This window comes from Eschscholzia californica, unplaced genomic scaffold (assembly GCF_041429995.1).
Source record: "Eschscholzia californica isolate CP2 unplaced genomic scaffold, dmEscCali1.0.p SCAF_5, whole genome shotgun sequence".
NCBI classification, from domain to species: Eukaryota; Viridiplantae; Streptophyta; class Magnoliopsida; order Ranunculales; family Papaveraceae; genus Eschscholzia; species Eschscholzia californica.
This window is the reverse complement of record NW_028238472.1, coordinates 11173674-11244063: the sequence shown is the minus strand read 5'-3', so window position 1 is coordinate 11244063 and position 70390 is coordinate 11173674. Positions and strand designations below refer to the sequence as shown.

Here is a 70390-nt window from a genome sequence, read left to right as displayed (position 1 = left end):
AAGCTATGCATGAAGAGTTCTCAGCATTACAAGACAATGAGACATGGTCTTTAGTACCCTCAAATGATAAAATGAACATTCTTGGCTGCAAGTGGGTATTTAAATTAAAGCAGAAAAGTGATGGGACTATAGAAAGATACAAAGCCAGATTGGTAGCTAAAGGTTTCCATCAACAAGAGGGTGTGGACTATGAAGAAACATTCAGTCCAGTTGTTAAATCCAACACTATCAGATTAGTTCTTTCTATTGCTGTCTCAAGGACTTGGCAAATCAAACAACTGGATGTATCAAATGCTTTCCTACATGGAACTTTAGATGAGGCAGTATATATGATACAACCCCCTGGGTTTGTTCAAAAAGGTAAAGAATCTCATGTCTGCCACTTACACAAAGCTTTATATGGTCTCAAGCAGGCACCAAGGGCCTGGTTCAATAAATTTGCCACCTTCTTATATGAATATGGCTTTCAGAAGAGCAGATCAGATCAATCAATGTTTGTGATGCATAGTAACTCAGAGATTATGGTTCTTCTACTATATGTAGATGACATAATCCTTACAGGAAGTTCAAATACTCATATTAGCAATCTAATTACTGATCTCAGCAGACAATTCAAGATGAAAGATTTAGGATTACTATCATATTTTCTGGGCATAGAAGTTACTTATGATAAACCATCAAGTTCTATGATGCTAACTCAGAACAAATATACACTCCAGCTTCTCAAGAAGGCTGGGTTATTAAATTCTAAGCCATCAAAGCTTCCTGTTTCTAGTGGACAAAGGGTATCTATTCACAATGGTGAAATTCTTTCCAATCCAACTGAATACAGAAGTCTGGTTGGGGCTCTTCAGTACTTAACCTTAACCAGACCAGACATTTCATTTGCTGTAAACTACACAGCTCAATTCATGCATAGTCCTACATCAACTCACCTTATTTTGGTCAAAAAGATTCTCAGGTATTTAAAGGGTTCAGTTGGTTCTGGGGTTCGATTATCTCCAAGTGATCTGACTACTATTACAGCTTTCTCAGACTCTGACTGGGCAGGATGTCCTGACTCCAGGAAGTCTACAGCTGGGTATTGCGTTTTCTTAGGGTCAAACATCATATCTTGGAGCTCAAAGAAGCAGGCGACAGTAGCAAAATCATCTACTGAGGCAGAATATAAAGCCTTATCAACAATGGCAACTGAAGTTGTATGGATTTCATACCTGATGGCCGAGCTTCGTTTTCCTTTACAAAAACCATTCAAACTTTACTGCGACAACATAAGTGCGAAATACCTTGCCTCCAATCCAGTATTCCACGCGAGAACGAAGCATATTGAGGTCGATTTTCATTATGTGAGGGATCTGGTTTCGGAAGGATTGGTTGCAGTTCATCATATTCCCACTCAAGATCAAGTAGCGGATATCTTTACAAAGGGATTAGCTTTTGATCTGTTTCAGAAGTTGAGATCCAAACTTATGGTTCATCGCCTCTCTCTTCCCCATTCGTTTGAGGGGGGCTGTAAGAACTAGGGTTTGAGAGAACCAGACGAAATGAAATTAGGGCAAAGATATCATCTTTTATATAGTCAACTCTAGTCAAATGTCAATGAAGACTAGGGTCATGATCCAAGTCCAAGTCAAGCAGTCCAAGTCCAAGTCAAGCAGTCCAAGTCAAGAACAGTTCATGAAATCTGTGAGATGGTCAAGCACAACAAAGAGTGTCTATAGGCACCTGTAACAATAAAGATTAGTTAGGAAAACTAACTAATCAAGATTCTGTTAAGCTTGTAACTAACTTTAGTTTTCTTCTAAACTCTACCTATAAATAGAGTTAGAGTTGTACTTAATATTCATTGAAATAAAATCAGAATTCTTACCAAGGAAATCTAACACATACAATTTAGTTTTTTCTTGTAGATACTCTTACTTTCTCTGGATTAATTTTAAACACCTTTACTAATTAGGTCGTGAAGTTTTAAACGGCTGAAAACAACTTAAGTACTATATTTATTGACCAATCTAGCTTAATGGTGGCCAACAACAAGCTAGCCAATCGTAGCGTGTTAGACACGCCATAACAATTGCATACACGATTTTGAGACGTGTCGTGTGCATATTACAAAATTTGGGTACAAAAACGCCCCATAACCACTGGCAGATATATGTTAGGGCTAGGGGGTCTATAGACCCCCTTCAACTTTTATAAAACAATGTATCATATTCAAATTTTCTTTTAAAATAACAACAATTTCTATAGTATAGATAAAATGTGATTGTTTTCTTCATGGATAGACGATGATGACCCAACGAGTAAGATTGTTGCTTATTTGTAGTAGTGGTCATGTGTTGGTCGCGTGCTTGACTCCCTTTATTTACATTTTGTGTTGTTATTATTATGCTTTAAATTAGTATAAGAATAGTCACGGGTTTAATCCAATTTCTAATTTTGGAAAGAGTATTTCATAATATATCACAACTAATTCTCAAATCCAATTTCCAACATAAAATTATTCCATAAATTGTAACTACTTGATAAAATTATTAAAATCATGAAAGACCACATCTCTATTATATTTTTAATTATTTTTTATTTCCCTCAATACAATTTCTAATTTTGGAAAGAGTATTTCATAGCATAGTATATCACATCTGATTCTCGAATCCAAGTTTTCTTTTTTCAACATAGAATTATTCTATAAATCGTAACTGCTTACTGAAATTATTAAAATCATAAAAAGACCACATCTCTACTAAATTTAATTAGTTTTTCTGTATCTCAATACAAAAGTACCAACAAGATTGAGAGACTTCAACAACTTGGTCACCAATAATTCAACTTTATATTCTTTTTCACCTCTTCGAATGTGATATAAAATCACAAAGACAAGGTTCGAATAGATTATTTTTTCTCTAATTTATGTATGTACTTTATTTGTTTCTACATTTGTTTGAATATAAATTTACGTATCACTTTCCGGAATGGACGATTTTTTGGACATATATAGTAATATTGATAAATTAAATAATCGATTTATAACGGGTTAGTGTGCTTGTGGCGGGTTCAGGACTACATAAATTGTGGGCTGACATTCTAACTTATTGTGGTTGACGTGTTTTGGGACTATCTCAGACCTCGACCCATGACGAATCAATACGGTTGTTGTTAGTGGTGGCCAACGGGTCATGTCGTGACGCCACGATCTGTTTGGCAACCGCGGCGTGTTAGACATGCCACAAACACGCAAGGCACGACTTTGAGTCATGTTGTGCCCAGATCACAAAATCTGGGTGCAGAAACGCCTCATGGCAACGATCCAGTCGTACCGTTTCCGTGGCGATTCCAGTTGTCGTTGTGCGGGTCGTGGCTAATGGGCCAACTGTTGCCGGTCCATTCCACGAATTATTTATTTATTTATTTGTAAACACAAAAGTAACAAATGGAAGTACTACATATTTTTGAAATCAAACATTGTGATCTTTGTTTAAACTTTAGAATCTAAATTTATTTTATTAATTAATAACCATTAATTTTATTAATTAATAACTACTTTCAACAAAATGACAATAATCTTTTGTAAATTGAGTATTCGTTTCTAACGTATTAGCGTGCGTGGGTTAGGAACGCCACGGGCCATGGCGGGTCGTGTTTCCGTTCCTAACATGTCGTGGTTGACGGGTCTGAGAACTTAAAATCTCAGACCCGCCACGGCCCGCTTGACCCGTGACGGGTCGGCACGGCAGGCGCCGTTCCGTGTCGTGTTTCCTTATAACCGTATTGTGCTTGTCCGTTTCTGGACCGATACGACTCGTTGGCCACCACTAGCTATTGTGACTATGTTGCTTTATAAATGGGTCGTGCTAATCTTTTCTAGGCTGACACAACCTGTAGACAACCACTAGTTTAGTTGAGGGCATGAACCACTCCACATGTAAGGAAAAAAATCTAAAATAATTTTATTTTTCTCATTTGAAATAGTTTTTTTTGAGACGTGTAACATAAGTGTAATTATGATGCTTTCATTTGGAAGGTGGTGAAGGCATATCACACATGATTCCTAAGTTTCAGCATCACGAGAATTTGGGATTTTTAAGCTTGTGCCAACCTCATGGTTAGGTATGGTTTTTTTCCTTACTTCATTTCTTTTTGGGTTATTTAGTAAAGACCCCCCAGTTATTTAGCTATATTAGGGAACAAACCCCAAATTGATTATGCTTTAGGGGTTACCCCCCAATCTATATTTCTCCGTCAGAAGCCCGTTATGTTGCAAGCGTGCGAATCACGTGTGTTTCATTTGACGATTTTGCCCTCCCCAGTTACCGTTTGAATATATACCAAAATCACCCCTCTCTTTCCCAACGGTCGTATGAACCGTTTTATCTATATAAACCCCTCTGTTGGTTGAGTTTGAAACCGATTTCTTATCCCAAATCAATCAAAGAGAGTGGAACAAGGAATGGGAGGAGGTGTTAAAGGGGAAGAAACGAACCAGGTAAGCCATTAGTGGTCTTCATCAACAAAACTGTAATGGGGGTCCTTCCCTAAATAGTTGATTTACAGTGGGGGTACTTCACTAAATGTCATTTTATTCATTTTTTTTTACAGGAAATGAGCTGCCAAATTTGTGAGGTCAAAGCACATGAAGCCTTCAATTGTCCATTTATGTACTCAGCATGTACTTACAACCCAGTTCGTGAAGAACCTTCTGCCATTAGGGACTATCGAGCTTCAGGAATCGTTGTAGAGAGAGAAATCAGAGGTGAGAACGAGCTAGGAAGAAGATATCATCAAACCCTTTCAATCTATTTTGATTTTTGCTTGAAATCGAACAAAAAAAATCTAGGGTTTCGAAGGGTCGAAGGATTGTTTTGTGATTCCCGCGTTTTCACCCAAATATGGGTAGTTGATAAACTTGAAAACATTAAATAAAGAAATTAAAACTTACACCGTTGATTTGGAGGAGGGCAAGATCGTCAGCAAATTCTCACGTGATTCGCACGCTTGCAACATAACGGGCTTCTGACGGAGAAATAGAGATTGGGGGGTAACCCCTAAAGCATAATCAATTTGGGGTTTGTTCCCTAATATAGCTAAATAACTGGGGGGTCTTTACTAAATAACCCTTTCTTTTTCAAGCAACTTTATAATGGTTAAGCTACGGCCGTACAGGGGCTCCCGTTTTAGTTCTCACTGCCTTTTCTTTGTCTTGGAGGATATGATTATATGACCTATTGTGCCCAAATAATATTTTTTTCATTTATGTTACAAAAAATAAAATGTTATATGGCCACACCAAGTTTATCAATCCCAATGTGATTTGACACGAAAGATTAATCTGATTAGTTCATGAGTGAATTTTATGGGGAGTATGTAGACGACTGAGTCTAAAATAAAAATTTATATGGTGTGTTTGGATGACAGAATCATGAATCCGCGGATTCATTAAAGTAATATTTTTTTTTTTTTGGCAACTAATCAGAATCTTATGATTTATTATTATTTGAGTATTTTAAACGCTTTTCTAAAAAAGTATTGAAGAAACCTTATTCTCGAAACTCGTTTTTCTCAAAAAAGAAGTTTTTTTTTACGATTTTTTTTAGTAACCAAGATTTCATGAAACTTTTTTTCACAAATTGTTTTTTTTCTGAAAACTGTTTGTCCCTAAAAAATCGGGAAAAACGGTCTTCATGAAGGCAAAAAGTTTTTCGGAAATTTCTGTCATCGAAAAAACGATTTCCGAGAAAGAACAAATGTTTTTCGAGAAAGAAAAAGGATTTTTCGGTAAAACAAACGGGTTTGGAGAAAAAAAAAATTTGCAAGGAAAAACTATTTTCAGAAAAAAGTTATTTGGGGAAGAATCGTTTTCGGGAAAAAACGGTTGTCGAAAAAATCGGGTTTTCGAAAAAAAAAAAACGATTTTTTGAAGAAAAATTATTTTTTGATTATTCTTTTTAAATAATTATTTTGTAGAAGGAAATATTTTTTTGTTCATTTTAAGTTTGAAATCTAGATTTATTAATCCAAAATCTTAGGGGGGTAGGGTGGGATTTAGGTCCAGTACAAATTTTGGAATTAGGAATCTTTGGATCCAAGAGTCTTAAGATTCTCTGTAACCAAATAGACTAAGGATTCTTGATTCCTACCAAAATTTCACTTTTGATAGGAATCCTACTTAGGTATCCTGCAACCAAACACGCTAATAATGAATTTAAAGACCAAACTTAATAAAAATAAGAAATAAGTCCTTTGTTTTTTTTGAATTACTGATGTTTCTTAATGCAAATATAAAGATGCAACCCTAATGTCTTTATTGTTTATTGAAGGTACAAATATGTATAGAAACATTTTTGTGTTTTTATGTAACACAAACTAAAATGCATGAAAACATACCTATACTTCTACTAAACAACAAACACATTATTGATGCATTTTTGTGTTTGCATTTGTGGAAGAAAAGAGTGTGAAGCAAAAATACCCAGAAAAAATAAACGATACCAAGTCGCCACAACCCACAACCCACAACCTCACAGTCGTGTCATGTTAGGATTAAGTATAGAGACGAGTTGCCACATCTGCCCTTGCTATTTTCTAATTTATAGAGGCGAAGGCAAAAATTCATTATTCTTGTTATTATGCAGGTTTCCAGAACCTATATATTGTGATGAATATTTTGAAGAAATTGAAACCAAAGCTATGTGCCATTTTCAAACCTTTCACGTTGACGATCGCCACCTCTTATAGTTGAATCCGTCGAGGGCACGTCTTGTGTTCAACTAAAAACTGACTCGTGGTTTTGAATCTCATTTGGTTGATTTTTCCTTTTCTATTTAGTAATTTTGTTTTCCTTCACCTTTCTTAATATAATTTTTCCGCGGAGTATGGAGAATTTCAACTCGAGTGTATTTTTTGTTTTTGTTGATGAAATGAAAGAATATGAAATTCATGAACGAATGATTTACCACCGAGTGATTTTGTTTATACTTATCAAGTCAATTTTTTTACATGTACTCTAGAAGTTTGATGGGCCTAAAAGGTTACCCTAAATAGGTCTACACCCGCAAGTGCACGGGTGTCAAGTTGTAATAATTTCCGGTAAGACCGGTTCGTTCCTCAGAGACTAAGTGAAACCTATTCTAAGACTTGGAAGTAACTCGGTTTTGAAATTGATTTTGGTTTTGGTTTTGAAAATAAATAAATAAATAAAATATTAAAACGATTAAAAAGGTGAAACTCAAATGGGGAGAAGTCAAATGGGAGAGAGTCTAGGTTTTCTGAATTCATCCATATAATCAGTTCTAACGACAATTTAATTTGGTCTAATTCGATTGTTCTTTGTATAACTCAGATTTTTAGTCCATGGATGGTCTAAAAACCCGGAAGATATTATCGTTAAAATAATAAAAACTGTAATAAATTAATCATTAGAATAATTATTGAAACTTCATCTAAAACCCTAGATAGAGAATTAGTTACTCATGGATATTAAATAAAAGAAATTGGAAAATAAAGTAAAGAGAGGGAGGAGAAAACTTAACTTTTTCACTATTTCAGAACCAAACAGGGCCTTAGGGAAAGATTTTCCTTCTGTTTTCCCAAAATTCTGCCAAACAGACCCTTAGAGAAAATTATTTTCTCATCTTCCCGGAAATGATTTCCAGGTGAGAAAATAATTTTCCTTCCCTGGTTTTTCTTCTCCTTCTCTGTTTTCTCTTTATTTATCTTTCCAAACTTCTCTCTTTCTCTCTCTAATTAATACAGAAACTCTCTCTAATAATTATAACCGAGTGATGATAAAGAAAGAAGAAGAAGAAGATGATAATGAAGTTTATAAATTTGATTCAATCTTTCTCTCTCTACAATATCTCTCTCTCTCTCTCAACTCTTTCTATCTAACTCTCTCTTTCTCACTAAGAGAGGAATTAAAAGAAGAAGAAGAAAAGAAAAACAGAAACTTGAAGATTGCTCTCTCTTTCTCTAGCTCTCGGCTATAACATCAATGGGCGAGAGATGATGAATGATGTTTTCTGTTTCTCCTCTCTCTCTTTCTATAATATATGTAATGAAGCTCAAGAGAAAAGAGGGAGAAGTATGAAGAACTCTGCTCCCCAGCCGAGATGATCACCTTGTTCCTCTTTCTCTGTTTTATAGAATCCCAAAACCAGTCGATCCCTTCTCTCTCTCTACAATATCTATCAAGTTTCTTTGTTTCTGTTTCTAGAGAGAGAATATCTTCTCACTCAATCCAATACCAGCCGAGAAGATCATCAACCAATCATCATTTCCTCTCCATTTTCGAAAGTTTCTTGTTTTTGAAATCTTATTCCTTCTCTGTTTATCTTAGTCGAATTTGTTCCTCTTTCTTCAAGATTTTTATTTCCAAAACCCCCATCCTTCTCAATCAAATCTCTTTCTTATCTCCTTCGGTTCTTTCTCTCTTTCCATCTATAGAAAGATTTCTTTCTCTCTCTGTTGTTCACGAGAGGAAACAATCGAGAAGATAAAGATGGGAGAGAAATAAAAGAAGAGGATATTGGGCGTTAGTTGAAGCTGTTATCCAACTATAGAAAATAATCAGGTGCATTGCGGGTGGTTAGAAAAACGTTAAGGCACAACTCCAGATTGCTTCACGTGTCCTTGAGATGATTTGGTTGCCAGATTTGAACGGATAAGCGTGTGGAGTATTGTAGTAACACGTCCCGCGTCACATGCAATCAATATTTATAGTTGATCCCAATAGTTTCCCACGAGTGCCCTCCACTATGCCCGAATCCATACCGAAAATTTTCAAATCGCCATTCTGGATGTGCGCCACGCATTACATCAAGATCTATGTTGACCTTTGGTCAACTAAAACTTTGACCCTCTCTATTTTTCTCATCCGGATTTCGATTTCGCTTCCGTTTTCACCCACGAATTCATCTTGGGCTCTACTTTTCAACCGAGGACCAATGTTGACCAAAATTCCCAGAATCACAAATGACCAAAATACCCCTAACACGTCTTTCTCTTGATTTTATCCGTTTTACGCACTGAACTCCATAAAAGACACCTGTGAAAGAGAAACAAACAATTCATCATAATAACTGCTCTAAATGGACTAACTAGTCCGAGTTAAGAGAATCAGATGGGACATTTTGATGTCTCATCAAAGTTGTTGCATTCAATATGACATAGATACATCATGAATAAATACATGAATTGAGTATATTTGGGTCCTAAAGGTCGTATAAAATCCCCTTAAAGTTATTATAAGGGCATGCAAGTTCATTTTTACCTTTACTATAATTAAAGTTATTATAAGGGCATGAAAGTTCATTTTTATCTTTACTCTAATTATGCTCCTTAACAGAAGTAAATAAAGATGAGTTCCACCACTATATTGATTTTAACTCGCGACTTTTGGGATTTGTAGTAGATAGAGAATAACTGGTGGCCCAAACATTTGGGAGGTCCCAAACAGAGTTAAAAATTGAGGGGCCTATACAACGCATGCTAGAAAAAATTTTGGGATGCTCAAAAGGACACTCACAAGGAATTCAATTAGTTTTATATCCAAAATTTAAGTTAAATTTTGTTTCTCTAAGAGTCGTGTGAAGAAGTCTTTCTAATAGAATATCTCTAACTGACCAAGTACGGAGGAGAAAAATTTAAAGATCTATTTTCTAAACTTTTTGAAGAAGACATCTACAATTTTTGAAGTTTTTCTTGGTATCGCATTTGGACATGCTTTAAACTCTTACGGGCGTTTGGGGCATCGGACTATCGGTCTAGTTGATAGTTAAGTGTAACCTCAATAGACCGTTCGTACTAGTTTGAGGTTGTGGATATATATTCTGGTCTAGCAAACTTTCAATTTTAACAGATTTATCTGTGGGAGAATTACTGAAACCCCCGGATTTTATAATGTTGTTTACATAAATCCCCACCTTTATTTAGTAATTACTAAAACTTCCACCTTTCACTAGATTTAACTTTACTATTTTAAATATTACTTTCTTGTCCCTCTTACGTTTTACACCACCTTTATTAACAAATTTACATTTTACACCACCTTTACTAACAGATTTACGTTTTACACCAGGTTTTTGAAATGAAGGGACAAGATCAAAATGAAGGGCTAAGATGACACCAAATTATGGCCGCTTTTTTGCTCCTTTTTCAGTCCCATTTTTTCTATTTAAACCCATGAAACCACCCTAAAAACTTCACCCCTACCATCAACAACTATAACTCGGCATTTATTTAATGGGTTCTTCTAGTTCATTAAATGTGTATCAAAATGCAAAATCACAACAAGAGATAGTAGTTTTTTTACTCTAGTCCATCGAGATAGGCATCATGATTAGGTTTGGGTTTTTCCACACAAACACACTTTGTCATATCACCATCATTCTTTGGAAGTCTCATTTCAAAGTTATTCAAGATAGCATATTTTTTTAGCAATCTTTCTAAATATGACAACAAACGAGAAAACCATACATTTTTTAAATGCAATGGGAACTTGACTTTCTTCAGTGAATTCCGTTTCGAAGTCTTCTAACATCCTTGTGTCAAGAACAAACTGACCACACTCTTCATCTTCATGTGCTTGATCAAAATGTAGTAGAGGTTGTCGGGTAGGAGGATTCTCATTCTCCATAGCCTCATTTCAATGGAAGGCACCCCATTTTTTAATAAACCAAAAATCGAAGAAAATTAGCACATGGGCAGTTCAGTAAATACACTAGCACTAACCGAGATTTTTCGTTAAATCTAACGGAAGGTGGGGGTTTTAGTTATTACCAAATAAAGGTAGGGATTTATGTAAACAACATTTTAAAACGGGGGGTTTTCAGTAATTCCCCCTTTATCTGTTGAGGGAGAGAGAGAGAGAAGAAGGAGAAGATATGGCTTCTTTCCCGTTCTTCCCCTCTCCTTCTCCTTCTCCAACTTCCTTAAAAAACCCTAATTCCATTTCTCCCCAACTTGTCTCCTCCCTTCAACCACCCAACAATTTCAACGTTACTAACTTAAGAACCCCTCAGCTCAATCGAACCCAAGTTATATCCTCTTCCCACAAAACCCCTAATTTTCTAGGGTTTAAGCTCACCACTCCCAAGTTTCGCCTCAATAGAAACAAATGTAAAGGCATTAAGGATGCCAGTGAAGAAACTAGACCAGTATCGAAACTAAATAGTGGTGGTGGTGGTGCTGCTGGTGGTGGTGGCGGAGGAGGAGATGACAAAGAAGAAGAAGGCAACGGAAATGGCGGTCCAGTTGAGAGAAAAAGTGGTATCTTGCCGGATTGGTTGAATTTAACTTCAGATGATGCAAAAACAGTTTTTGCAGCATTTGCTGTATCATTAGCTTTTCGATCGTTTATTGCTGAACCTCGATTTATACCTTCCTTGTCAATGTACCCAACATTTGATGTTGGTGACCGAATTGTAGCTGAAAAGGTTTGTCCTTTTTAGTCCATTTTACAATTTAGATGCTTCATCAAGTGATTTTTGAGAAATAGAACTATTAAGAGTAATGTTAGGGTTTCTAGTAATAGTGTAAGATAGCTCCCTATATGTTTGATGGTGACCCTGAAATATTAATGTGTGTAAATAACATTTTCAGAGACAGTATGTAATTAAATTGAATACGAAGATCATACGTTCTTACCCTGAAAAGCACTTAAATTGTTGTTGATATGGGTCCATATCAAAATCCGAAATGCAATTCGAAAAAGTGGTTTAATTGGTAATGGGCGGGGGATTTATTTATTTTTGCCTTAGTCGTATATCGGGTGGTTATTAATGTAAGGGGAGTTATTTTATTCGTTTTTGAGGAAACATAGTGGAGGCGAAGAGTGCTAGGTTAGTGGGTTATTCGAAAGCTCTTGACAAATCTCTGTAATCTTGTTCGTCGTGCATAATGAAATAGTTGTCCCATCGTTCGCCGTGGAGTTGATTTTCTGTTTTTTTGTTCTTCGAATAACAAGTACAGTATATGAAAATGATGTGATGTGCAAGATGGAGATCTTATGTTTCATTCCTAACCGGTGTTTTATCTGTTATCATTTAGGTTTCATATTATTTCAGAAAGCCTTGTGCAAATGATATAGTGATTTTCAAGAGCCCACCAGTCTTACAGGTATAAATTTGATACCTTGGGTTTAGAATTTTTAACGTAATTGCGTTTTCGTTCTTTCTTTTTGTGTTTGTTTTGAATATAAAGAAAGCTTCTAGTTGTAAAAGATTAGGGTTTTTAATTTGCAGGAAGTTGGATATACAGACAATGATGTCTTTATTAAACGTATTGTTGCCAAGGGAGGTGATGTTGTTGAGGTGAGATATCTTATGCTCTGAAATGTTTCATATATCGTTCAATTGGTTCACAAATACTAGAAAATTGGTTATACTTTAACTCTCTATCACTCCAGAAGTGATGTAAATCGAGATCCTCCAAGGGTATCAGTTGAAGCTTCCGCACAAGCGTTTACATCATATGGTTGTCTGTGACTCTGTGTTCCCAAGTTCTTTCAGAACCTTCTCTAATACAATGAATTTGTCACTTTCATATGCAATTTGGTTTAACAATGACTTGGGGTTATGAACCAAAGAGCAATCTCATAGAAGATTTGACCAAAGGGATTCGTTTAACCAATTGCAGGTTCATGATGGGAAGCTAATGGTAAATGGTGTTGCAAGAAATGAAGAATTTGTCCTCGAGCCACCATCTTATGACATGACACCTATTGTACGTACTAAGTTGAAAATTATTTCCCATGCTTGAAAAACTCTACTGATACCGCCTCTCTGCTGGCCCTATCCTGTCCATAAAACAGAACTTCAAATCCGACTGTGATTAGGAGGCGGGATTAGGACGAGTTCGTCGGTAACTTGTTAAACGATTTTTTGTGAATTGATGTTTGGAATCACTATGTTTTCCACTGCAGCGTGTGCCAGAAAATTCAGTGTTTGTTATGGGTGATAACCGAAATAACAGCTACGATTCACATGTTTGGTAATGAATTCTTTAATCCGATTTCACTTTAATTTGAATTTTAATTGCACCTGGGGTTCCCTTGATTTGGAGTGGTCTTCAGTTCTGCTTGATTGAACTCTTTTGCGATTACAGGGGTCCTTTACCTGCTAAGAATATTATAGGAAGATCGGTATTTCGGTACTGGCCACCAGCAAGAATCGGAAGCACAATCTTCAAGGACGGATGTGCCGATATAAAGCAAGAGAGCCCTCTACCAGCACCATTAGAAACATCAAATAAAATAGAAACGAAACAGAGAACTCAGCTTGCAGAAGATGTCCAAACAGTACTCAAGACAGCTCCATAGGTACCTGATGCCATTTTTTTTGTCTGGGGCATTTTAGGTATATTTATGTGATTTGATGTATTTGATGAAGTAGAAAGAAGATAAAGTAGAGACTTAGCTGCTAATTATTTAGAATTCTTCTTTCCTTCTCATTGTATTTTTTTGATGTACACCATTTCTGAAGCAAAATCTTTGCTAATCTTATGTTCTTTTATAATGTAAAACAGTTTTATAAAGAACAAAATTTTCTGTTTTGTCCCAATATCAGCCATATTGTGCTTCCATAGTATATATTGAGGGCAAATTTACATGGTACAAGGTTTTCTATTGGCATGAGCTTGCAGTAGATGCTTTTAAGTCTGACAACCCAAATCTTGATGGACCCAATATCAGTCTATGTCGAACATCTATTATAACAAAACAACTCAGCCGGACCGTCTATTTCTGTTGGGAGTTTGATTAAATGTTACATCCAATGGCTGAAAAAAGTAACGTCTTCTGTGATGTTTTTGCCAAAACTACCACTGATTTAGGGACTATTATAAGAGCATCTCCAATGCAACACTCAAATTATAAAACTTAGAGTCATACATTGGATTTTTTAGAGATTTTTTCGAAAATCATCTCTAGTTAAAAACTCAACTTGAATGTGTGAAGTTAGATGACAACATTTATTATATAAATGTTCAAGAAGAATTCTCTAAATTTAGAGTGTCTTTGTTTCATCGTTTGTAAAGGAACCCCTATAGAATTCATCAAAAATTAAAAGGTTATTCCCAAATGGCCTCCTAGTTTATCGAAAATAATCAGATGACAATTTTTTGTTGTTACCGTCCGTTGACGGTTAAAGTCAGTTTTTTTTCTTCCAAAGTTAGACTTTTCTAAATTCTTTCACATCAACTAAACTTTAATTTGCGGCCTAGTACGTCCACTTCATCCTTTACACCCACTTCTTCCTTTCCCTAAACAACCTACACCTTCCTTCTCATCTTCCTCCCTCTCTCTCTCTCCTCTCTTAAAGCAAATCTAATAGGGTCTCTAAGATTAACCCTAAACAAAATCTAACCGTACACTTAAGATTACAGGGCAAATATTCGGCCCAGTTTTTTAGGGGAGAGTGTCAGTCAGTTTTTCTCTGTCCGGCATGAGTCATGACTCTAATATCCACGTATTCGGGAGCCGGGCTAACAATATTATTATTGTGGGTGGGTCCAACAGTTTTTCAATGACGTGGTTTCTCATCCTGAAACAAACCGTGGGCGCTACTTTTCTTTCTTACTTTTTCTACTAGTATATAAATTTCTCTCCCACCAATCCTTCTCACTCCTTTCTTCTTCTCCCTTCTAACGAAACTCATCCGATCAGATCATCAGAATTTCATCAATGGATTCCGTCTTTGCTAACATCGCTCGTGGTCCTGAAGATCCTATTTTAGGGGTACTCCTCTCTCTCTCTCTCTCTCTCTTTCTACTTTGTTGATTGATTCTGTTTTTCATTTCTATGTATTCTAGTTGGATCAGGATTATTAAAATCTTTATTATATGAATCAAAATCAGTTTTAGTTGATTGATCATTTCTTTTCTTTTTATTTTTTATGATCGGATCTGTTAAAAATCATATTGAATGAATAGGTAACTGTTGCTTATAACAAAGATCAAAGCCCTATCAAATTGAATTTGGGAGTCGGTGCTTATCGAACTGAGGTTTGTTAACTCTTTTTTCCATTCATTACTATATCAAATTTTTGTTTTCTTTCCCAGAACAAATGAAACACAGTAATATTGGAGAAAAATGTGGTTCTTGTTTTTTTTTGTTGTCTATGTATCTGACTCGTCTGACTCCAATGGATCAGAAATCAACCCCAAATGAGCCATTCAGACGAGTCAGAATATGAGAAGTCTAGACATATTAAACAAAGAATCTTACATCTGACTTGACAATTCAGACCTCGAGTCAGATTCCAGAAGGACTCTTAATTTCGTCGACATGCTCTAGATACCTCATAGTCAGGACACTTACCCAAGTGATGTTGGAGTAAGCATCCTACTCACTTGTGGGCATACTATTGTATTACCTCGAATTATTTTCATATTATATCTGATGGGGTATTGCCGTTTGATGGTATAACAGGAAGGAAAACCGCTTGTTTTGAATGTAGTGAGAAGAGCTGAGCAGCTGCTAGTGAATGACCAGTAAGAGTCTTGTGTAATTCATAAGTGGAATGTTTGTTTCTGTTTCGCCGAACTTATCTACGGTACATGGATTGTAATGTGTAATTATATTCATCAGGTCTCGAATTAAAGAGTATCTTCCTATAACTGGACTGGCTGATTTCAACAAGTTGAGTGCTAAGCTCATTTTTGGTGCAGAAAGGTAATAATTATATCATTTTCTTCTTGGTGCAATTATATGGCATTTGAAAAGAGCAATCTATGCAAACATCGATATTCCGTTTTAGTACTTGTTTTGCTATGTTGGATATCTAGTACTCTTCTCAGACACTAGATAGACTATAATCTAACAATAGTTAGGAGTTTTTAGAAACATTTATCGACCCAATAACAAAGACAATTGGTGATAAGTGTACATCATGCATCTTTCCACATTTTTGCAAAGGAAGGCACCCACTTCTGGCTTTTCCCGTTATTATAGTGTCGGTTCTGTTTTTCGTTGGTCTTCTTCCGTATATGTTTTCCCATGAAAGGAAGGTTGATTTGTTAAAAAAGTAGTTTGTGTACATAAAAAAAAAAAGTAATCATGTTTTTTCTTTTGATGAATAAATGTTTGTTCCTGACTCGTTGGTTACTACATTGAGGTTTTTATGCACTTTATTTTAGCTGAAACCAATATATCTTGTTTGCATTGGAACAGCCAAGCTATTCAAGAGAACAGGATAACTACTGTTCAGTGCTTATCAGGTACTGGGTCACTCAGGGTTGGAGCTGAATTCCTGGCCAGACATTACCATCAAGTAAAGAGCTTATTCTTTTTTTATGTTATTCCCTTTCCTAACATAGCATTTCCCCGAGATAATGTTAACTTAACCGACTACCTTGTTTTTCAGCGGACCATTTACATTCCTAAGCCAACATGGGGAAACCATCCGAAAGTTTTCTCTATAGCAGGGTTGTCAGTGGAGTATTATCGCTACTATGATCCCTCCACAAGGGGCCTAGATTTTCAAGGTAGAGCTTTTCTAGATTCATTTTATTCACTGATTTATTAACCTTAATTTTGTGTGATCAAAATTCATGAATTGAATCATGAATAGGTTAACTTTTGAGGTGTTTGTGTAAAAATATTCTTCATTTTCGGAAACAGGCCTGCTAGAAGACCTCAATTCTGCCCCGGAAGGTGCAATAGTTCTTCTTCATGCATGTGCTCATAACCCTACTGGAGTTGATCCAACCCTTGAGCAGTGGGAACAAATCAGGCAAATAATGAGATCGAAATCATTGTTACCTTTCTTTGACAGTGCTTACCAGGTAATCACAAGAGAACCAGAACTTGAACAAATTTGTTATATACAATCTTTAGTTAAAACTTAATTTTAATGGAATGAAGTTGGAGAAGAACTTTGAAAGGGGGTTTTAGAGGGAAAAGGGTTTTAGAAATTTAAAGTAGAGAATGAAATAGAAAGAAGCCAACATAAGTTTAAACATGGTTCTGTTTTGATTTTGAGTTTTAAGAAGAAGAAGTTCATGGGTAGAGTTTGGTTTTTGAGATTGTGAGTTTGAAAAGAAGACCACCATGAAAGTTGAACAAAAATATAGTTGTTTGCTTTACTCTTTTAAATCATCATCTCCTACTATTAATAAGTAGGGATAGATAGATCTAAGAGTTAAAGATTAATCTTCAAACCTTCAAACTTTAATGGTAAAAGCCATATATTGTTGAAGACTTACATGAAGAATCAAAATCTTTGAATCTAAACTTGACTACTAAAAAAAAAATCTAATTTATTTCATAGAAAAAGAAAACTAGATAATATTCCGGCAATACTCCGGCGGACGGTAGCCATTGACGGACTACCGCCGCCGGTTAATCGGAAATCCAAGGATCTAACTCTTTAGAGTTTATAAGCTCTTGATACCATGTAAGATAAAATAAATATGAGAGGGAGAGAAGAGTTGTATTGATAGTTGGATGATATATTAGCTATTACATATGAAGCCTTTATATAGGCTCAAGGAACCAACACTAATAATAGCCCATCCAATGTGGGACTATTTAACATGACTCATATGACACTCTATTCTCTAACACTCTATTCTCTAACAATTATGAAGTTTATTAAGATTGTAAGGTACAGAGGGTAATTAATTTGAGGGTATAAATGTTAAACAAAAGTACCTTTTTTCATTGTAGTTCTCTTGTTTACTGACTATTGGGTGCTTCAACTATTTCAGGGTTTTGCAAGCGGAAGCCTAGACGGAGATGCACAGTCTGTTCGAATGTTTGTCGCCGACGGAGGTGAATGTTTTGCAGCTCAAAGTTATGCAAAGAATATGGGATTATATGGGGAGCGTGTTGGGGCTCTCAGCATTGTAAGACACTAAAAACCACCCTATACTACTTCACTACTTGTTATAACTTATAGGGAAATAATACTAGGATATGCCTTTCTTCTGTGAAAAAAGATGGCCAGCTTTGACTGTATTGTGAATTGCTTGATACTCGCTTGCTTTGGTTGGTATAGGTGCTAGTTTTGATATATGGAAACCAATTATCAGTTTCCAACAAGCATATGGAAAACCGATGCATGCTTGTTCTGTGATAATAATGTCCCGAACTTCTCATGTTACAGGTATGCAAGACTGCCGATGTGGCAAGCAGAGTGGAGAGCCAACTGAAACTTGTGATCAGACCCATGTACTCAAACCCTCCTATTCATGGCCCATCAATTGTAGCAACCATTCTTAAAGACAGGTATAGTATTTGAGAAATCAAAGCGAGTGATTTATTGGAAAATATTTCTTTTGAAGGGGATGATGTTATATTGTGTTCGGACCCTATATATCTAGTAAAAAATTTAAATAACGAGGCATAATATGCGGTTTCAACTAAAATAAGAGGTCTTGCAACAAAAATAAAGAAAAACTAAAATAAGAGGTATAACCTGCTGATTGAATCTATTGGGACCTCGAGATTCTTGATCCGCTGGCCCACCTATGGCCATCCATCCTCAAGATATGCACTTACCCAAGTGGGGCTTTGATAGATCCTGAGACCTAATATGCATGAGCTTCAGTCCAAATGGAATTCTCTTTTACTTGTTCTGGTTCCAAAAATTAACTTACCTTGGTTTGCAGGGACATGTATAACGAATGGACTATTGAGTTGAAAGCAATGGCTGATCGTATTATTAGCATGCGCCAACAACTTTTCGATGCTTTAACTGCAAGAGGTAAATCAAATCTGTGTTTCTTTCCCTTTTATTGTCACTTCACCTTCATTTTCTTATTTTCCTTTATCAGTAAAGTACTCCTAGACCATGTGATTTTAAGTGTACCTCTTCCTTTGAAATCATGAACAATTAAGGTTTCCACCTTGCCCTATGCTTATCATGGTCATAAGTTTCAGAGGGTGCATGCAGCCAAAAAGAGAAAAACAATGAACCTGGTAGGATGGGGAAAGAGACTCAAAGTCATCAAATTTCATCTGTAGTGACTGTCATAGACTGATTTGAGCTTTCCTTTTATGGGCTAGAATTTGCCGAATTCCCTGGTTAAATGTATTTGAAATACCATTACCTGTCCTCTAATAAACCTTTCACTCTGGTGAGAGAAGATTATATATCTTTAGATAACTAAAGTTGTGGGCTTGGATTCTGAAAAGGTTATCTTCTTGACCGTTCGGCAGGAACACCAGGCGATTGGAGTCACATTATCAAGCAGATAGGAATGTTTACTTTTACAGGGTTGAACACAGAACAAGTAGCCTTCATGACCAAAGAGTACCACATCTACATGACATCAGATGGGTAAGTTCATAATCCCTTTTCTGGCTCTTATTGTAAGATATCACTAATAAATACCCATCTCCATATCAGAGGCCTGTGGACCTAGTTCCGCGTGATTACAGTATTTTTCTGTGCACGGGCTTGCCCTCTAACTGTATAACATAGCCCTAGGCTTCTCACCCGAAAGCCCAGCCAAGATGTAAGATGAAGGTAGTAAATTTTACCAAGTCAGATCTGAAATCCGATTGTCTCTGAATTGACTTGAGTCAAATTTCAGAATGTTTCTTTTCATATGACTCCGTGATGTCTGAATGTTTGATTTTGGGTTCATTGATTCAAGCGATATTCAAATTCAGACGAGTCAGATTCATACTATTAGAAGAAAGAGAAAACACATAACTAAACTCCAACTTCAATTTTTCAAGACCTAACTTTATGTACTCAAATCTTTTCTGCAGGAGAATCAGTATGGCAGGTCTCAGCTCAAGAACAGTTCCTCATCTTGCAGATGCTATTCATGCAGCTGTGACCACAATCAAGCAGAACTAGGTTTTACATGAAACTCATGAATTGAGAACCATATTCTGATTTTGGATCCAACCTACTGGCTGATTTTTTCCCCTAGATTTTGTTTTTTGTTGTGGTGTGACTGTAATAATTTATCATGAAGAAGCAACATTGAGATACTTCATTCAGTTGAAACTTTTGATGATTAACATAGATTAAGATATAATATGGATGCTTCTGTTGTGGTTCTCCTTCAGAAATATACACAAATTGCAAAAAATGTTGGAATAATTTCAGTCTTCTTTTCAACTAAAAACAAACCTATATCCATAAGGGTCTTTCTATAGGTCGTTAGTATGTTGGCACCCCATACTGTCACCTTTTCTCCATTGTCGCGCCCCTTTGACCAACGCCGAAAGAAGGATTCCTCAAGATTTCCGGTTCTCATTAAAGGTCAGGTCTAGAAGCCTTCTTGACGACTTTTTTAACTTAAATCTTGTGTATTATTTGAAGTGCATACATAAAGATTTACAATCACTTTCTTGTAGGACTAATTCCAGTCTGTGAGAACTCGGTATGTTTAGTCTGTGATCTTTCGGAGTGGTCAGTTCATGCTTCTTGGTACCTCACTCGAATTAGTTCTAGTCCAAGATCTTCATAGTCCGAGGAGTTCGGTACCTTACTCGAAGTTGATCAGACTGAAGTTTCTCAGACAGGACAGTCCGAAGGTTTGCAGTACCTCCAGTCCGTGTTTTTTCAAAGACTCTCATACTAGTACAACTCGGACACCGCTTGGACTATTCAGTTCGAGTGTTCTCAGACTGTCTGTCCGAAAGTATGTACTTAGTTTATTTTTGAGTTTTGCGTTTATGGTTCTCTTTGGGTCTTTCCTTTTCCTAATAGGTCCTATTTCTGCAATATTTATTCAGTATTGACCAAGTCAAGATATCAACAAGGTGAAGAATCCTGTTATGTACTTATGTTGGGATTTTATGATATCTTAGGATCATTAGTGTTACTAGTATTCTCGGAGACCATGATGAATTTTGTTCCCAATTAAAAAGAATCAAAATTTCAGCTTCATAGCATCAAGGTTTTGGCTTCGAAGCTATGAAATTTAAACAAACTTTGAGATGATTGAACCATTAAAGTAAAACCAGTCTTGGATTTGAAAACAAAAACGAAAGTAAATGACAAATCGCACTTGAAAAACTCATTTTCATTCATAAATCTTTGTCGACATTGATGATTCGGAAAGTGGTTTTCCGGATATCTTCTTGATGATCAAGACTTTGGATCAGAGTTCCAGATGAAATCTAGATGGGATAGAGCTTACAGAAACAAAGAAGATATCCAAGCTTAAGTTAGAGATATTTTTTGCAGGTTTGAGAAAGAATTCAAAAGTCTGAGTGCAGAAGGTAACCTTCGATCCCTTTTAGAATAAACATGGTATGCTTATATAGGTTTGGATGACTGCAGTAGAGCACAAATGAGATGGTGTTGTCGTAAGATGCCGGTCTTGATGATAGCCACGTCTGTATGTCCATTTTAAGGTAATATGTAATGAGTATCTTCTGATACTGATAGATTCTCTAACACATATAGAATGGTTCATGTATGAAAAATAGATATTTGACTTTGTCTGGCCTTCCACGCTATTAGTATTCTCTTCAGACATATCTGAGCTTGAGGGTACCGAGCTTACTCTAGCTAATCTTGTTGCTTCGAGTCTTAGGTCAGAACTTGGCTCAGGTTTTGAAGCTTTGCTCAGATCCACCTTCCTTCCTGCCTCGAGGCAATATGAGGCTCAAGGCGCCAAGGTGTCTTTTGCAGACTTTCCTTTATTGATTCTGGACTAAAACACCGTTTTTTCCAAGGTGGTTTGGGTTCACCTCTGCGATTGCCTCTAGGTCAGCGTAGGGTTCAAAGTGCCTCGAAGACTACTGTCGACCTCCACTTTAGGGCTTAGGTGGCAAGGTTCCGTCAGATCCAATATTGGCTCAGCATATATCATTCACAGATCCAAACTGAAAAAAATTTGTTGCAATGTCTTCAAACAAGTTTGAATGGATTAAGTCTTCTTGAAACGATGAGAAGGAGAAGAGAAAGGAGAACAACAGAGAGGCAGAAGTTATATTTTGCCTAAATGGCCAATTGGGCTCAAGATCGGATTTTAGAATTCTTTAAGTTAGAAAGACATGTTATATTTTGTTTGGTTAAAAGTCCAAAATTTGAATTTTGTTTAGTTAAATACTCAATATTTGTATTTTGTATGGTTAAAAACCAATATATTTTGCAACTCTCTTGTAAGTTGTTGTAAAGCTGTTGCTAACCTCTTGCAAGTTGTTGCAAACCTCTTGCAAGCTATTGCAAACTTCTTGCAAAGCTATTGCAAATCTCTTGCAAGTTGCCACAAATTACGAAAATACCGAGGGAGCTGAAGACTAAAAAAATTTGAGTGATGCCAACTTGCAAAGCTATTGCAAATCTCTTGCAAGTTGTCACAAATTACGAAAACATCGAGGGAGCTGAAGACTAAAAAATTTGAGTGATGCCAACAACTGGTAGCCCATTTGGTAAGTGCATATACTCCACAATGCAGAGGGTTCTAACCTTTGTCTTTGGGGAGTTTTAGTAGTTCTCGTAAAAAGAAGGGTTATTTCCCTAATGGCCCCCAACTTTGTGACCAGCTTCCCGCCTGGCCCCCTACTTTACGAGAAATACCCATATGGCCCCCTTCCGTTATAACACCGTTACTCTCTCTCTTCACTTTCTTTTCTCTCTCCTCCAGCATGTTTACTCTCTCTGCCACCTCGTTAAAACAAGCCACAAAATTTTTTTTTTTTTTAGAGAGAGAGAGAAGAGAGAGAAAAAAAAAAGTTTGAAGGTCGCCGGCCGGAATTTGGCCGGCCGGCGACCCTGTCGGTGAAGACGATGATGTGGCTTGTTTTAACGAGGTGGCAGAGAGAGAAAACATGTTGGAGGAGAGAGAAAAGAAATGGAAGAGAGAGAGTAACGGTGTTATAACAGAAGGGGGCCATATGGATATTTTTCGTAAAGTAGGGGGCCAGGCTGGAAGCTGGTCACAAAGTTGGGGGCCATTAGGGAAATAACCCTAAAAAGAAAGAAACAAGAATAAACCCAAGCATTATCATTAATGAGTAAAATTGACAAGTGAGAAGGTAGAAAAGTGAAGTAAAATGAAAATTCTATGTAATACAAGAATAAAGAGATGATGATACATTGATATGAGTGTCTAGAAATCTATAGAGCCATCTAAAAAGCTCAGTTTAAGAATACAAATGAAACAAATCCAACATTCTTCCTTTGCATAAATCAGGAAGTGAAGAACAACCATTAAAGATAACTACAAATTTGTAGCTCCTTTCAAGGTCTGAAACCAATATTTACACTTATTATATAAGCTCTTGTCCCTCTCTCTCTCTCACTTCATTTTCTCTCTCTTTTTCTCTCACTCTTTTATGTTTCTTTCTATAGAATCTGTCTGTAATTTTAATGTCGAGACGTCGGACTTCGTAAACCACCCAAGTTTTCAAGCTTCTCTATATATGAAACCCTTTTGTTAGTTATAACTGTTTGAAGTTTCTTCAACTTTGAATCTTCATCTTTTAAGTAATCATCTTTACTTTTTTCTTCATTATCTGCTGAATCAGTACCCCAATCCATGAAATCTAAAAGTGTCATTGAAGTTGGTTGTTCCATTGAATTTACTTTCTCCATTTCTTCTTCTGGTGAGAACTTCAATGGTAATGAATCTGTTGAAGGTCTCTGGTTAGACTCTCCCATTGATGACTTGTGAATTAGAGAATCGGCATAAAGAACGTCTTCTATTCTCGACATGACTGTAAATGCCAAGCTCTCTAGTATTCTTGAATAGCTCTCTAAAACAGATTGACCCACATCCTGAACAATTCACAAGAAACCCCATTTTAAAGAAGAAAACATCGAAAAAAAAAGTAGTCGATCGATAAAAGTACTAGATTTATTGTTCTTACCCGGTTGAATTGAATCTTGCTTATGTCGAGCGACGATTGAGGAATACCCGGAAACCTATGTTTTAGTAGAAGTAAGATTGTTTCAGCTCTGTCTTCGAAAAGTTCTCTCTTCTCTATACTAACAGCAGAACCCCAAGATGATTTAGAATCTTTGTTGGTCATTTTCCTTTTCCAAATTACTATTGATGCTTCAATTCTGTTCTTGAGATCAAGAATCTTATGGTCTGTTGATAAGTCTATAGTTGAAAGGAATTGATCAGGATCGAACGATTCGTCTGTTATACTCTTGTAGATCGAGTCTCCAAGACTAGCTCGCCCATTCTATCAACAAACAAGTACAAACATCAAAAAAGAGAGTTCATATATCGACGAATTGAAAGTTCTTAAAAGAAAAATCTATGGGATTTTTATCTTCTTACCTTGGGAAGGGACTCGATGTAATCGTCGGGTATCTGCATTTCCGATAAAACTTGAGCATTTATAGCTTGGGCTGCTTTTAGTACTTGATTTACAGAATCCTTTTGAAACTGCAGCCATTTTTTCGAAACATCAGAGAGTCCTTCTGGTGGGACTTTAGCAGTGGGTAGCCACCATTTTTCTTCTTGTCGCTTTTCGGCGTTGTTGGCATCTCTTTTCACATACCAGAATTCATTTTGATCTTTGAAGTTATCTAAATAACCCTGTTTTTTCACCAAGTAGAAGAGTTAGTACTTAATCCATGTGTAATTTTGAGATAGAAAATGGTTTGAATTCTTACGATGAGCATGGCATCAAGTTTTCGTAAGGCGGGTATGTTCATGAGAAGATCAGTTCGTTGTCGGGTCACCATTACCTATTTCCATTCGAAAAGTTTAGGGTTCAAGATTTCAAAATTTAAACACAAATCACAGGAGAAAAAGAGAGAGACTAGGTTACCTCCATGTTAACTCCCTCTTTAGATTTCTGTTGACAAGGAACGAATTCTACAATATGATCAGTCACAGATAATAACCAATCGACTTCTTTTCTCCATCTTGTTTTCCTTTCGATAGACATAGGTTCTAATTTATATTGCTCACCGAAAACGGAAGCTGCATTTCATTAACAAACAAGTATAAATCATTTCTGCCTTTAATCTGGTTGCTAATATCATCATATAATGGACTAGATTCGATAAAGAAAATCGTGGTACCTGCTAGATTTGTAATGGCATTGGAAAGAGCTAATGCTGAAGAAACCCCTTTTCCTCCACCTGACATATCTTCACCTAATAATAACTTAGCAAACCTTTCTTTCATCATCTCCACATCTGAATCAAAATCAACAAAAACAAACAATCTTCTATTATAATCTAATTATCCAATAAAAAGTACTTTGAATCGTTGATTCATCGCCATAGATGACTTAGAACTAATAGTTCGTTATCGAATGGATCTTTTTCGTTCTAATACTTTGTGTCCATGTCTATGAAACCCACTTTAGCTAGGTAGTAACATGTGTATCTTTTCTTTTAGGGAAGACCAAGGTTCGAATCTTACTGTTTCAAAAAAAAATTGTACATCTAATGAAACTTAAGATTCGTATATTTAACGAAACGTTTTTGGATCAAATGACAATGACATTGTTATGATGAGAGAGAGAGAGAGAGAGAGAGAGAGACCTGAAGATTTATCCTTGGCAGGAGGACCACCACCATTGGACAACCTAGATTTAGGAGCTTTATCATTAGATTTATTAAGTGTAGCACCAATTTGTTGATTCTCTAATGAACTTGGAATTCTTGGTCCCATACTTTTTGATAAAACCATATCATCTATAGGACCTCCACCATTTCCATTCTCCATGATCAAACTATGTGCTTGTCTTCCTGTATTAATCTCACACATGCTTCTTTATTACTCAAACAATTTCGCTTTTTGTTCGAGAGCTCGAATCGAATCGATTCGAACCAACAACTAGTAGTATTACTTGAATTATGAATAAGAATTCAACTAGGGGAATTCTTAAGTGGGTATCATAAATCTAGAGATGGAGAGAAAACAAGGGAAGGAAATTTGTGAGGTAGAATCAAATGTTGTTGTTTGATGTTGGTAAGAGAGATTAAAAGGAACCCATGTTTCAAAAAATGATTTAGTTGAGAAACTGTTTTTTTTTCTTGTTGTTTTTAGCTCAATTTAGTTTGGTTCTCAAATGAACGTGGGGTGCATGAATGTTTTAGAGAGAGAGAGAAGGAGAGGGAGATAGTTTCAAAGATTGAATGGTTTAAGTTGAAGTTAAAAAGTCAATTAGGCTTAAAAAGAGCCCGGGAATATATGCAAAATCAACCAACATTACCTAACACTCTTTTCTCTCTCTCTCTACAATTTGAGGGTTTATGTGGTTGTTTACAAAATTAACCATGAGATTTGAGTTCTAAATTTAGAAAGTTATGGTACGTAGGAGGGATAGGAATGGAAAACCACCATAATAACTCATCCCATAATCCATATGGTTGATCTATATGATCACTAGTACAAGCTCCCATCGCCATCATTTCCCCATTTCAGGCAGCTTATGTTCCAGGCAGGCAAATCACTGACAACATTCTCATTAGCCAAGAACTGGTCCATTCCTTTAAAAAGATTCGCGGGTCTAAAAGCTACTTCGGACTCAAACTTGACATGTCTAAAGCTTTTGACCGCATCGAATGGAGCTATCTGGAGAAAATCATGGGTATCCTGGGTTTCTCTTCTCAATGGATAAATCTGATCAAAGCTTGTCTAAACTCCAGCACCATGGCAGTGCTTATAAATGGCCGACCTGGATCTGCTTTCGAGGTTAGCCGAGGAATTAGGCAAGGTGATCCCCTCTCTCCCTTCTTGTTCGCTATTGCCATGGAAGGTCTTAGTCGTTTGCTGGAGAACAACAACAACCAGAACACTTTCGTCGGTTTTCCTATTCCCAACTCTAATCTTATCATTAAACACCTCTTATTTGCGGATGATTGCATCATTTTCGGCCAGAATACTCTCGAGAATGTGCACACCCTCAAACAAATTCTGAAAGAATTCAGTGAGGCCTCCGGTCAAATGATAAACTATACTAAATCCAACATCTTTTTCTCCAAAAACTCGCATCCCAAATTCAAAAGAATGATCATTCGTAACCTCAAAGTCCATCAATCTTCGTCCGGAGACAAATACCTTGGTACTAATCTTTTCATCGACAGGAACAAAAATAAAGCTTTCAAATCCCTTCTCACCCAAATTAAAAACAAACTCTCCAAGTGGCAAACCAACCTTCTTTCCCAAGCTGGTCGCTCGATAGTTATTTCAACTATTGCAGCAGTCGTTCCCCGATACCAAATGCAGTGCTTTGCCATTCCCAAAGGCATTTGTAACAGCATCGAGTCCCTACAAAGGACTTTCTGGTGGGGAAAATCCAAAACATTCCATACCATCAACTGGTCCGCCATTTGCAAGCCACGCAAATTAGGAGGACTAGGGCTTCGACTTCCTCTCCTTGATAATCAAGCTTTCCTCAACAAACTTAACTGGCGGCTGCTCAATAATCCTCATGCCATCTGGGTTCAAGTCTTCAAAGCTAAATATTTTCCTAAATCGCATAAACCCTCTCCACCTAAAGCTAACCACTCCTGGCCTTGGAAAGCTATAAGTAAATAGTTTAGTCAAATGGATGGTCTAGTCTTCTGGGATATTAACAAAGGCACTCATATTAGTATCTGGCACGATTTTTGGATCCCGAACCACCCCCCACCTATCACAAATCAAAGTAACTCTAGCCTCAACTGGGTTGCCCAGCTCATTACTAATAATACCTGGAATACTGACTTGCTTAATAATTGTTTTGATAGTGATATTTGCAGTGCGATTTTGAGTATTAATTTGCAGACTGATCAGGAGGACACAGCAAAATGGACACTCACAAAAGCTGGTAATTTCTCGATTAAATCAATGTATAATTATTTAAGAACAGGTAGCAATGGACCTATGGATGACTCTAACGACTGGTTTTTCATATGGAATTTGAATATCATACCACGTATAAAACTATTCCTTTGGAAATGTTGTACGAATAGCCTACCAGTAAAGGACAAAATTGGGAGGTATATCGGTAACATCTATACTTGTATAAACTGTAATGATAACGAAACTTTAGACCATGTGATGTTACACTGCAACTACGCCAGAGCGATATGGTTTCATTTTCAGGTTAGATCGGAACAATTAATTACGGTGAGACAATAGATTCAGCAATAGAAAAATTTGGATGAGGAGATTACTAATTTATATGCCAAAATCCTATGGTTTATATGGAAAGCTAGGTGCGAAAATTGTTTTACCGCTAAAAAACAAACTCCTTTGCAGATGATCAATCGCATCAACAACACGTCAACCAAGCCACTCAAAATTGGTTCCATAATAACTAACAAATGCAGGGATGAACCACGTCAACAACAATGGAGACCTCCATCGACACCGTATCTTAAAATCAATGTTGACGCATCATTTACGCAACTTACAGAACCAGCAGGAATAGGTTGTATTATCCATGATGAAGAAGCAAATTTTATCATAGCGGCAGCAAACACAGTCAGGGGACAAAATGCTGAAGAATGTGAAAGTCTAGCTATACATTACAGCATTTTATGGGCCATCCAACTACGAATACAACATGTTCACATCGAAAGCGAAAATCAAAATATCATCAAGTACATTAATGGTCAAAGCGACGGTTTACATTGGCAGTCTAGACAAATCATCTCAAAGTCTCTAAATCTCAAGAATCAGTTCACAGATATAATCTTCACTTATGCTCCCAGGGAATGTAACTCCAAAGCCGACGCTCTAGCTAAATGGGGTAGAAATAATATTCAGGAAAAAATATGGAATGTAGTACCATCTTTTATTTCTTCTTTAAATTAAGGATCTCATGTAAGAATAGCTTGTTGTTTTAGTCTAATATATTTCATCAAAAAAAAAAAAGCTCCCATCGCCAAGTGCATATATGAGTCATGACCCATGCGGGTAAACTTGAGAAAATGAGGAAAAAAAAGAAGAAAACAAAAAGGGAGTCCTCGTGTGATATAACAAGTTGTTATAGGATGGTGCGGACCAGCCCTCCGGACTGTTAGTGATACTGTCCGTTTTAGCACACCTGGGTCTCACGGTTTTAAAAGGCCTCACTAGGGAAGGGTGTTTAACCTCTTAAGAGGAGCACCACACTCTTGTCTCTCACCAATGTGGGATTGCTTTACAACACACCCTCCCAAGACCACATCATAGTAGAGCGAATCGTGTTGATAACGTGTTATAGGATGGTGCGGACTAGCCCTCCGGACTGCTAGTGATACTATCCGCTTTGGCACACCTGGGCCTCACGGTTTTAAAAGGCCTCACTAGGGAAGGGTGCTTAACCTCTTAAGAGGAGCACCACACTCTTGTCTCTCACCAATGTGGGATTGCTTTACAATACACCCTCCCAAGACCACATCATAGTAGAGCGAATTGTGCTGATAACGTGTTATAGGATGGTGCGGACCAGCCCTCCGGACTGCTAGTGATACTGTCCGCTTTGGCACACCTGGGCCTCACGGTTTTAAAAGACATCACTAGAGAAGGGTGCTTAACCTCTTAAGAGGAGCACCACACTCCTGTCTCCCACCAATGTGGGATCGCTTTACAACACACCCTCCCAAGACCACATCATAGTAGAGTGAATCGTGCTGATAACGATTTATAGGATGGTGCGGACCAGCCCTCCGGGCTGCTAGTGATACTGTCCGCTTTGGAAGGATTTTTGAAATTAGAATTTCACTTTATAAATCAAAACTTTTTGATTTCACAAATAAATCTGAACCTAAATTACACAAACCCAAACTCCAAATTCATCATCACCTTCTAATAAACTCTAAATGAACTCCCTGAATTCTCAAATCAATCCTATGTTAATCTTCTTTTTCTCCACGATCATAATTTCATCATCATCGTCTTCTTGATCATCGATCACAATCATAGTTGATCCATCCGACTTTTTCTTTTTCTCTTTATCTCTGATCTATTAGTTGGTATTCACTTTCTCTCTCTAGCTTCTATTTCTTTCTCTCTATTCTGTTTTCAACAAAATGAAAGTTCAAAAAAGACAAAATGAAATGAAATGACAATTTCCTAAAAAAAATAGAAATGAAATGACGGGTTGGCTCGTGGGTCTACTTGTGGGCTTAACTACTGAGTGTGGGTTAAGTTAAGTAGAGGGTAAAATAGTCTTTTCTCCTCTTAAACTGTTATATTTAACTTTTTTTTAAAGAGGGAGTCTAAAATGCAACTCTGAAAAGAGGGAGTCCAAACAGCAAGTCAATTATGCGAAAGGGGGTCCAAACAGCAAATCTCTCTAGATATTATTATGCCCCTACCTTCATACATCCAAACAAGGCTAAAGAAAAATCGAGAGATAGAAATCAGGTTGGTCGATTTTGCTTTCTTATTTCCGAGATCAGGACTGGTTCTAAACTCTAATATGACTTGGATCACTTTTCACGGTTCTTATGACTTCGGGTATTTAATTAAAATTTTGATGAAAAGATTTTTGTCAGATCAACTTGATACTATATAAGATTTATTGATTTTCTTTTTGGATTTAAAGTTTATGAATTTAAGCATATAGTGAAATTTTATGGAAATGAATACGGTGGTTTGGAGACAGTAGCCAAAACCTTAGAAGTCAGGCGAGAATAGGCCAACTGCCTTCAACCAGGTTATAATAGTTTATTAGTGTTGAAGGCTTTTATGAAAGAGGAAATGGATGAAAGATCCAAAATTGGGCCCAAAATAAGAGCCCAACCCAAACTTGGACAAAATTGTAAAGCAGGTCCAATGCGTCAGACCAAAAGATGAAATGTCCGGAAAGTCCTTATTCCTTTCGAAATTTACGAAATTGCCATCAAAAAGTTTCCCAGAAAAGCGAGAATTTCTGAAAAACTAGCTGACACACCAGGCTGTCAGACAGTGTACTCCCCACATATTTACAACATTGCCACCGAAAAATTTCCGGAAAACACGAAATTTTTTGAAAAATAGTCTGACGCACTGACATAAAACCTTGTACTTTCCCACAAAATTACATAATTGCCATTACAAAATTACCAACTTGCCATTTTCGTTTTTTTTCATATTTATTTCTTTTTTTATTTTCTCCCACACATATTTCTCTCTCTAATCTCAACAAATTTCTCTCTCCAATCTCAACAAATTTCCTTCTTTTTTCCAGATTTATTTCTTATCTCTTTAAAATTAAATTTTCCTCATTTTTGATAGTTTTCCATTGATTTGTTTTCATATATTCTGTGTACTCGGAATTTGGTTATGCACTAGAAATTTTTGTACTGGGAAATTTTCTTGTTTTCTGGAAATTGTCTTGTGCACCGGAAATTGTTCAGTTTACTGGGAATCTGGTTATGTAATAGACATTTTTATACTAAGAAATTTTCTTGTGTACTGGAAATTGTTTTGTTTACTGGAAATTTGGTTATGTACTAGACATTTTTGTACTGGAAAATTTTCTTGTTTTCTGGAAATTGTCTTGTGTACCGGAAATTGTTCAGTTTACTGGGAATCTGGTTATGTACTAGACATTGTTATACTGGGGAATTTTCATGTGTACTGGAAATTGTTTTGTTTACTGGAAATATGGTTCTGTACTAGACATTTTTGTAGTGGAAATTTTCTTGTGTACCGAAAATTGTTCTGTGTACTGGTCAACTTTAAACCAATTTCTTTTTTTTGTAACCAAATCTTTCCAAAATGTGAAACAAAATAAGAATGTGAAACAAATCTTTCCAAAACGTGAAACAAAATAAGAATGATGAAGAAGATCTTGGATGTACTGGTCAACTTTAAACCAAATATTTCCAAAATGTGAAACAAAATAAGAATGATGAAGAAGATCTTGGATGTATAAATCTGGAAACAAAATAAATTAAAAAAAAGATAGAGATGAAGAAATAAATAAATCGATTGAAAGAGATGAAGAAGATAAATAAGAACATAAAACTTAAAGAGAGAAAGAACTGAAAACTTTGATGTTTTTAGAGATTGAAAGTGATGAAGAAATAAATAAATCGATTGAAAGAGATGAAGGAGATAAATAAGACCATAAAACTTTTAGAGAGAGAAAGAACTGGAAACTTTGATGTTTTTAGAGATTGAAAAAGATGGAGAAGTTAAAATGTGAAGCAAAATAAGAATGATGAATAAGATTTTTTGATTTATAAATAGGAACAAAGAAGGAATTGAAACAGAATACAATGGGCGGGATCTAAAAAAAATGGCCGAAATTTCGCCAAAAATGGTGCCATTTTTGAAATTTCGAAAAATCTGAATGTCTTTCTGTTGTGACGTCATGTACGGGAAACTAATTAATTCGCTGACTCGCGTCAGAGTGTCAGAAAACTGGAAAATATCCCGTCCAAGGGCAAGAAGGGGAGGAAAAAAAATAAAACCAGGAAATAGTATTGTTTTCTGACATTTGGACCTGCTTCACATTTTTGGCTAAAAATGGATTGGGCTCTCATTTACCCCCCAAAATTTGGATCTCTCACTCATTTTTTGTTTATGAAAATGAAAGATTAGTTTTTTCTTAGAGGGGGTATCCACTGTAGGTGTTATTTTTGGCTTTTGAGTCAACTCGAATTGGGATTAGACTATTGGCGTACTCATTGCATTACGAATAGTTCTTATTTTGACCCAAGATTTATAGTTAATGAAATTTTACTTTTCCCCATTCTTCTTATGTTTGATTATTGTTTTATTTGTTATTGTTATGCTCAAAGAAGTCGGTACAGTTTTAGATGAAAACCATGAAGAAAAAGACGAAAAACTATAATAGCAAGAGTCTAATAAGTACTAGTATTATCAGGAAATTAGATCGAATATCCAATTTAAACTTCTTTCAATTAAAAAGACAAGTTATATATTTTTATGTTAAAAACTTAAATATTTGTATTTTATTTGGTCAAAAAGTCAATATTTTTTACAAAGGTGTTGCAAGGAGTTGCAAGGGGTTGCAAGGTGTCGTAAGGCTTTGCAAAGCTGTTGTAAGGTGTTGCAAAGCTGTTGTAAGGCTTCTCTCTAACGAAAATCCTGATTTTGTCCCTGAAAGCAGATAATCGAACGCTCTTATGGAGAGGGATTCTTAACATCACAATTCTTCAGGCAGACTTTCATATCACTCATGAAAGTTATCAAAACTCGACCATCCGTAGAAATATATAAACCAAAGTCATTCCGTCAAGAAAAATGATTACAAATGGACTCCTAATGATCACCCACATCTTTAGAGAGTATTCCATTAGTATACGTACTCCATAGATGCCAAATCTTCAGAAGAAATCCTTAACCTATTTAGGTGTCATTTGGCAGTACTAAAATAAATTACTTTTTTGCTTATTTAAATAGAAAAGTAAAAAAAATAGTTTGGTAACACAATAATTATCGACTCCACTTAACTTAAAATTTGACTTTCTTATAAAGTTAAGATTTTTAGCTTTTGACTTTAAAGTAAAGTAAAGTAACTTATGTTCAACATAGGCATGAATTTACTTGACGATTTTTTGTTGTTTATCTCCGCTCCACCACCACAGCTAAACTTCCACCATATGTGACATTGTACCTCTACCACCACCACAACAACCATTGTGTTGGGAAAAACGGGCACTTAGGCGCAGCGAAAATATAAGAGTTTTCCCCTTTGTGTTAGTTATAGTGGGAGCAATAAGCAAAGAACTTAAAGTAAATAAGACAACGATTTTTAACGTGGAAAACCTCCTCAATGTGAGAAGTAAAAACCACGGGACTCGTAGTCCAACCAAATCAACTATAATAAGCAAAGTAGTTACAGACTACGTCCACCCGAGACTCAGACCCTTCCCAAAAGAATCAATCTCAAACACGAAAAAACACGGAGAAACCCTCACAAGAAAGAACTGAACAGCCCAGAAATCTGCAGTCCGAAACGATCCTAAATTCACTAGGAGTCCGGCGACCAATCAACATCGAAAATTAGTTTCTAGAGAGAGAGTGAGAGAGAGAGAGAGAGAGGGAGACCTTGGTTGCTTGTCAACCTAAAGATGTACCAGCAAAGGAAGCAACAGAATCACGGACTTTATCCCATTCCAATACTCTTAAAGCTATTTTCAACAACCGATGATATTTGAGAGATTTCATTTGAATTTGATTGGATAGGTTTTAGAAATAATCTAATTTCGAATTTCAATCGATTAGAACGATTATGAATATATGAGATCATAATCGTTCTCTGTAATCTAGGAACTTTAGGTTTCTTGCTATTAGTAAGAATTTCATATCTAGGTCGATTCTTAAATCACTTTCAGAAATTCCTAATCTTCAAACCCTAGATTTGAGTTATTCATTGTTTCTTATCTCTAATCTTCAATCCCTAATCTTCAGAAATCCCTAATCTTCAAATCCCTAATCTTCAAACCAAGAGATAGGAACAGTGAGAGAGAAAAAGTGAGAGAGATAAAGAATTAAAAAGAGAGAGATAGAGAGGACGAGCAGGAGAGAGAGGATGAGAGAAGGAGATGAAGGTTTAGGGGCAGAAATCAAAAGAACTAATTTTTGGACTGAAAATGAATATGTTCCTTAAGTCTTTATTCCCCGGAGATTTTTATTTATTCCCCGAAGCCGCGACCAAATGAAAATAGACGAACGACTGTTTTATAGGTCAATTCTCTCAAGTCTCACCCTAACTTTCATTTCATCTTTTTAGAAAAGTTGAAAATTTCCATCCTCCATCTCAGTTATTTGTTGGGATTGGTCGAAATTTTCAGCCCTTCGTTAGCAGTTGTTTAACTATTTCCATTCAAGATTCTTACCGAACTCTAAAGACTCTTTTTTATTTACAGTGTAACTTGATAGAAGAACCCATATTATCTACTTCACAATGGACTACTACTATCAGAGTACGACGAAGCCTTCAGTGTCGAACAAGCCCTCAAACTACGACGGGTGGTAGCTAATTGAGGACAATATCGTTGTGGAGGTCCATGGTGTCGCTCCATACTTTGATGGTCGGGTGAATCGCGTGTCATCGCCCATGTCGAAACCTTTTGGGTGGATTCGTGGAGTCTTCGTCAATAACGAAATCCCGTACTTTTGCGCTTGAGTCTAAAGTGTCTAAAACGGAGATAATATCGATAACTATGAAGGTTTGCAATGTCACTAAGTGGGGAGAAAAGTGATGAAAGATGACAACACCTTTGATGTAATATGTAAACTTGAATGTCCTCAATAGTAAATAAAGAAGTTAGGTCTGAGACGTAGTGAAAACACTACCGACAACAATCTTCTATGAGTTTGAGTTGCAAAAGATAATGAGAAGTCATTTTCACTTGTGATGTTTCCTTTGTAAATATTATCTAATTACCGAACTAATCAAGTAGTATTAAGATCCTTAAATTAGTATTAATTTCAAGATCAAATATCACAATCAAAATCAAAAGCAGCCTAGCTATTGATCTATGCAAAGTTGGGGTTCACCGACAAAGTCGAAATCAGTTTTTGTTAAATAAGATATTGAGGGTATCGCCTATCATTTTTTTCTTGTTCTTTAATAAAACACTTGTGTCATAAAAATAAATTAGCAGACTAAGAATGTCGATACAACAAAAGTTTCAGGTGCAAGACACTTGATCCCACATTGCCATATAGATTAACTAGACATGGTTTTAGCTTAACCCATTGTCTTATATATCGGCTAAGACCCTCTGGGAGGATTTTGCGCGTAGATTAGTCAAGTTGTGAAGCCAGGGGGTAGTCTTCGCCAAGGAAAGGTCTTGTACAGTGGGGAATTAGGCTAGTGAGTTCAGGCGATGCCCAAGTCAAATACATATGGTTCATACTGTCACGGATTAACATCAGAAGGTGCTAATTCGAGTGTTAGACCTAGGATTACAACTTTACAAATTGCAAGTACATGATCTTAATTAGTATTATGTGTTAAATTTTGATTAATTCGTACAACTGACCAATTAATAATGTGTGATGAAAAAAGAGGAAGAAAATCATACAAAAAGTAAGCAATTGTGTCCTTCCTCGGTACTCTAATGGGCTTGAATTAGCAATAGTTACCCATTAAGAAGGATGAGCAACCCACTACCCAACTTTGGCCCATGGGCCAGGCTTCCTTTTCTTAGCTCTTATCGGCACACCCACCACCAAGTCCTCCACCTGTACCGGATCCTCCACCAACTCCCCCACTGCCTATGCCGCCTCCACCACCTTTACCAAATCTTCCACCAACACCACTTCTAGACCCACCTCCTACTCCACCACCAACGCCTCCTCCTCCACCTTTACCAAAGCTACCTCTATAGCCACCACCACCAGGTCCTCCACCTTCACCTTCCCCACCATCGCCACCGATTCCTCCTCCACCACCTTTGCCAAAACCTCCACCGAGTCACTGACACCACTTCCAGAGCCACCACCAACCGTACCCCTAGCACCGCCAAAACCACCACCAAGTCCACCACCATTACCACATATGACACTACCAAATTTAGTATCAAGGCCAGTATCATCAATCCGTCATCCTTGTGTTATTCCAACCACCACTACCATCATAACCAGCAGCACACCAAACAACACTCCAAACATTGCTTACAAACTTGGCCTTATTTTCTTCCAAAATGGAAAGAGAACTAGTGAGAAGCACTATGTGCTTGTATTTGAACATTTGTTTCGAGTTATGAAGTAGTGTACTTGTAGAACCAATGCATATGGCACAAATTCTATCATCGATCTCCCTTTTTTTTAGTGAAAGTTTTTGAGTCTCAAAATCAAATACTTGCAACCCCAAACAATTAGAGTTGCAAAATCCCAACCCCCAACTAACCAATATCCCTCCTTAAAACCCCAAAGTCCTAATATATTATTAGTGAAAATGAAAGACTAGTTTGGTTTCAAAATCGATGTTTAAGATCAAAATACATAAATTTGTACCCGTAGATAACATATTTTTCTTACCAAAAGACTATATATGTAAAAATAAAAAATAAAAAAGGGGCATTCCGATAATCGAACTCGGGACCTCTCGCACCCAAAGCGAGAATCATACTACTAGACCAAATGCCCTTTTACTTGTTAAATCCAATATGTAATTATATATCAGACATCAGATTTCACTCTAGTCTTATATTTGGTCCCATACTATGTGAGAAGAGAAAGAGAGACTAGTGGGGTTAGAACGGTAAAAGAAGACAAAATTAAAATTGCAATTCATACCTTTCTCGGCCTTTTGGCTAAGATCAAGTGTAGTATATGTTCTTATCAGTTTAATATCTGATATGTCACACGATATTAAATTAATTCTTTTCATAGGAGAGGGTCCACCACAGTAGCTTGCTACTGGGATCCTCGACTGTCGCCTTTGCCTTGCACTATTGCAGAGGCCTGGCACAACCCCACCAAAACAAAATATATAAGCATTTTATTTACAACATTGAGGAAACATGGGCATTGCTTATGGGCTTCAACCAAGTTCCTTCAGTTCAAATATGGCCTTGGCAAGCAGCCAGTGTAATTGTGTAAAAGGCCATGGGCTATGGTACTTATTTTGAGCTCTTACTGGCACACTATGCTCCGGGCCGTATTCCTGGAATCCGGGGCCTGGGACATAACCCAACATACGGGCTTGGGTATGGTTGTTCAGTTATGTGCAAATCATGTTCATACATTCTCGGTCATAAACGGACACATAGGATAGTGTCATGTTCAAACACTTTCTCACCCTAGATCATAACCGGACACATAAAATAGTCTTTTCTTGTTCAAACACTCTCTCTGGATCACAGAGTGTTACAACTACACTAGAGAAAGGCATTAACGACTAATACGAATAAGAAAACATTAGGATGGGAAGAGACGACAAGATCAAGCACATCCATTTATTTAAGTACGAGGTCATTCATAGCCACTACTCGAACTCGCACATACATAATAGTAGTGTTTTTCACTTTTATGACTAGGTAATAATACAATTGTGATACAACCACCGAAAATCCCAGCAGATTTCTAACCGAAATTCAAATCAAAGGCCGAGTTTTTTGGATTTCTAGAGAGACCCGTCAATTTAGGTCGTTAATTTTGATTTCGCTCCGAATTCTTCTTTCACTTTCGAAGGCTGTATCATTTTCCATAATAATAATTTTAAGGTCCACCAATGACTCCTCCACCACTAACTCCACCACCTACAAGTGAACCTCCACTGTAGGACTTCCCAGCTCCTTCACCGGATCCTTTAGCTCCAGATCCAACACCAGAACCTGCACCTTCAGCTCCAGATTTAGCAGCATTACCACCACCTTCTGCTCCACTCCCAGCTCCTTGGCCGGCTCCTTTAGCTGCAGATTCGAATTGATCCCCAGGACCGGAACCTTGTCCTTGTGTGAATTGAACCACCATGAGCATGGTAATAATGAGCATACAAACAATCGCTACTCCACCATTGTTGCTTAAAACCTTTCCCATATTTACTAATTAATCCCCAAAATGACGAAAAGAAGATGAAAACCAAGTTAAGAAACCACAGTTGATAATTTGTGTGTTTCAATAGACATCCCCTTGGCTATATTTATAGAACAAATGTTAAGTCAATAAAATGGTCCATCAAAAGACAACTACCACAATTGAAAGTGTCACTCTACACCATACCATTTCCTTGCCAACTGGTCATGGGCTCAGTAACCAAGAATTCAGTTCATTACCAACTAGCTTTGAGTTGGGTGACTGCAAATTTAAGATGATAACAGAGCTAGACGTAAACACGTGATAGACTAGACAATTGTATTTGCTTCACGTTGCTTAGAAAATGACACGTTTTAAAAAAAAAAAAAAAAAAAAAAAAAAAAAAAAAAAAGAAAGCTTCACATGTGAGAGACCTTATGAAAATAATCACACGTGAAAAAAAAATGTATTATTATTTTAGGTCCTCTCAACTTATTACCAATAATTGTTACGATGATAAATTTTGATAGACTAAACACTCATAGAGGGGCATTCCCAGTCTAAACACTCGTGGAGGGGCAATCTAGAGAATCGTGCCACTAGACCAAATCCTCCCAACATAAAAACACTAAATAAATCTCCATTAAGAAAAAGTATAAAACATTACTAAATGTAGACAAAAGAATAATGGAGTGGCATTCCAAGTACCATCCCACTTCACTAAATAAATCTCCATTAAGAATTAAGAAAAGTTATAAAGCATTACTAAATCTCTATTAAGTTTGGGAGTGTAAATGTGTAACCTTAGTCATTAAAGATGCGTTTGGGAGATATAATTACAATCCTTTAAAATAAGTTTGAGAGGTATTATCTCAGCTGTCAGAGATGAATTTAGAAGGTGTAATCTTGACCATTGAAGAAGAGGGTGAGGTGGGGTGAGAGAGAGGTGAGGTGGAGCCGTGGAGAGAGAGTGAGGTGAGGTGGAGGGTTTTTTATTTTTATTTCCCTATAACAACTTACAAAATAAAATTGTCAAACAAAATTGACCGGTTTTTTACCAAATCTTCACATCCCGGAAATTATTTTGCTTTCCCCAAAGCGCTGGCTATGATATATTGTAACAAAATACTCTATATACAAGTACCCAAGAAAAATAGTTGCATTTTGGATATAATTTTTGAACTTATAGCCCAAAAAACAGGGCCTAATATGACATTTAGTCCACTTTAATCCCATTAAGGGTTTGAAAACCAAAATAATATTGTAAATGGATATCTAGTCCATTGGTATACATCTAGAGAGAAAACACAAAGGGTCCACTGGTATAAGGCCCAAAATAATCTTCTAAAAACATTTATGATCCAATCTTCTCAAAATATGAATATTTAGTCCTTTTGCATAATGGACGAAATAATCCATACTTTACTAAATGCATACCGAAGCAACGTTCTTCTATAAAATCTATCAACCAATCAATATTTTCTCTCTCTTCTTAACCGTTTCGGAATCAAAATCCATATTCAAATCTTTTCAAAACCGAAACCCTAAACAATCGTAGGCACATAAAAAAGGTAGCATCGTTTCTTCTTCACCACTCTTCATTTCTCTTTTATTGAAACTGTTATCAGGTGAAAAGGTAAGCTGCTTCATATAAACGATTTCGTTTTCTGATCTGTTCAAATTCGAACCGTCATTAACTTCAGGTTAAATCTTTATAAATATGTGTTTGCATGTTCATTCTACTTTGTAAAGAATAGTATTTCATCGTTTTGGTAATGATTTCTCACAAAAAATATTAGGATTTTTGTTGTGTCAACCTTGTTTAGGGGTTTTTTGTTGGTTTAGGGTTTGATTCGAAAATCTTGATTTTGGTAATGGTTTGTAATCTGTAAAAACCTAATTTTTATTTGAAAATCTTACTTTTGTTTGAGATTTAGACAAATTTCAGTAACAAAGTACGCATACTTTATTAAACATGTAATGTAATTTTTTGTTTAGGGTTTTATTTGAAAATCTTACTTTTTGTAATTTATGATAAAGTATGCATAATTTATATATAATGTTATATATATTGTATCTAAGTGTTTATGGTTTATGCAACATCTATATTCTGATGTGGTAAAGTTGTATTCTAAATTATAGTTTACATTACAGGTCGGAGCAAGCTCAACCACCAAGAAAGGGAAAACAAAAGAAAACACTTGTCGAACTGTATATACAACTTTATGTATAATTTAGAATAAAGTCGGAGCAAGCTCAACCACCAAGAAAGGGAAAACAAAAGAAAACACTTGTCGAACTGTATATACAACTTTATGTATAATTTAGAATAAATTATGCAAACTTTACAAAACATAATGAGACATTTATCAGAAATAATAATATTTTATTTATTAGATTGTCAATAATAGAACCGGAAGAACATAGTAGATACGGTAATCGAAGAAATAAAATCAAATATCAACCCTACATGTGGATCGGTTGTGGTAGGCAGGTTGCTTACACCTACCACAAATCCTCAATTTCCTCGGAATGTTGTCTGAGCTCTCGATCCGTACTGTTCATCAAATGTACGTGGTTCATCATAATTCGGGACGGACATTATATGTTCAACATAAGTCTTCACATAAGACTCCGTAGTCCAAATAGGATCGTAGAAACAATCTTGTTGATCGTCAGTTAAACTTTTAATGCACAACATGGCATATAGGTTTAGGCTGATTTTATGATTTTGCAAGAAACTCCATCTGTGATAACAAATTTACAGACATTAATACATATACATTTAATAGAAAAATAATTTTTTTACTATAAACAACGTGTACAGTTACGTAAATTATATATAATTTACATCAAATTACACGAGATTTGGTGATGAAGCGAAGTTTTTTCAGCTAGAAATGAGTACTGTGTTAGGTTAACATTACGCGTAATTGTCAATAAATTACCCATAATTTATGAACATTAATATAATGTTTTGGATATTCTTGATAAAGTATAATTTGTTAAAAAATACATATATTATGTTTTCTGTTATAAAAACATCGTACGGAAGATGTTTGCGTAATTTACTATAAATTATGGGAATTTAGTGTAAATTACAGGCAATGTAAATTCTGATACGAAGAACATACTAAAATTGAACGAAAAATGACGAAAAATTTGTATCATCAACACACATATTTACCATTCTTTTTTTTTTGAAACCAAGGGAACCATTTCCATTAAAAAGTGACAAAATCACATTGTTTACATGGATGATACATCATTCTTATTTCTCTCCTATGAAAACTTTATGAGAGTTACATACCTTTAAATGCAAAGTGCCTCATGAAGAGAAAGAAATGGGACTAGACACAGACTCAATAAAATGACCCTAAAGGTCGAGAATGAGAAGACCCTGAAGGTCGTGAATGAGAAGACCCTAAAGGTCGCGAATAAAAAGACCATAGAGGTCGACAAAAAGAAATAATAAAACAAATACTAATACTAAAATAACCACCGTAGTCTACACCGGAAAGTCGTCGCCGTCACCGGAAAAACCGTTTTCATCACCGGAAAACCGTCTTCATCGTTGGAGAACCGCCCCCATCACCGGAGAACCACCACCACAGGGGAACCGCCGTCAGTGCAACCACCCATTGCCCCATATCTTAACTCACCGGAAAACCGCTTTTGTCGCCGGAAAACCGCCTTCATCATCGGAAAACTGCCTTTATCATCGGAAAACCGCCTTCATCATCAGAAAACCGCCATCACCATAGAAAACCACCCCCAATGCTAAACACCACAAACCAACACCACCATCACGGAATCCACAAAGTCCCCCACCACCACCATTAACCACAAACAACCCTCTTTTCCCCCACCACCCCACCACTACCATCATTCACAAAGGAGAAAGTCATCATTCTTTCACCCTTAATTGCTCCACCAGTCATCATCCACCAGTATTGTCACCATTCTACCTTCACATACCAGCCCCCAACATCCTCTGGATATTCAACTTCCACTGCCGCCATGACCACCGTCACCATCTTGCTCTTCACCGACTGAATTCTAATGTTTGGGATCTTGATCTAAATACTTTCCACCAACACAACTGGCTATGGAATTGAATTGAGTTTTTATGAATAGTTACTGATGAATGGATGTTGATCTTGTTGTTGAAATAGAGTTGCTATGAAGATTTGATGATCTATGATATTGATTGTTGAGAAATTTGGATGAAATCTAGGATGAAACTTGATAGATATTTTGTTATGATTGTCTTAATGATTCCTCTAGATGAAGATTACAAATATGGGATGCATTAATAATCGATGAACCATGAGATGAAATAGATCTGAGAAATTTAACCAGATCTACCTTCTCTCTCTAAAGTCTAGAGAGAAAAACTCTCTCGTTTCACACATATTTATCATTCAGTAATACTAACATCTTACATTAAATGTTTACGAATTGTAGCAGAAAGTATAGTAATTTATTGTAAAGTACCTGTATTGTATATTCTGTTATAAGAATCAGAATGGATAATCACGAAGTCAGAAAATTGTACGGACAGATGATTCTGATCTGCAAAAAATATCAAAAACCAAAGAAGATTAAACGTAAATCTGAAGAAATATGATATGATCATTGGATGAAAAAAGAACATACTAAATTTGAACAAATCATTAAATAAAAAATAAACACCAAAGATCTTAAATAGTTTATGGCTTTTTTAGAGAGAGAAAATATAAATCTTACATTCGAAGTTAATGAAAAGGTAAACAAATCTTATGTATTTGGATCATAAATGTAATATGTTCAATAATAGATCAACGTTATCTGATAATTTAACATGACAAACATTATTAGATCTTAACAATGGTGTTAATAAAGAATTTCAGTGTAAAACCTGATAAAGGATGAATGTTTGCACAACAATCTGATGAAGGTGAAGGAAGATTTCAGAGATTAATGGAGGTTTAACAACTGAATTGGGTTTAAGAGAGAGAATATGAAGACTTTCAGTTACCGAATATAATGAAGCTAACCTTACTTTGAATAGAAACGTGGTTGGAGAGAGAATTAGGGAGATAAAAAAGGAAAAGAGATATGCTACGATTTTGATGCAAAATTAGTTACATTATATGAGGAAGGTTAGATATGGGATTATGAAATAATATGTATTATAGAGATTTGTGTTTTCTCTCTAGATGAATACAAATGGACTAGATATCCATTTAGGATATTACTTTGGTTTTCAAACCCTTTATTGGATTAGAGAGGATTAAAAGTCCTATTAGGGTCCGTTTTTTAGACTATAAGCTCAAAAATTCAAACACGAATCCCTAGAATATATATTAATTCATAATACCTAATATAACCTTCCTCATATATTATAACTGATTTACCAACAAAATCTTTGAATATCTTTTTCCATTTTTATCTCTCACGTTCTCTCTCCAATCACGTTTCTATTCAAAGTAATGTTAGCTTCATTATCTTCAGTCACGGAAATAATTTATTTTCTTCCACTAAAACCGATTCACTTAATAAATCTCCAGTAGACTCAGAAATCTTGTTTCATCTTCATTAGATTGTTGTGCAAACATTCATCCTTTATCAAGTTTGACACTGTAAAATTCATTATAATCACCATTATTAAGATCTAATATTGTTTCTTATGTTAAATTATCAGATTATGTTGCTCTATTATGGATCATATCATATTCATGATCCAATTCTATAAGATTTACTTACTAATTCATTAACTTCTAATGTATGATGTTTATTTTCTCTCTCTAAAATTTTCATGACTATTTTAGATCTTGATGTTTATTCCTTTTTCAACGATTCCTTCAAATATGATATTTTAGGTTTGCATTCAATGATAATATCATATTGCTTTAGATTTATGTTTAATCTTCTGTGGTTTATGATATTTTTTCAGATCAGATTTATCCATCCGTACAACTTTGGAACCTGGTGATTATCCGTACGGTTTCTCATAACAGAATATACAATATAGGTAATGTACGATACATTCCCATACTTTACAGTACATTACGCAAAATTTCCAGTAAGTTGTTATTATTACTGAATAATATATATGTGTTTTTATCATATAAATTATACGCACTTTATCAATGATATCAAAAACATTTTACCAAAAGTTCATACACTATGAAAAATTTATCCAACATTTCTCGTCATTTTTTTTTTCCCAGAACAGTTACCAAGAGTGTTATTTACCATTACGCGTACTTTTCACACAAAACAGTAGCCTTGTTAAGCTTACCAAACTACTCAAAACCTTCAAATATTAATTTGACAGACATTATACATAATTTAAGGAACTGTACATGTAGTTTATAATACAATATATTTTTTTTAATGTATGTGTATTTATGTGTGTAGATTTGATATAACAGATGAAATTTTAAACAGAATCATCAAATCAAAGTAAGTCAACGAAACTAAAATCTGATGGCTCAGATAAAATATTTACTGAAGTTGGTCAGTTGTTTCCTGGTGTTGCAAAAGCATTTGGATATGCTCTTCGACAATATAGTGTAACTGTTGTTTGTCCTGCTCAAGACTACAAATGGAGAGTACATGGATGATCACCATTTTTGAATCAGAGAAGATTTTGTACGTTTTTTTTTTGTAACAGAATGTAAACGATGTGTAATGTAAAAGAAATTGTGTGTAATTTATTGAACAAGACCCACATACATTTGATAAATTACGTTGTATACATGACAAATGATGGTTTCCTCGTCTTAAATAACACATAATTTACGTATTTGTTTCATAATTTGTATTCGATGTGTATTTATGTATGAGTAAAAACGAAAACAAATGCTGCTTTAATGTTCCCAGAAAAATATATTATTTCCAAATCTGAAAGTTAAGTGAGAGAAAGTGATATATATATATATATGTTTTGTATATTAACCCTCAAATCACGCTAAATTGATCCCAGAAATTATACTCTTTCCAAATCTGAAAGTTAAGTGAGAAAAAATTGGTTTGAATCGAAATTTTTTATTACATAGTAAGATAGAGAAAATTGATTTGGTTTCCAAATCTGTAAAGAAGAGAGAGAAAATTGATTTGAAAATATCCGTAGTGATGGCGTTTTATTTTGGTTAGGATTTTGGTTTCTGATTGATTCGGATAATAGGAAAGAAAAATTTTGATTTCCAAATCTGTTTAGAGGAGAGAGAAGTTATGATTGTTTCAATCCATTTTTTGCTAATAAATCCTCCAAATCTATCTTTCCAAAACGCGCGAAATTTGAGCGTGGGACATCGACGGTACTGTGTTTAGAAAGTGAGGGTATTTATGTCTATAATGTAAAATGACTAAATATCCATATTTTGGAAAGATTGGATCATAAACTTTTTTTGAACATTATTTTGGTCTCTATACCTATGGACCCTTTTGGATAATCTAGCTTGAGACCTCTTGCACCGAAAGCAAGAATTATATCACAAGACGGACTGCTGGAAGAAATAGCGGAATGATACTCGGAAAGCAACTGTATCAATTTAATATCAAATACGTGAACCACTTGACCACACATCGTTAAATTTATATTCTCATAGGTGAAATCCGATGGAAGCATCAAACTTGTATTGGCACTATCCCAATAACCTAGTGCGGCCCACCATCAAAGAGAAAATCTTTTGACATGGTACCCTTTTTTTTGAAAGGCTTTTGACATGGTGTACTTGACACAAGAACACCCAATCAATCACTCATATTTTTATCGGGATACATATTACATATCCTCAACCACCACCATCACAACCATACCTTTATGGCACTGCAACCACCACCATTACCACCAATATCACCACCACTTTTTTACACAAGAGTAATAGTGGAAATCATACATAAATTTAATTAAAATCAATTATCTCCATGAGCAAAATAAAAATAGAAAAGTAAATTGGATTACCAAACTAACTTTTTGCCTTTTTTTTATTTATAAGTGATATTTTTGTCAAATATACTTTTGATAATTTTTTTACTTGTTTAGAGTGAAAGTACTTCTACTACAAGCACACGTACTTATACTTTTGGTTGCCTAACGACACCTTACCCATAACGTCTTGGACCCGCAAAACCTGGCCTTCGGCACCTGCCCTTCGACTGAGGAAATTGACCAAATTATCAATGGCTCAAAACGGCCGCAACTCTAGGTCTGGATGGTTATCTTCCCTTTTTCTTTCAATCTATCTGGGAAATTATAAAACCCGACATTCACGAAATGGTCCAAAGGTTGGTTCTTCGAGTTTGTCCACACTTTCGGCCAAGAGTAACCACACCCACGCCCATATTTTCCAAGTAAATTGACCAAGTAAAGTGAAATTTTTTTTTGTTGAAAAGTAAAATGTGTGTCTGAAAGCAGAAACAGTGAGTGTATATGAAATTGGTGTTGCTATCTGCACCCGGCCAAAATGCTATAAATAGGCGGCTCTATTAGTACCTTACCAAAGTGCTATAAGCAGACGGTCCAAGAACCCACTGCCTCTTAACTTCTTTTTCGTCTCCCTTCACTTTTGATTTGATTTCTCTTCCAAAATCTTCACGAACTCACAGATTTCTTTGTCTTTTAGTGAGGCTATACCATCTGCAGTTCATTCTTTGAAGACACTAACTAAAGAAAAACTTCAAAAGACCTCCATTTTTTTTTTCATGAAGATCCGTTTTTGTAAACCCTAATACTATACAGGGGTGGCCCTGGGCCAAAGCGAACAAAGCGTCGCTTCGGGCCACCGACTTTTAGGGGCCACCGATACATTAATTTCTGTTAGAAATATATAAGAAGTCCAACTCTCTAAGAAAATTATAAAGGCCCCATTTGAAAAATGTTAAGTAAAAAGGGCCACCAAATTCGATGATCTTTAAATGAATGGTGGGCCCAACAGTTTGTTTGATTTATGAAAAAGTAGAGTAGAAAGTGTTGATTCAAAAACTGGTGGAGACAAATGATGATTACGAGAAGCTTAACCCATTTAAAAAATGTTAGGTAAAAAGGACCTCCAAGACATTAGGTTTCAAGCTCCACAATTACGAGAAGCTTTAGAAGAATTGGTGAAGACAAGTGATGATTCAAAAACAGTTTATGATGCCGAAAATATATTAAAACAAGACTTTGAAAATTTTGAATTCCTTTTGATCATGGTTATTTGGCATAATATATTGTTTACGGTAAACTTTGTTAGCAAAACACTTCAAACAGAAGATATAGATATTGAAGTTGCATTAGAGAAATTGAATGGACTCATTCGTTATCTTGAAGATTATAGAGAAGTGAGATTTGAAGAAGGCATGGTTGAAGCTAAAGAGATTGCCATTAAAATGGGAGTTGAAACAACATTTCGGGAAAAACGTATTATTCGAAGAAAGAAACAGTTTGATGAGAATGCGTGTGAAGATCCATCAATGTCACCTGAAGAAGCATTTAGAGTTAATTATTACATATACATATTAGATCGAACTCTTTCTTCATTTAAGAGCAGATTCGAGCAAACTAGAAATACAAAGAAATATTTAATTTTCTGTTTGAGTTAAAAAAGATAAACTCCCAAGATGATGGTAATTTGAGATATTCATGTGTTCGCCTTGAAACCTTTTTCAAGCATAATGAGTCATATGACATATACAGACTAGACTTATTTTCTGAACTGGAAGTGTTGAAGCGTCATTACCAAATGAGATCAAAAGACCAACTGAAGTGCTAGATTTTTTTAAAGATATGAAATGTTGTTAACCGAACACATGGGTTTCTTATTATGTTAACGATACCAGTTATTGTTGCCTCTGCAGAAACAAGTTTTTATAAGTTGAAGTTGATTAAGTCTTATATTCGATCTACTATGTCAGATTAAAGGTTAAATGGGTTAGCTACATTATCTATTGAGAAGAATATGGTTGACCGTCTTGATTATTCGACGATTATTAGTGACTTTGCATCAAAAAATTTAAGAAGAACAAAATTTCAGTGATTGTAATTGTCAAAAAAGTTATTTTCTTATATAAATATGAGAAAATATTTTGCAGTACTTATTGTTTTCATGTAAATACATTTATAAGTTTTACAATTTAATAGAGAGGGCCACATTTTCTGACCTCGCTTCGGGCCACCGAAAAGTAAGGGCCGCCCCTGATACTATATTGTTATTTTATCCTTAAATCTAGTGTTAATGGTTTTTGAAGTGGTTAAATCTTTACAAAATATTTAACATCAGTTTTGAATTTATTTCACGTGATTTTAAACTAATTTATAAGCAGTAAGACAAAAACAATTTCGATAAAATTTTCTGAATCGTTTCCGACTGTTTCAGTCGGAGATAATAAACAAAATCTCCTACTTGACAGTCTGATTTTAAAATTTTCTGAATCGTTTCTGACTGTTTCGATAAAATTTTCTGAATTTCGATAAAATTCGAGAGCTTGCTGTCATTTCCAAGGGCAGAATTATACTTGTGTGCTAATAGAGCCATAGCAGTCAAAGGATTCATATGCCGGCTTATAGCACTTTGGCCTGGTGCCCGTAGCAGTACACATATAACACACTTCTGGAAGGTCAACCAAAATATCCTCTTCCCGGAAAATTTGTTTAAATACCCGCTAAAAAGTCAAATTAAACATTAAGAACTTATCCAAAGTCAAACTCATACATTTCATCCAACGGTATTTAACGAATAACAAGAAAACACAAAACTCGGTACGCCGTTAGATTAACCTCGAATAGCTCAATTGGGATTCTTAGCGGAATATTAGATAGTCCAATTTAACTGCAACAAGAAAAAGAGATTTTAAAGCAACCAATTTCGGTTCAAATTCAGGAAGAGAGAGAGAGAACTCTCTATTTTGACCTAGATTTCCTCTCTATCATTATCTGATCATCACTAATAAGCAATACTTAAACCTGAGGGTAACCTGATTTCATCTGATTTTGCCGGAAAATTGTGTAGTTCTTTGGTTTTCCGATTAAGTTTGAGGATTATTTGATATAGTAGACGATATGGTGAGTTCGTTAGTTGATAGGGCTACGAATGATACGATGATTGATCCAGATTGGGCTATGAATCTTGAAATATGTGATATTCTCAATAATGATCCAGGGTATTCAATTGATTTTCCCTCTTTTTCTTTTTTGTTCTTTTTTGAAGTTATTTCTTTGATTAATAATGATTGATATCTAGGGTATCCAATATGATGTTTTTCTAATTCTTTTGACCTAATGTTAGTATCTATTTTTTTTCAATTTGATTTGTTTTTTTCAGACAAACAAAGGATGTTGTTAAAAGCATTAAGAAACGCCTTGGAACTAAGAATCCAAAGGTTCAACTTCTAGCTCTCACAGTAAGTACCACCACAACTAGAATATCTTTTCAGCTTTGCTAAGTCAATTACCATTATGTTTTTTTGAAACTTAAAATATTGTATGTGTTGGGATAATCCCATATAGGTTGTAGGTTGTTAGTTCATAGGTGCGAGGAAAGCGTCACGTCTTGAGTTAGCTTTTGGAGTGAGAGAGACCCAAGGGCTAAGAGCCTAAGACCACCCAATAGTGGTATCAAAGGCTCAAAGTCCAATATATAACAAGTCTCATTCGAAGAGTCAACAAGACAAATGCATGAAGTCCTTTTCCTCTCTATCGTCGCATGTATTGTAACCAATCTTTGCATTTGGGGTAATTAACATAATCTTGCTTTTCTAAAAAAACGCGTGAAGGGGATATTCTGTCGTTTTAGCATTATGTCTGAGATAGATTTGCATGGTTTGGAGGATATGACATGGAAGTATGTGATCATTAAAAAATTTGATGGAAATTCCATGTAGATTTCATGTTTACTTGGTGAGAAAATCCCAATAAATTATTAATTGCATAGAAGTTTTGGGTTTAAAGGGAAATCCTCTTAACTTTGTTCTCGTACTCATATATAAGTTTATTTTGATAAGGGGGGCTAACTCCTTTTTCACATTTTCTCTTCACCGCCTGTTGTTAGCTATTGGAGACAATAATAAAGAATTGCGGGAGCATTGTCCATATGCATGTTGCAGAGAAAGATATTCTTCAAGAGATGGTGAAGATAGCAAAAAAGAAGGTCTAATATTGTTTTACTTCTCTTTCACTTTTCTTGAAGTTGTATTTCTCGTCTGCTGAGACCATTTCATAATCTGTTCCTTTGCCACACCTGCAGCCTGTTTTTCGTGTTAGGGATAAGATTTTGATTCTCATAGATACATGGCAAGAAGCTTTTGGTGGACCAAAGTCAAAATATCCTCAATACTTTGCTGCATACCAGGAGTTACTGGTAAGCTTTTGATAGTAGTATGAGGAATGGCTCTTACAAGTATATTCGGTGTCATATAAGGATTTGAAAGCTACTTAAATAGTGTGTCTATTCTTCTCAATGTTCCAAAATTCTTCTCTTACAACAGCACCAAAATATGTTCTAGTATAAGTTTTTGATGTAATTCTCTCGTTTTGTTGAATATGAAAGACATTCGGTCATCCGAAAGGATCATGAATTATCGCGTCAAGTTTGTTTCTATCCGTTGCTAAGTGTGATTATTTGTCTTAAGATGTTCTATTAGTATTACCTTTTCGTTGCTTATGTGATTAATTCAACATTTTCTTAGCGTGCTGGAGTAGTATTTCCTGAAAGATCTGAGAGAGTACCTATATTTACTCCTCCACAAACACAACCAGTGTCTTCTAATCTTCCAAATACACGCCAACCTGATCACCAGCCAACTGCACCTGAGTCTTCTGGGGTTTCTGATCCTCCAACCTTGAGGTATACCTTTGGGCTTTTATTTCTCTCCCTATTTTCTTATTGAAGTCAGGTATGACTTTGAATCAACAAACGAATGTTATCTGGTCTATGAAATCAACATCTACAAGAAATTGTGGTAACATTGATTCTTGAAATTAGCTGCTTCATGCTTTCTCATGCAAATTGAAACCTCTCAGTTTATTCAATTGCTAAATGCAAAGTGTCATAGTATGTATGTGACATAATCAGGCCAAACATAAGCGTCAAGAATACGAACTTTCATATGATAATGACAGAAGATGACAAACAACCAGAATTTAATTTTGATGTGCTGATTCTGGTCACAAATTGGTTTGTGTGGATTGAAGTAACCAGTATATTCGTATTATCGTTACATTTTCTCTCACGCCTATTGTGTTTCTTATTCAGCATGACAGAGATGAAAAGTGCCCGTGCTGTTGTGGATGTCCTCTCGCAAATGTTAAATGCCTTAGATCCAGGAAACAAAGAGGTATGTTTCATATTTTGACATCTGGGAGGATATTTTGAAACAGAAAGGAATCTCTGTTTGAGAATGACTAGATTGTTTTTGTTTCTAAGGATTAGAAATTCTGCACTTCCATGATATCACTCTCCATGAGAATATCTAGATTGTTACTGAATCATCTTAATGCTAATTCACAGGGGCTTAGACAAGAGGTGATTGTTGATCTTGTTGATCAGTGTCAGACGTACAAGCAGAGATTGGTGGACCTTGTTAATACAACTTCGTAAGAATTTTGCCACTTTTACCTTCACTCGTACGAGTTTTTTAACAATTATGTGTGCCAGAACAATTAGAGTTGATCTAGTAAACATTTGTCATTCTTTTGCCTAGTTTTGGTAGTGGCGTAGAGCTGAGACATCAGCACCCTTATAGAATATAGAGCAGCCTCTTTGTCTCGGAATTATATTTGATACCCACTACCACTAAGTAGAAGAGGAAGAAATCCCAGAAACTGATAAAAGGAAGAGCTCTTCTTCCATAGTGATAATTTTTTTTTTTGAAGAAACGGAGACTAATATACAATAATATGAACAAAAGTTTGGTCAGTAAAATAACCCACATTGAGGTTACAAAAATTGCTTCCCATATCCTTAAATGACAAGGAAAAGTGCCAGTTCTTCTTTACCAAGAAGAAAAGTAAAGATATGAATATGATCGTCAACTTAATCTAATAATCTTCTGATAGGGGGGCAAGATTTATACTTTTGCGACTTCTCACTGAGACTAAGTTGTATGCGATAATAATATTGCAAGGATGCAATTTTCCTATCTACACATATTAGACCCTTGTGTGTGCTTGGAATGAATTTTGAATATTTTTCCATATTTGAATAATTCAATTATGGTGTGCCGATCTATGTTAATTAGGGATGAGGAGTTACTCTTTCGAGGGCTATCACTAAATGATGATTTGCAGCGTGTACTAGCGAAGCATGAAGCTATTGCATCAAGAGCATCTGTTAACAGTGAAACATCAAGAACTTCTATTAGTTCAGGGAAACCAAATGGAAGGTAAAAAATATCTTCTCAATCTTTTGTACGGTTATACCTCGTCTACTTTACATGATGGCCTTTAATTACAGACACTGCTATTGTTGGAATAGAATATATAGACCCCATTCAACATCAAAATGGCATTGAATTTTGACATATTTTGGTTTTGATGGAGAAGGACGAGTTCGACATATCAATTTCATTTTGTGATTATATTGGTTCAAGTCACTTATCATTTTGACGTGAAGCGTATTTCCAAATAAAGTGGAAAAGAAGGAAAATGTAAAAAATTTGCCTGACACATTTCGATTTCGATCTTACAAATGGAAAATTTTGGTTTTGATTTCAAGAGGAGAGAAACTTAATACCTTGAACATGACAATTGCTCATATACCCAATGTCCAGGTTGTTTATCTAGATTTTCTCTACGCAGGTCAGCTTCAAGTTCTAACACCGCAAGTAAGGCGATTCCACTGCCAGTTCCTGCGCCTTCTTCGTCCAATGGTTCAGTCACTCCCTCAATGAAGATAGACCCGAAAATGGACCTTCTCAGCGGTGACAATTATGATTTACCAACAGTAAATAATTCACTGGCCCTTGTCCCTGTTGGCGAACCACAACCTACCTCTCCCTTATCTCAGAACAACATACTTGCTCTTTCAGATAGGTTTTCTCAAACCAACATCAGCACAGATTCTTTCAATTCTCAGTCACACTTTGGAGCTGGACAAACATATTCTCCGACGTCGAACTTTCAGTCTCAGCAGCAACAAACTTATTACTCAAATGGAAGCGCCCTACCTCCATATGAGCAGTCATCATTTACCCAACAGAATACTCCTTCATGGAATGGCCAAGTTCCTCAGAGCTTCCACCAGCAGCAACCCCAGTCTGCTTATGGTATGCCCCTATTTTGTTTCCCTCTGATCTATCATTTACTTCATGTCTATGTAACAAGGACAACAGTCTAGATTTTGTGCCTGACATCAATATGTGGTGTCCAACAGCAACCTCAACTCCCAAAAGGGAGAAACATCTATACTCGTTAGACACTCATGTCTTTGGTGGTGTTCTTTTTTTCATTGTCTAGATCTGAGTTTAGTTTGTTTGTTTGTTTAGTGACACAATAGTCCTTTCAGGTTATTTCAGACAATGACCTCCCAGTTCAGTTTTATCTTTTGTCTGACTCAAGTGGACACAAAATCCGTCTAAGTCAGCTATTCAGATGAGTGAGAGACATGTGTCAAAGTGCCAGACAGAAACAAACGTTCTGAAATCTGAATCTGAAAAAAAAACACCTTATTGGGTCGTTTACAATCTTTCTTTTGACAACCAGTATCAGTGTATGCAAATGATGTTAACCTGGGGGGTATTTTATGCAAGTATAAGGGAGGTGTACGCGGAAAATACTGAAGTGCCAATAGCAGACCAGAGCGTTGAGACTTGAGACCACACAATCCTATGACTGATTTTGGGGTATTTTTGTCAGGTGTAGCTGTCCAAAGCAGTAATGGAGGTCTGCCATTACCACCGTGGGAAGTTCAGGCAACGGAAAACAACCAACTAGTGGCCATAAATCCGCACCAACCAGCACAGCAGGTCACTCAGATAGTGATCAGACATTCTCAACCAATGCCGAATAGTTTAAACCCACAGACGATGGGAAATGACCAGGTGGTCGGCATGTATATTCAACCAATTACGAGCGGCCAACTGACAGCACTACAAAATCAGCCGAATCAGAATAACAATCATATGATAGTACTGGCAAATCAGCAAATCCAGGGAGGTCAAATGAATGGGATTATGCCTCAGACAATGCAAGGTTATGGCGGTTATGAGTATGGAGAGAGGTCCGGAATTCCGATTTATGAGCAAAATGACAGTGGGTTGAGAAACTCTTATTCTTCATATGAGATGCCAACTTCTCCTTATACGACACCAAGTAAAGTATGGAAGCCAGATGATAAGCTGTTTGCAGACCTAGTAGATATGGCAAAGTTCAAGCAAAAGACACCCAATTCTGATACATCAGGTAGTTAAACTCTCTCTCTCTATATATATATATATATATATATATATATATATATATATATATAGATATACATTCTCTTTCCACTCCCTTATTTAGTATTGATTTTATGTACAGCAAAAGATTAGAGAAGAGTTCAGAAATTTGTTTCTGTTTTGGTGGTTAAGTTTTTAGTTGGGATAGTCTTTTATTAGTATTACTTTCTAGGAATAATACCATCTTCTTGAATGGGTTTTGTGAATAAAGTTCGATTCATTTTGGCATTCTTAATTAGACAGTGCCCTCATTTTACTTGCCTAATTTATAGTTTTCTATGTCAAAATAGACTCACACAAGGAAAAGGAGAATTTTCTTTTGGAACTTTTAGTTTGGATCTTGGTATCGACTTTTTTTTTTTTTTTTTTTTGATGAAGCTAGTTACTTCACTTGGTGATACAAAAAAGACTTCATTATTTTTGTTGAAATAAATAAAAAAGACTTCATTTGGTAGAGTTTTACCTAATGGACATAAATAATAGTAAGGTCCTAAGAGATATAGTTGGATGGTGAGTTAATCTAGTCCCTTTTTTTGTTGAAAAAGTTAATTCCATAACCTTGACAAAAAAATCTATTTCGTGATTTTTAAATAACAAGAGACAAGAATTAGCAATTTTGATGTTAGTTTCTGTAACATAAAATAATTTTGTGGTGACGTTAATGTTTTGAAGAATCAAATTAATGTTGGGCCTCTCTCACTTCAAAAGCTAGTTCAAGAGGTAATACTTCTTCCAGACTTATTAACACACCTCCTGCCCCTTCCACAACCAATGTGGGATCAATCTAACAACCCCTTCCACAAACAATGTGGGATTAATCTAACAATCTTCCCCTCACACATTAGCTCAATAGTCATTGGGTCGAGACTTGTTATCACAGGACTCTGATGATACTAGTGTTGGATGTCTTGGGCTTTTCTCATCTCAAAAGTTAGCTCAAGAGGTAAAGCTTCTTCCACTTATTAACACACACCCTGCCCGTTCCACAACCAATGTGGATTAACCTAACAAAAATTGCTAAACATCACCCAGCCTTAATGTTATTATAGTTTCTTCTTCTTCCATCTTCTTCTCTCACTTCCACCACCAACTCCGACGACACTTCTATTGTCAAATTCGACATTATCTCCAACACCAACTCCGAGCGTCATTATCGTTTCGCCGACGACACGAGAAAAAGTGTGTGCACAAGAATTTATATGGTATTTTTGGTTTTCCACCCAATAAAATTTTGTACCCTAAATTTTTGTGGTTTCCTAAAACATGGACCAATTAATTATGTGTCATTTTGATTTATTAACACTTTCAATAGCATTTGACCACCATGAGCAAGAAAAGACTTTTTTTTTAAGTAAGATGTTCAATATAAAATTCTTATAGTACCGAATAACACTTGTCTAGATACTCATCACTGAAATCTAGTGGTTCTCATTAGAAATCTGGAAATTGTGTTACAAACCCACCGTAGGATTGAGAGGGTGTGATTTAAGCGGTAAAAGTTTTAGTACGGTTACTAGTCCTCCTCTATCTTCGTCTTCCAATTTCCTTTATATACAGTCTCTCTCTCTCTCAAACTCTCTTCACTTTCTCTATCTAAATTCACTCGATTCATTGATCAATCTGCGTAGCTCTTGTCTTGACTGTTGAAAACCCTAATTCTGATCGAATTGATTCTGGAATCTACTATGGCTAAGAACATGAGTGTAACGATGGAGGTCGGGATCGATGGTGTTGCTGTTATCAAGTTTGGAAATCCTCCTGTTAATGCATTAGCTCCTCCCAGTAAGCTCAAAACCTTTATTTCCTTTATTTTTTTTGTCTCCTGATCGCTCCGAATTATATGATCCGATTTGCTCAGATGGCAATTAGAACTTTTAGTTTTTAAAAATTTGATTATAATTGATAATCAAATGTTTCTTTTTTAATCTGAATCGTAATATTGAAGCTTTAATTGTTGTTTGGAATTTCAGTTTTAGCAGGATTGAAGGAGAAATATCTAGAGGCAATGAACAGAAATGATGTTAAAGCTATAGTTTTGACTGGTGAGCTTTTAGTTTTAGTTACTGGATTTAATGTTTCCTTCTAGGTTTTCTCTTAATTTTTCTATAATTTTGATACACTATATTGAAATTTTTCTATTGTTTAATTGAAGTATTTGCACAGAAATGAGGATCTAAAGTGATATATTTGTCTGATCATAACTAGATAATTCTCTAAGTTTTTTAAAGAATCTCAATTTTATGTTCAAGGTAAAAATTCGAGAGATAATCTTTTGTGGGGTTTTGATTTTCAATTGTTCAAAGCTGGATATTGTGTGGTCATGAGTATTAGGCAAGCTTAGTTAGGATCACGGATCCACCGATAAAGGAATCAGTTGAAGACTAAGTGAAGTCAATGTTTTTTTAAATTTTTGAATCTTTGTTGAGGTTGTAAGCTTTTCTGATTTTATCTTGTACCAACTACTAAAGATATTACACATTTTCACTTAGCCTCCCCATTCTGTTAATAATTCATAATTTTCTTTAGCTATCCCACATGAACTGCACGAGAGATTATGCTGCGTTTTGCTCTTGTACAGTTTGTGTACTATCTTTGACTCAGTTTAATCTGAGTAGAAATCGATACACATAAGATTAGTTTTGTTTAACTTGTTCTTTTATCTTTAATAGTTTCTAGATGATTGTGATACGGTAGTTTCGTGCTCTTGGCTTATTTCTACACCAAAGTAAACTATGACTATTGGAATATGAATAAATTGTGCATGGCATGCGTCAAAATTCAAAGTTGACGCTCAGAATACAAATGTCTAAACTTCAATATTACTTATGGGTCTTCTCGAGTCTTAGTTTTCCGAGTTTTTGTTTTTAATTTGTGATGTTTATATTCTAAATCATGTTTACATATGGGCCTCTTATTCCTTCAAAGGTGAGGGTGGAAGATTTTCTGGTGGTTTCGACATCTCTGTTTTTCAGGCTGTTCACCAGACTGGTATGTGCTTACACATTCTCACAATGTACTTCAGCTAACAGCAATATCCAATTTCTCATCTAGAGCAGTTGTTTTACGTTATTCTTGTTTGGTCCTGCAGGTGATATTTCGCTGCTTCCTGATGTATCTGTTGATCTTGTGGTCAACACAATAGAAGGTCTTTATCTGTCCCAAAAATCATTTACTTGAAATTCCCCTTTTTTTCACTTTTCTGCAAAACCCCCCCTACACTTCAGATGTAATTTCTTTTAATGAAGGTGTCTGGTCTACATGTGCTCTTCATAATTGCAGATGCCAAAAAGCCTTCTGTTGCTGCTATTGACGGACTTGCACTTGGAGGTGGCTTAGAACTGGCTATGGTAAGTAATTTGGGGCTTTCTGCTCAGTTGGGTTTGCTCAATTCATTTTTTCTTACGTAGTTGTGAGTCAAAAATTACAAGTTGATTCAACCTCCTGATTTATTTCAATAGGGATGTCATGCGCGTATTGCCACACCAAAAGTTCAGCTTGGCTTGCCCGAGCTGACACTTGGAGTTATTCCTGGATTTGGAGGTATTCCTTTTTTTCTTTTCAGGTATTTTCTTTATTTCATATGCAATGTTAAACTCACTGACAAAGCTTTTCCTTTTAAGGCACTCAACGTCTTCCAAGGCTCATAGGGTTGTCTAAAGCGATTGACATGATGCTGGTAAGCCTGCTCTCTATTTAGTCGAATAGTGATGTTGGATGTCTTAATATCTTATTACTCTACCTTCTAGTCTGCAACAGAATGATGACAATAAACATTTTTTGTTGTTTCAGATGAATTTGGAGTTTTTTGTTCTACAAATATTGGTCTTTGTGATTTACATTACTATTTTCTTAGTTGGCAGACCTAGGATTTTATTCCAGATTTTTTTTCATTTAGGCACTCACATACTGTCTATGCTTGTATGTCTATATAGTATAAATATGTTCATATATAGACGTGTCTATATTTATAAACGTATATATATATATATATATATATATATATATATATATATATAATAATAATATACATACACACATGATATGGATATATATATATACACACACACTTGTACATATATGGATATATATATACACACACTTGCATATGTACATACTTGTATATTTGTTAGGGCTGTGGAGGCATGTGACCCCACAAGTCCTTGCGTCTGCCCTTGATTCTCGTCGTACTAACAGTTATGTACATAGATAGGCATTCGGTTTATCCGGAAGTAAACTTTTCCTAGTAAAGGTCGTCATTAACACATTCTGATACTCACTTCACCTTCACTGCTATAGTTAGCTTCTGCCTAAAAAGTGTTTTTCTCTAATTAGCTTTCCGACCTTCCTCTTCTTGTATGCTTTTTGTGTTTTTTCGTCGTTCAATACTTGATGTGCTATTGAAATACAATTCTCTTTGTAATCATGAGTGGTACTATATTCTTTTGTAGTTGTCGAAAAAAATTATCTCTGGAGAAGGGAAGATGTTTGGCCTTATTGATGATATTGTACCTGTAGAACATTTGCTGACAGTAGCCAGACGCTGGGCCTTAGACATTGCTGAGAGGCGGAAACCTAGGATATCATCTCTTCAAAGAACAGATAAACTTGGTTCTTTATCTGAGTCACACGAGATATTAAAGGTTGCAAGACAACAAGCTAGAAGAACTGCTTCACATTTGCCTCAGCACCAAGTTTGCATCGATGTAATTGAGGAGGGCGTGGTTTTTGGAGGACATGCTGGTGTCTTGAAGGTACTTTTTTCTTTATGTAATCGTCATTGGTGCTAAGGAACAACCCCAAGACCTTCCTTGCAAATTTATATTTCATTATTTTATAGAAAGGATTTTGCTTTGTCATCTTTTCAGTCATTCAATTAAAAAAATCCTAAAAGAAATTTATGTAGTTTTAAGAAAACATAAGAGCTGGCCTTTTGCGGAACTAGCTTTTCACTTGTCCATTTCTAGAATAATAATCACTGAAAATATGTTACATAGCCTTAATTATACTACAGATACAGATTCTTGTAGTACTCGTTCATTTGAAATTTAAGGATGTAATGGGAAGTGTTACCTTTATAATAGTTTAGTAGGAAAGTTTAGTTAATATTGGTAAAGGTTGACACTGCTTTCTAGCTGAAAGATGAATCTGGTTTTGTCGTTTAGATCGCTTGGTTTACTGTATTGACTGGGAATCTCAGTATCTAACAAAAAATCCAGGAAAGTGCACCCCAATTTTCGCAGAATGGCTTGTTACCTGTTTTCAACTGCTTCAACATATTACAAAATGATTCTAGCAATCATGTGGGATCACAAATCTACCACTGACAAAAGTAAGATGATTATTTCAGGAGACAAAAGAGTTCAACAAGTTGGTTCTAACACCCACTTCAAGAGGTCTTGTTCATTCCTTCTTTGCTCAGCGTGCAACATCAAAGGTACTGGAATCATAAAATTTAATACTTGATAAACTTTGATGCCACACGGTCCCGCACATAATTATTTGTTTCGGCAATCCACAAGGTGTTAAGCTTAGTTACCTTGACACAGCTATCTTTATGGTTATTGCCTATCGGGTAGTTTTTTATACACTATTAGAGGTAGTAATATTTATGCAGACTTTATAATGAGTAAATATACTCTTATTAAAACAGAGAAAGTGAGTGCGAAAAAAAAACAGACCAGTTATTTGGGATTCCGGTCAAGATGTGAGATGAGTGCGAAAAATTAGCAGTTCTCTCCTCTCGTATTTTTCTGTCAACATTCCTAAACAATAATAAAAACCTCTAGTACATTGTCATATGATATAATCCTGCATTTGTATTCTGCCATGATGTCAATTAGTAATCGATCTCCTTTTGCTATATTTGGAAAACTGGTACAAGGATACTATACGAGTTCAACTTGCAGATAGGAGAATGTGGTCAGAAATGTTGTAGGGATGCAGTAAATTAATATCTTAAACGGATATGATAATGTATGTCATTGATACTCAGAAAAATGAATTATATTCTGTCCAGGTACCCAATGTTACTGATATTGGAATTAAACCAAGGCGTATAAAGAGAGTTGCTGTCATAGGTGGAGGTTTGATGGGTTCAGGAATTGCTACAGCTCTTATATTAAGCAATACAGAGGTTGTTCTCAAGGAAATAAACCTGGAGTATCTCCAGAAAGGGATAAAAACAATAGAAGGTTCTTATTTCATTCAGAACTCTTTACCACAATTACTTCTACTAGCAATGACCAGCTCTCAGTTATCCTGGACAGACATTTTTAAGAGAAAATTAAGGCGTACTTCTGTTCATAAAACTTAATGGCAATCATAAATTTTCTTCATGTTTCATTCGAGACTGTAAGTTTTGTACAAGAGTTGGAAACTTGCTTAACAGTGAAATTGCTCTAAACTAAAAAACATACATTCAAATTCACCGATCTTAAAACCTTGGCAGAATGCGGAATCAGTAACAAGTAATTGTTTAATGGCCATACTTCTAAGATTCTCAATTTTGACACTCACTATAATACAACGTGTGTCAGAAAATCTGCGAGGTCTAGTGGCAAAAGGGAAGCTCGCACAAGACAAGGTGAAGATGGCCTTGTCAATTCTTAAAGGTACACTGGATTATAAAGACTTTAAAGATGTGGACATGGTGATAGAGGTACCTCCTTGCTATATAGATATTTTATTTTATCTCCTCCAAACAACTACGAGCCTCTAACTTTACTTTCTTTTTACCGCCCTATCTTTTGTCAAGGGCTTGATGTGTTTAGAAGGCCTCGAAAAATGAAATTCTTTTTTGTGTTAAAGATAGGTCGTGATTAAATAGTTCCTTATTGAGAATGCATTGAATTCAGATTTAGTTGGGTATCTGCTCATTCAGTTTGCTGGTATCTGCAGGCTGTTATTGAGAGTGTTCCGCTGAAACAATCAATATTTAGTGAACTTGAGAAAGTCTGCCCTCCAAACTGCATTTTGGCTACAAATACATCTACCATTGATCTTGATGTTGTTGGCGCAAAGACAACTTCTCAAGACCGCATTGTGGGAGCACATTTTTTCAGGTCATTAAACTTCTTTGCTTTTTCAAATTGTGTTTATATTCTTATAAACTTTTAGGATGGAGCACCCTGATCCAGACATATATGCAGATATTAAGTAATCATGATGGGAGAACCAATATAGTGATAAAATTTCTTTCCTTGACATCCTTCTATAACACTGAATTTGGTGGATTATGCGGTTGTGGTGGTGCATATCATGAAGTGCAGTTTCATCTAATCAATTGGTATCAGAGAGAATATAGATTGATCTGTAGAATTTTGAATAATTAGAGGAATTTCGGAGTTCATTTTAAGAATAAGGTAAAGTAGAATGCAATGTTTAAACCAAAATGTATTAAGTGGGAAGACGTAATTATAATTTAATAAATCACCCGTTTTAGGGCTTGAGCAACGCAAACACTACGTCATTCAATTTGTTAATATTATCTGATGTAAACAAAATTAACACAAACATTTCTCTAATCATATAGAATAAGAACAATAATAAATTAGAATATCAATTTGAGATGTTGTAATTACTAATTAGGAAGTTCCCTATGTATTTCAGTATTAATATTATATCTAGATTTCTTGCATTTTTCGAACATTAATTCATTAAGTTCTTCGTTTGTGCATGAGATTTAATTCTAATATCCTCATTGATAAACAGCCCTGCGCATGTGATGCCTCTCCTGGAAATAGTTCGTACAGATAAAACATCTGCACAAGTAATTCTTGATCTCATGACAGTCGGAAAAGCTATACAGAAAGTACCTGTTGTAGTTGGAAACTGTACCGGCTTTGCAGTAAATCGTACCTTCTTCCCATACACACAAGGTGCACATATCTTGGCACATCTTGGTGTAGATGTATTCCGAATAGACAGATTGATCAGTAGTTTTGGCATGCCGATGGGCCCTTTCCAGTAATGCTCTTGCTCTACTTGTGCTTTTGCCTTCTGTGTGAATTGTGATTAGAGCTTTAATTTTCCCAAGAATACCCATTTCTCAAAAAAAAAAAATCAAATAATAATTATTAAAGGTAGTTGGGAGGTAATAATCGATGTATTAATGATTGCAAATCATTCTTTTTGCAGGCTATCTGACTTAGCTGGATATGGAGTAGGAGTTGCGGTTGGCAAACAATTTGCTTCTTCATTCCCTGATCGGACATTCCAGAGTCCCTTAACTACACTGATGTTGGAAAGTGGGCGAAACGGTATGAAATTTTGAAATGTACACTTGCATGAGTTGAAATTTTAATTTATCGTCATTGCTCTAGGTCTTTCCTTTATGCTGAATTACTATCATATGGTGTAACCAAATGTTTGATATTTTCAGGGAAAAGTAATGGAAAAGGATACTACACATATGAAAAGGGAAGCAAGCCAAAACCCGACCTAACTGTGCTCCCAATCATTGAGGAGTCTATAAGACGTGTGAATATCATGCCTGGTGGAAAGGTTTGCACCTCTTCGTATTAGTAAACTGATAGTTACACACTTCTTGACGAATAAACATCATTAATCTCTACAAATAATTAAGGTCTAATTTACCACTTATTTACTGAATTGATGTCCTTATTAAACCACATACAAATCCATGATGAAGTGTGAATTCTGCTTTGGTAATTTTGAAGTTTCATGGCATCACCAAGCAGAGGACTCTGTCATTTATTGACCTTTCTCAGTCTAGAACTTATATGTGGTGGTTTATTGCAGCCTATATCTTTGAGTGATGAAGAAATTGTAGAGAGGGTAATGTTTCCAGTGGTCAATGAAGCATGTCGTTGTCTGGATGAAGGAGTAGTTGTTCGGGCATCAGATCTTGATGTTGCATCTATTCTTGGCATGAGTTTCCCATCTTACCGGCAAGTACCTCTCTCTGTAAAAGCAATTATAATGAATCCGTAACATCGAGAAATTGACATTTTGTTGTTCTAGAAAATTCATTTTTATATGTCGTCTTTTCCTGTTATGATTGTCATTTTACTGTTAAATAGCCATATACCTGAAGGAGGACATAAAACAACAGGGTCAGTTTAAACCTTCTGTTTTGATTAAACATTTTATCATTATGATCCTTATTTACTGCGATAACATGTTTCTGATTTTCTAGAGGTGGTTGAGAAAGATTGAAATTTCACCAAATTTGATTAGTTTTGAAACTTTAGGAGAATCACAGTTGGTAAAAATCATACTAGAAAGAACTAAACCCTTACGGTCTCAAGGGATCCTTAAGTAGTCTAATTCTTCTTGTTTTTCCATGTCTTGAGGTTCATAAGATATTCAACCTTCTTCCTTGATTGCAGTGGTGGTTTGATATTTTGGGCTGATTTGGTTGGACCTTCACATATATACCAAAGTCTGAAAAAGTGGTCAGAGATATATGGTGGCTTCTTTACACCATCAAAGTTCTTGGAAGAAAGAGCAACAAATGGAATTCCTTTGGTACTCTCTCTCTCTCTCTCTCTCTCTCTCTCTCTCTCTCTCTCTCTATATATATATATATATATATACACACACACACACACACACACAATATATTTGAGGAGGAATGCTTCTTCCCGTTTAGAGAGTTTGAGTCGGAAACTAATGTGACATCTTGCTCGTGACGTACTTCCATCAATTGATTTTAGAAAATCTTAATGACTTAAACAGATTCTCTCTCTACATATATATGTCGACCAAATGGTTTTTGTTTGAGTGTGAAGAACTTAAAAAGTTGCACTAGTGTTGTTTTTAGTTAATCCTATAAGAAACTCGGCTAATGTTTTCCCTGCTTACAGAGTGCACCTGTTTCAACAACTCGAGCTACTCCACCATCACGCCTATAAGCGAAAGTGCTACATGATCTCCATCTTAAGTTACATGAACTTAAAGTCTGGAAGAACATAACTGTGAGAAGAAGTTGAAAAGGCAATCATCATCTGTTCTTCTTTTGATAATTTTCAGATGCTTTTCTTATACGTATTAACTGATTGAACACTTGAGTCTTTGAAATAGAGAGAAATAATGGCAAATAATGCTACTGCTTTCTTTTATTTTGTTTATACTTTTTAGTCAAAATCAGATGTTAGCTTCTCCTTTTCTGGAATGTCGGACTACGAATTGCTGTGGTAAATTTAATTGAAAACCTAAAAATAAACTTTTTGCTTTGGATGAACATCTCCCTCAACCCTTGATACAGGAAACAGATGAAGATCTCTAATTATTTCTTACCACCGGAAAATTTGGGAGAGATCCCATTTGTTCTTGAGAATTTATGTTGATGATCCTATTTGGAATTTTGGAGGGTTTCAAATGATGCCATCTGTTTTGTGTTTCTGTTTCAATCTTACTCCTAATTGATACAAGTCAGATTTTGGAACTATTTATTTATATCCTTCTTGTGAATCCCACTTGTTTGTAAGAATCCATTTCATAATGGTTATTATGGCCCAAAATGCACTTTAAAGATGATCAGCTTTCACTATCGCATTCTTTCGCATTTTTACGTTAGTAAACTTTACAGTGTCATATTTCTTTTCTTTTTGTGCCCTCCATTTTCAAAATTAATTCTGCATTGTTATTTTCTCTATTTCTTTGCTCGAAAAGGGTCAAGGCGGACGATCCACTGGCCACTCCTTCACCAGAAAAACAAAAACTTCTTTTCTTCTACTCTTCTCCTTCCACCATCCCCACCAGTCGACTTCCACAACGACCACCGCCTCTTCATAATCTTCTTCTTCTCTCTTTTTCCCTCTGTCCCTTCTCTACTTTTCATCTCTTTATAATCGTGACTTCGGCTGAGAAGGGGGAGGGCCCTTCTCAGATGAAGTGACAGTGAGAGAGAGAGCGAGATGAAGAGTGAAATGGGAGCCGGTGGTCGGTAGGCCGCTGTCAGCGACCATTTTCAAGTGAAGAAATAGAGGGAAGGACAGAGGATTCAACATTGAAAAATGGAGGTTTAAGAAAGAAAAAGATGACTTGCTAAAATTAACTAACAGACACTTCGATGGGTTTTTCATCTTAAGGTGGTCAAAATGGAATTAACCCTTAAAAATTTGTAATCTGATTGTATTTGATAATTGGTCAACAAATCAGCGGTGTCAATGAGGTGTAAACATATATATTCACAACTGTATCAAGTCATCAACCAACATGGAACAAGACTGACTCTGAACTACACTAAAGATGACTCAATTAGATTGATTTGTATCAACCCTTTTGAACTCACTATCTCTTTATACAAATTTCTTCTTTATATCTTTGGTATTATATCATCTCTATTTTCAGTTGGAAGTCTTTCTTATTTGATACATGTATTGTCAGTAGAAGTAACTTTTACACCACAACCCACCTCAGATGCACCAAAACTACCTGGAACAGGCGACGGTGGTGGCAATGCCGGTGACTGTGGCGGCAATGGTGGTGAAGGTGGCGGTCTTACAATGTCATTGTGAGTAGGTATCACTGACTTCCATCTTCAGTTTTATCCTGATGCTGCTTTTCTGTTGGAAGAAATAATAATTAAATATCATATTAGCAAATTACATACATGTGAGCTTACAGAAACTGGAATCCGTTACTTACTATTCCCACGATCAATGATACTTCGAAGATGGTCACGAAGCATAGTTAGAACTACTCTTTCTTGCTCGGCATATAACTCTGTCGCTACTTGGTTGTTTGGCAAGCTACGGGTGGTTAAGTTCTGGTCATGGACCGTTGATGCAGCTCCCATGAACGTTGTGTTCTGTTCATCGCACATCAACGCCAGTGTTCCAGGAGACATTGGATTTCCGGTATCAGGATTATCTGGACTGGACTCATTGATGCCCACTTCATCCACCTTGTTCTCGTTAAAAAGAGCATCTGCTGGAGCTTTAAGGTCGGACTGCTTAGCCTCTCCGCGTAAAGTTGATGAAGCAAAAGTGCTTTCTCTTTGCTCGTCTTTCTCGACTTGCTTTCCCTCGGCAGCTTTCTTATCTGGAAATGTTAAAGCCGTCAGGTCAGTTTTAGAAGTTTGAAGTTCATAGTTCTCTCTCTGTCTCTTCTCTATCACATTCCACAGTTTGTTTAATATTCGGCAATGATATATACCTTTAAACTTTTTTGCAACTTCTACTGATGCTACAACTAGACGGCTGCAGAGGTCCGTAACCTCTTGTGGTTGGATGACACCAGATAACAAAGACCTGCATCACTATCACTTGGTTAGCTTCTTAGCTATTTCTCGCATAAAACCCACAAAAAGACACTGGGATTTGATATCACGAACCAAGCCTCGATCAAACATGCATCAATAAAAGGGATACCTATATGCGGGTTTGAGAGAACCTGGTGCTGCATGATTAACAGCACCGGTAACAGGAACTGAGGACGAGATTGATGTGGGCACATAAGATCTTCCTTGATGATCCTGGTGTACATGACAAAAATTTACTATTAACACGGATTCAGAATTCAGTTACAGATGCAATAATCAGATGATGGGAATATGGATCTGTAGACAACAAAATAGGATGTTTGTAGATGCACATAAATTATGAATTTCAGCAACTAACAAGACAATTCTTTTGTTTCAAAGATATAACATATCCGAAATTACCTGGGCTGTATGAGGAAGCCTGTGAACAGGTGGATCCTTAACAGTTCTAGAAGAGAAAGTTTCCTGAGAAGTTCTCTTCGTGACATATGGAGGGGACACGTAGCCAGACGATCCAATAGCAGCATTTAAAGCGGCATTGGCAGCTACTTGCTGGCTGTAAAGAGCATTCCCATGATCTTTATCGAAGACAGATCTCTCTTCACTACCTTCAAAGTTCTTACAATTCATGCATTTGCAATTCTTATCACAAAAAATGTTGGCTCGGAAGCAATCACAATGCTTCTTCAGACATTGTGTTCTCTTGCAGTTACATCCCTTGTTGTCCACTACAATATGGTCTCCAACAACTTGCACCTACATTTGTGTAGAGTCAGTCCGTATGCACGTTAACAGCATAAACATACTAATGGTTTTTATTGAAGAGCACACGAAAATGATATTTGAGTCCTTTTGAATATGCATTAGTGGAAGTTCATATAGTTCATTTTCCACGTATTAACTTTTTACAGGAATGCTAAACACTCGTTCTTTAATACTCGGCTAAACTTGTGCAACCTCATTTTCTAGTAAATCAGACAAATTGTTTTAAAACTTCGCAAGAGTTCAAATACATACCTTCGGCCGGAATGCATTTGGATTGCGATATAAAGCCGCTGCTACAGCCTCTCCCCTAGGTGACTCATTCGCAAGATTGTTGAAACAATTTTTACAGTAGCAGCCCTCACAATAAACTCCTGCAGCAAAACACTCGCAATACCTGGAAATACGTACATTTACATTACTATTATCAGTAAGAAGAGTTAGAAAAGTCCATAGATAGTATATAAAAGAGGAATTTAATTACTTACAACTTCAAACATTGTGAGAGTTGGCAAAAGCATTTTGCTTGCCCCCTCCTAGTGACTCTGGGATCTTCTACTTCACCAATGATGACCTCTGCTTCCTCGACTCTAAGTATGTATATTACAAAATCATTAGTGAATGAGAATAAAAAAAAAAGAGAAAACTAGTGAATGTCATGATATACTCTATTACTAATAAACGCAACCTTCCTGATCGTTAAACCATAACATTATCCCCATTTTTTCCTTTGAATAGACCCAAATTACATTGAAGGTTCAAAGCGATATGAACCCGTCTCGACAACTATGGCGATGTCGATTTTATTCACCTACCTAGGTCTCATATGTAACTATCTTTCAAATTATTAGATTTTCTTTAACGAAACGTTCAAACGCATACGTGTTAATCAACCCCCAAGATTGGATGACAGAAAATTCTTAGTGCATTCGATGTTTCTGAACCTAATTCTTAGATAAAGAAACACAAAATCTAGTTTTATGAAACAGAAAAAAAAAATTTGTGGGCTCCCTGATTATTATTTGAGGAAGAATGAGAAAAAAGATACAATCAAATAAGAAAAGATGCATTTTCCCACATGAATTAAATTTCCAAAACGGATAACAACCAAAATATTGCAGAAAACTCACATAGGTGGTAATGGAGAAGGACCAAGTGGAGGAGAAAGCAGTTTCTGCGAATTTTGACGATCCGATGACAAAACCCTAGTACGTGGACCAGAAAACTCTGTAAAATCTAGCTTTCTTGCGATTCTTTTAGTTTTCTTAGTATCTGATTGAACTTTTTCTGGCGGGAAATTCTTGCCGTCACCTTTATCCATCGGAACTAGATAAATTTCACCTTTTTCTGACGGGAATCCTTCAATTTCAGTTCAATTAACGTAAAAACTAGGACCGATTCTTGATCTTGAATTATATTACTCGCGAGTCTTTCTTGTTTGAACCGATTCTTGGACTTTAAAGTTACAGAGAGAGAGAGAAGAAGACCTTCTCTTTTCCGTCAGCGGAATTTCAATTTCTAGAGAGAGAAAGCGGAAGTGAAAGAAATGGTGATAGAAGAGAGAGAGAAAGAGAGAGGATGACACTTTCTTCTCAGTTCTCCCTCTGTTTCTTGAAGCTTTTGAATTGAATTTCTTTTTTGGAAGACAAATGGTGAAGGTCTTTTATACTATTGAATGAAACTGATCTAACGGTGGAAACCCTAAAACAATTTAAAAATCATTTTGATCCGTCAGATTGAATTTTTTTTTTTTTGATTTAACAACTATCCTGTCTTCGTTCAACTGAAAAGACAAGCCCTATCAAACAATGTGTATAGCCGTTCTCTTCTCCCTCTCTCTGTCTCATTCACCCTCACCATGTCATCTTACATATCTCATGTTGAACTCAAATAAGTCAAAACTCCCAAAACCATGTAAAATGTATTGGATTTAGTTCTTACATAATCTTGGTTTAACTAAAAATAACATTGTGATTAACTGGTTTTGGTGGGGCATTTTGTATTGTATCATCTTTAATTGTCTTTATACGATTGTTTAAATAATTAACCTCATACTCCGTATATGCTTAGACTAAGTCTTATACATGAAGAGGATTTTATATCGTCCGTTGGATGTAATCTTTATCAAACTCTCAACAAAAATGGACGGTCAGACTTATCCAAAATAATCGACTGGCCTGTTTTTATATATTAGATTTGAATTTGAATTGAGTTGAGATCATGATCTGGAGATGTGTTCTTGTCGTGAAGATGATGTACTCTCACATGTGGTTCATGATAACAATATGTATTCTCTCTCAATGACAAAGTTGTTTGATTTAATTGGGAGAGTAACAACTTGGATCCTCCATGGTCAAGACTCAAGAGCGATACATGATCATTCGCCAACAACTGGTAGGCCATTTAATTTCGTTAGGTTTTTTAGGCCAGTAGTAATTTGGTAGTTATCGTGCTCATCACATCATATCGATGTATCAATGCCTTTGTAACGACTATTATGTTGTCCATATTCCAAAAAAAAACAAATCATTCGATTTGATGATTTTTTTTTTCTTTGATTCACCTCCTGATGTGGTTCATAAAGTAATCTCATCATCTGATTTGTATTATTTGAAGTAGCATCAGAAAACTAGACTTCAATTCAATCAAGAGGACAACAACTTATACGATCAAGAGGACAACATATTATTCCATCTACAACCTCTACTTCGTTCATCCTTCATA

General features: G+C 35.8%; 7 protein-coding genes and 1 pseudogene across 10 annotated transcripts in view; 6 read left to right on the top strand and 2 right to left on the bottom strand.

The window, feature by feature from the left end:
• The window catches only part of LOC147537037 (sulfite exporter TauE/SafE family protein 3-like), a 20872-nt gene extending 13920 nt beyond the window's left edge, over window positions 1-6952 (top strand). For 2 of the 4 annotated variants that reach the window (XM_086640169.1, XM_086640171.1), the window contains 2 exons: window positions 4022-4107; window positions 6630-6952. In XM_086640169.1, the coding sequence (XP_086496295.1) occupies window positions 4022-4107 (86 nt within the window). In that variant the 3' untranslated portion in view covers window positions 6630-6952. Of the gene's footprint in view, window positions 1-4021; window positions 4142-5127; window positions 6230-6629 lie in introns of those variants that run through there. The other 2 variants (XM_086640172.1, XM_086640170.1) reach the window with 1 other exon arrangement.
• Window positions 6953-10808: 3856 nt separating this feature from the next.
• PLSP1 (plastidic type i signal peptidase 1) lies at window positions 10809-13546 on the top strand. Its single transcript, XM_086640166.1, has 6 exons — window positions 10809-11429; window positions 12043-12111; window positions 12237-12305; window positions 12631-12717; window positions 12917-12984; window positions 13099-13546. Exons 1-6 carry the CDS (start codon window positions 10878-10880, stop codon window positions 13310-13312), a joined length of 1059 nt encoding a protein of 352 aa, XP_086496292.1. The 5' UTR covers window positions 10809-10877; the 3' UTR covers window positions 13313-13546.
• Window positions 13547-14515: 969 nt separating this feature from the next.
• On the top strand, window positions 14516-20080 carry ASP2 (aspartate aminotransferase 2). The gene is made up of 12 exons (XM_086641554.1): window positions 14516-14728; window positions 14923-14994; window positions 15422-15483; window positions 15581-15664; window positions 16163-16262; window positions 16356-16476; window positions 16613-16776; window positions 17701-17838; window positions 18099-18220; window positions 18604-18698; window positions 19154-19274; window positions 19712-20080. The coding sequence occupies exons 1-12, from the start codon at window positions 14675-14677 to the stop codon at window positions 19800-19802; spliced, it is 1224 nt and encodes a 407-aa protein (XP_086497680.1). The 5' UTR covers window positions 14516-14674; the 3' UTR covers window positions 19803-20080.
• Window positions 20081-22953: 2873 nt separating this feature from the next.
• LOC147537034 (rop guanine nucleotide exchange factor 9-like) lies at window positions 22954-26048 on the bottom strand. Its single transcript, XM_086643700.1, has 7 exons — window positions 25416-26048; window positions 24948-25064; window positions 24692-24846; window positions 24534-24608; window positions 24196-24456; window positions 23777-24097; window positions 22954-23684 (listed from the first exon to the last, which is right to left on the bottom strand). The coding sequence occupies exons 1-7, from the start codon at window positions 25639-25641 to the stop codon at window positions 23274-23276; spliced, it is 1566 nt and encodes a 521-aa protein (XP_086499826.1). The 5' UTR covers window positions 25642-26048; the 3' UTR covers window positions 22954-23273.
• Window positions 26049-37052: 11004 nt separating this feature from the next.
• On the top strand, window positions 37053-37238 carry LOC147537033 (U2 spliceosomal RNA; annotated as a pseudogene).
• An 11847-nt stretch (window positions 37239-49085) lies between these two features.
• On the top strand, window positions 49086-54924 carry LOC147537032 (TOM1-like protein 8). Its single transcript, XM_086644350.1, has 11 exons — window positions 49086-49407; window positions 49569-49647; window positions 50295-50393; window positions 50490-50603; window positions 50932-51089; window positions 51498-51579; window positions 51753-51838; window positions 52483-52626; window positions 53042-53508; window positions 54098-54643; window positions 54758-54924. Exons 1-11 carry the CDS (start codon window positions 49307-49309, stop codon window positions 54766-54768), a joined length of 1887 nt encoding a protein of 628 aa, XP_086500476.1. The 5' UTR covers window positions 49086-49306; the 3' UTR covers window positions 54769-54924.
• Window positions 54925-55955: 1031 nt separating this feature from the next.
• AIM1 (Enoyl-CoA hydratase/isomerase family) lies at window positions 55956-64875 on the top strand. The gene is made up of 18 exons (XM_086639751.1): window positions 55956-56457; window positions 56646-56717; window positions 57601-57663; window positions 57764-57820; window positions 57955-58022; window positions 58134-58215; window positions 58296-58351; window positions 59124-59426; window positions 60023-60109; window positions 60692-60866; window positions 61212-61333; window positions 61573-61736; window positions 62386-62640; window positions 62812-62933; window positions 63056-63177; window positions 63436-63584; window positions 64026-64164; window positions 64503-64875. The coding sequence occupies exons 1-18, from the start codon at window positions 56361-56363 to the stop codon at window positions 64548-64550; spliced, it is 2181 nt and encodes a 726-aa protein (XP_086495877.1). The 5' UTR covers window positions 55956-56360; the 3' UTR covers window positions 64551-64875.
• Window positions 64876-65744: 869 nt separating this feature from the next.
• Window positions 65745-69306, bottom strand: LOC147537030 (protein tesmin/TSO1-like CXC 5). The gene is made up of 8 exons (XM_086642483.1): window positions 68797-69306; window positions 68155-68256; window positions 67922-68063; window positions 67307-67660; window positions 67014-67117; window positions 66799-66893; window positions 66289-66684; window positions 65745-66206 (listed from the first exon to the last, which is right to left on the bottom strand). The coding sequence occupies exons 1-8, from the start codon at window positions 68985-68987 to the stop codon at window positions 66166-66168; spliced, it is 1425 nt and encodes a 474-aa protein (XP_086498609.1). The 5' UTR covers window positions 68988-69306; the 3' UTR covers window positions 65745-66165.
• Window positions 69307-70390: the final 1084 nt, after the last annotated feature.

Bases quoted from the DNA above. Each gene is read 5' to 3' on its own strand.
- LOC147537034 (XM_086643700.1), bottom strand. From the start codon at position 25,641: ATGTGTGAGATTAATACAGGAAGACAAGCACATAGTTTGATCATGGAG. The intron at 25,065-25,415 runs GTCTCTCTCTCT...ATTTTGATTCAG, and splicing joins TGCCAAGGATAAATCTTCAG to ATGTGGAGATGATGAAAGAA. The intron at 24,609-24,691 runs GTAACCTAGTCT...GAATGGAAATAG, and splicing joins AAGAGGGAGTTAACATGGAG to GTAATGGTGACCCGACAACG.
- LOC147537030 (XM_086642483.1), bottom strand. From the start codon at position 68,987: ATGGATAAAGGTGACGGCAAGAATTTCCCGCCAGAAAAAGTTCAATCA. The intron at 68,064-68,154 runs GTAAGTAATTAA...ACGTATTTCCAG, and splicing joins CTCTCACAATGTTTGAAGTT to GTATTGCGAGTGTTTTGCTG. The intron at 66,894-67,013 runs GTATCCCTTTTA...ATAGTGATGCAG, and splicing joins TCTCTCAAACCCGCATATAG to GTCTTTGTTATCTGGTGTCA.
- LOC147537032 (XM_086644350.1), top strand. From the start codon at position 49,307: ATGGTGAGTTCGTTAGTTGATAGGGCTACGAATGATACGATGATTGAT. The intron at 50,394-50,489 runs GTCTAATATTGT...CCACACCTGCAG, and splicing joins TGAAGATAGCAAAAAAGAAG to CCTGTTTTTCGTGTTAGGGA. The intron at 51,580-51,752 runs GTATGTTTCATA...GCTAATTCACAG, and splicing joins TAGATCCAGGAAACAAAGAG to GGGCTTAGACAAGAGGTGAT.
- PLSP1 (XM_086640166.1), top strand. From the start codon at position 10,878: ATGGCTTCTTTCCCGTTCTTCCCCTCTCCTTCTCCTTCTCCAACTTCC. The intron at 12,112-12,236 runs GTATAAATTTGA...TTTAATTTGCAG, and splicing joins AGAGCCCACCAGTCTTACAG to GAAGTTGGATATACAGACAA. The intron at 12,985-13,098 runs GTAATGAATTCT...TTGCGATTACAG, and splicing joins AGCTACGATTCACATGTTTG to GGGTCCTTTACCTGCTAAGA.
- AIM1 (XM_086639751.1), top strand. From the start codon at position 56,361: ATGGCTAAGAACATGAGTGTAACGATGGAGGTCGGGATCGATGGTGTT. The intron at 60,867-61,211 runs GTTCTTATTTCA...AACGTGTGTCAG, and splicing joins AGGGATAAAAACAATAGAAG to AAAATCTGCGAGGTCTAGTG. The intron at 63,178-63,435 runs GTTTGCACCTCT...GGTTTATTGCAG, and splicing joins ATATCATGCCTGGTGGAAAG to CCTATATCTTTGAGTGATGA.
- ASP2 (XM_086641554.1), top strand. From the start codon at position 14,675: ATGGATTCCGTCTTTGCTAACATCGCTCGTGGTCCTGAAGATCCTATT. The intron at 16,777-17,700 runs GTAATCACAAGA...CAACTATTTCAG, and splicing joins TCTTTGACAGTGCTTACCAG to GGTTTTGCAAGCGGAAGCCT. The intron at 18,221-18,603 runs GTATAGTATTTG...CTTGGTTTGCAG, and splicing joins GCAACCATTCTTAAAGACAG to GGACATGTATAACGAATGGA.